The sequence below is a fragment of the Monodon monoceros genome, unplaced genomic scaffold, assembly GCF_005190385.1.
Source record: "Monodon monoceros isolate NGI ecotype Baffin Bay Population unplaced genomic scaffold, NGI_Narwhal_1 Super_Scaffold_21, whole genome shotgun sequence".
Taxonomy (NCBI): Eukaryota; Metazoa; Chordata; class Mammalia; order Artiodactyla; family Monodontidae; genus Monodon; species Monodon monoceros.
Genome location: NW_021703778.1, coordinates 112,382,442 through 112,454,375, shown reverse-complemented (window position 1 = coordinate 112,454,375; position 71,934 = coordinate 112,382,442). Strand labels below are relative to the sequence as shown.

At 43.4% G+C, this 71,934-nt stretch overlaps 1 protein-coding gene and 1 pseudogene across 2 annotated transcripts; one reads left to right on the top strand and one right to left on the bottom strand.

Annotated features, from left to right (window-relative positions):
* Positions 1–15,935: 15,935 nt before the first annotated feature.
* Positions 15,936–19,775, top strand: NKX2-1 (NK2 homeobox 1). Of its 2 annotated transcripts, XM_029238824.1 has the most exons (4): positions 16,033–16,108; positions 16,570–16,714; positions 16,813–17,198; positions 18,158–19,016. In XM_029238824.1, the coding sequence occupies exons 3-4, from the start codon at positions 16,826–16,828 to the stop codon at positions 18,883–18,885; spliced, it is 1,101 nt and encodes a 366-aa protein (XP_029094657.1). In that variant the 5' UTR covers positions 16,033–16,108; positions 16,570–16,714; positions 16,813–16,825; the 3' UTR covers positions 18,886–19,016. The 2 variants fall into 2 exon arrangements, with proteins under 2 accessions (XP_029094656.1, XP_029094657.1); XM_029238823.1 differs by lacking the exon at positions 16,570–16,714 and having other exon boundaries at positions 15,936–16,108; positions 18,158–19,775.
* A 45,265-nt stretch (positions 19,776–65,040) lies between these two features.
* On the bottom strand, positions 65,041–70,619 carry LOC114903891 (annotated as a pseudogene).
* Between the last annotated feature and the right edge of the window lie 1,315 nt (positions 70,620–71,934).

Below are 71,934 nucleotides of genomic sequence, written 5' to 3'. Positions count from 1 at the left end.
ATTTTAGGGTCTTTGGATTCTGAATTCCTTTATCTTCTGCTAATCTTCTTTGAAGAATACTCATTTTTGTTCTACCAGGAAGTTAAGTTACTAGCTGATCCCCCTTGAACTTGCAGAGCATTGGTTTTACACATTCCTAAGCATATTTATTGAAATATTTGCCCCTTAACTTGGAGGCCAATCTTCTGGTCCTGTGACATTGCCTTTTTTTCCAAGGCAAACTTTCTTTTGATGGAAAGCCAGAGGTGTTCACTGAATCCATTTAACTTGGTGAGAATCAAACTCCAAACTCTCCTGCTTTTACATTCTTCCAGGTACTGTTTTCTGCTGAGCTCCTTGGAATCTCTCCTGTGCATAAGCATTTTGAGAGTTGGATTGTGATTTGAATAGCATTTAAATGCAAATTTGGGGTCTTCCCTCTCTCCACCCCAAACCCTCTACAGGGTTCCTCTGTTCTGGGATTTCCCTAACGTAATTTTCCAGGTATTTTTGCAGCCTCTAACTTCATGCTCTGATACCTCAAGTTGAAAACACTAGTCTTTTCTGTTCATCTTCTATCTGAACTTTGTGTGGTCTGAGTAGTGCCCTCAGTGAAATAGCCTGGTAAACTTGGTTCTCACCCAGTGAATGGTTCCATTAAAGACTAGAACCCCCTTCAGTTTCTGCCTGCTTCTGATCATTTTCCAAAGCCTTCAAATAATTGTGTGTGTGTATGTGTGTGTCTGTGTGTGTGTGCATTGTCCAGAGTTTACTGTTGTCTGAGAAAAACTTAGTCTGATATAATCTACTTTCCATGACCAGAATCAGAACTCCCATTCAAGAATACACACTTAAACAAGCTTTTAAGGTGATTCTTTTATACTCTAAAGTTTTGGAGCTGCTGTCTTAGATAAACTGTTGTTCTTAACTTTATCCTTTAAAAGTCACCTTTACTGCAAAAAAGAAGTTAAACTCTTTAGGTACATTAGTCACACTCCTTTTAACCGTGAAAGTAAAGTCCTGCAAAACATGATAACTATACTTTTCCCCACAATGTGTTCTTTGTTACTACAGTTTCCTAAAGGGACTGGAACCTGTCTGTTAAAAATCAGAAAACATTGTAGTAGAGTGGAAAGAATACAGTGTGGTACTCGGTTGTTAGGTTTTAAATGTGAAAACGCCTAAAGTAAAGGTCCAATAATATCAAAATTACCCTAGAAAATCCTATAAAATGGTGACAAAAATTTGTGTATATAATTTGATACAGTAATTTTTATGTGCATTAAAATTTGAGAACTACTGAACTAGACAAAAATGGTAATACAAAGAAACTCTCTAAGCAGTGGGTGGACATTCAAACTATCCTGCTGTCAAAATAACTACAAAATTAGAAGATGTGAACGGGGAGCAGGTAGAGAATTCTTAAAACTCCCTGTTTGTCAACCCAATCCAAAAATGGGCAGAAGACCTAAATAGACCTTTCTCCAAAGAAGATATACAGATTGACAGCAAACACATGAAAGGATGCTCAACATCACTAATCATTAGAGAAATACAAATCAAAACTACAATGAGATATCACCTCACACCAGTCAGAATGGCCATCATCAAAAGGTCTACAGGGATTCCCTGGTGGCGCAGTGGTTGAGACTCCGCCTGCCGATGCAGGAGACACGGATTCGTGCCCTGGTCCGGGACAGTCCCACATGCCGCGGAGCGGCTAGGCCCGTGAGCCATGGCCGCTGAGTCTGCACGCCCGGAGCCTGTGCTCCGCAACGGGAGAGGCCACAACAGTGAGAGGCCCGCACACCGAAAAAAAAAAAAGGTCTACAAACAATAAATGCTGGAGAGGGTGTGGAGAAAAGGGAACCCTCTTGCACTGTTGCTGGGAATGTAAATTGATACAGCCACTATGGAGAACAGTATGGAGGTTCCTTAAAAATCTAAAAGTAGAGCTACCATACGACCCAGCAATCCCACTACTGGGCATATACCCTGAGAAAACCATAATTCAAAAAGAGTCATGTACCACAATGTTCACTGCAGCTCTATTTACAATAGCCAGGAATGGAAGCAACCTAAGTGTCCATCGACAGATGAATGGATAAAGAAGATGTGTCACATATATACAATGGAATATTACTCAGCCAAGAAAAGAAACGAAATTGAGTTATTTGTAGTGAGGTGGATGGACCTAGAGTCTGTCATACAGAGTGAAGTAAGTCAGAAAGAGAAAAACAAATACTGTATGCTAATGTATATATATGGAATCTAAAAAAAAAAAAGGTTCTATTGAACCTAGACTCAGGACAGGAATAAAGATGCAGACATAGAGAATGTACTTGAGGACACGGGGAGGGGGAAGGGTAAGCTGGGATGAAGTGAGAGAGTGGCATGGACATATATACACTACCAAATGTAAAATAGATAGCTAGTGGGAAGCAGCCACATAGCACAGGGAGATCAGCTCAGTGCTTTGTGACCACCTAGAGGGGTGGGATAGGGAGGGTGGGAGGGAGACCCAAGAGGGAGGAGATATGGGGATATATATATGTATCTATATATATGTGTAGCTGATTCGCTTTGTTATAAAGCAGAAACTAACACACCATTGTAAAGCAATTATACTCCAATAAAGATGTTAAAAAAAAAACACAAAACCTCACTGTTCGTCTAGGCTGTGACTTCTCTTGTGTTTTGGAATATGACATGCTGACAATCAAAACTTAGCTCTACTACTTAGTAGCTATGTAATCTTCAGCAATTCGCTTAACCTTTCTGAGCCTTGGTTTCCTCATCTATAAAAATTGGGAACCCTTCTTTTGTAATATGAATGCCAAAATGCCTGGAACATTTCCTAGGACATGTCAGAAGCGAGGGTCCTGGACTTTCTCTTTATCTAAGAGTATTCCCCAAGCTTTGTTCTCAAAAGACCCAGGCAAATTCATTTCTGATGATTGGTTTGGATTCAATCTATCTTCTCCCAATACCTTTTTGTTTGTTTGTTTGTTTTGGTTTTGTTTTTGTTTTGCAGTACGCGGGCCTCTCACTGTTGTGGCCTCTCCTGTTGCGGAGCACAGGCTCCGGACGCGCAGGCTCAGCAGCCATGGCTTACGGGCCCAGCTGCTCCGCGGCATGTGGGATCCTCCCGGACCGGGGCACGAACCCGTGTCCCCTGCATCGGCAGGCGGACTCTCAATCACTGCGCCACCAGGGAAGCCCAATACCTTGTTTTTAAAGGGGGCAAGGTTTCAATGAACAACTTCAACTTACACACAAGTGAACCTTTTGAAAACTTATAGTTTCCTGCTCATTTTCCCAAAAGAATGCAACTTGATGGATAATTTATAAGAGGCTTAGTCAAGAGAAGAATAACCATGATAATGACGATTACATCCCAGAAAGGGCTTACTCTATTGATTATAGAATGTCTAACTCTGATATCTCCATTTATAAATATACTACCTGCTGTTCTGGGAGCAATCAGTGGTAGTTCTATAACTTTCATATAGGATACGGTGAGAGGTGATAATCTTGTGTGCCTTCAGGCAGATGGTAGGCAGGGCCATGAAACTGTACTTACACAAGGTAATAAAAATAAACTTTCCATATCAGAGGCTGGAGGGAATTTTTAGAGTTTGTTGGGGAAGAGGTGAAGCCCTCTCAATGCTTCTCACTTTGTGCTGTCCCTGGAAACAATGTAAGCCAGAAGACAGTGGAACATCTTTAAAATATTGCAAGAAAAAAAATACTGAACACCTATAATTCTGTACCCAATGAAACTATCTTTGGAAAATGGAGATTAAAATAAAGACACTTTCAGATATGCAAAAGCTAAAAGAATTTATCACCATCAGATCTGCACTACAAAAGAAATATTTAAAAGAAATTCTTTAGGCAGAAGGAAAGTAATACCAGGTGGAAATATGGATCTACTGAAGAGCACTGGAAATAGCAACTGTGTGTGAAATAGAAAAGTCTTTTTCCCTTAGTATTTAAATCTCATTAAAAGATAACTGACTGTGTAAAACAAAGGTAATAAACATTTACTGTGGAGGTTATAATATATTTAGAAATAAAATGTATGACAACAGTAGCACAAAGGACAGAAGGCAAAGAGTTGGAAGTAGTCATTTGTGAGGTTCTTATACTACATATAAAGTGGTACATCATTTGAAGGTAAACTGCAATAAGTTAAATTAAATCTTAAAACAGCTACTGAAATAACACAACAAAAAAATATAGCTAATAAGCCAAAAGAAGGAGATAAAATGGAGTCATAGAGAGTACTCATTGAATACAAAAGAAGACCAAAAAAGAGGGAAAGGGGAACAAAGGAACAGCCTCAAATAGAATGCAAATAGTAAAGATGGTCAATTTAGCCCCAACAACAGCAATAATCACATTAAATGCAACTGCTCTAAATATCCCAATTAAAGGCAAAAATTATAGAGTTGGACTAAAAGCAAGACCCAACTATATGCTGCTTACAAGAAACCACATTAACTCTAAAGACACAAATAGGCTAAAAATAAAAGAAAGAAAATAGATACATGATGCTAATACTAATCAAAGTAAAGCCATATTAATATCAGAAAAAGAAGAGATCAGAACATGGAATAATACCAGAAATAAAGGAGTCATTTCATAAGGGTAAAGTGTTGAATTCAAGAGGACATAACAATCCAAAATGTTTATGAACCTAGTAACAGGGCTTCAAAATACATGAAGCAAAAGCTGATATACCTGTAAGTAGAAATAGAGAAACCTACAATTATAGTTGAAGATTTCAATCTCTCTCTCTTAACAATTGATAGAACAAGTAGACAGAATAACAATAAGAGCACAGAAGACTTGAATAACACTATGAAGAAAGTTGCCCTAATTGACATTTATAGAACACTCCACTCAGCTTTAGCAGAGTAAAAATTCTTTGCAAATGTACTCATAGATTTACAAAGAGAAGCCATATTCTGAGCTATTAAGTCTCAATAAAAATATTTGAGTCACACAAAGTAAGTACAGCAAGTACTCTGATCACAGTAGAATCAAGAGTACAACAGAATCACAATACATCACAAGAGAAATCAATAACAGCAAGATGTCTGGGAAATCCCCAAACTTTTGGAAATTAAAAAACATAAATCTATGTAACCCCAGAGTCAAAGAAGAATTCAAAACAAATTAGAAAATATTTTAACTGATTTGCAAATGTAAGTGAAAAGACAACTTATCAAAATGTACAGGATACAGCTAAAGCAGTGCTTATAAGGGAAATTTGTAGCACTAAATGCCTATTTAGAAAAGAAGTTCTCTATAGTGGGCTGAATTGTGACTTCCAAAAAGATATGTCCACATCCTAGCCCCGAGACCATGCGAATGTTACCTTATTTGGAAAAAGAGTCTTTGCAGTTATAATTAAGAATCTTGAGATGAGGAGATCGTCATTATCCAGGTAAGCTGTACATGCCATCACAAGCATCTTTATAAGAGAGTGGCAAAGAGAAACACACACAGAAGGAAAGACCATGTGAAACGGAGACAGAGATTGGAGTAATGTATTCACAAGTCAAGGAATGCCAACAGCCATCAGAAGCTGGAAGAGGCAAGGAAGGGAATCTCCCCTAGAGACCCGGAAAGAATGCAAACCTGCTGACACCTTGATTTCTGACTTCGGGCCTCCAGAACTGTGAGAGTATAAATTTCTGTGTTAAGCCTCCAAGTTTGTGGTGATTTGTTACAGCAACCACAGGAAACTCATATAGTCTCAAATCAGTGACCTCATTTTCCATGTTAAAAAACTAGAAAAAGAAAAAAAAAAACTAGAAAAAGTGCAAATTAAGCACACACTGTTAGCAGAATAAAAGAAATAATAAAGATGGGAACAGAAATCATTGAAGTGGAAAACATAAAATCAATACAAGAAAATCAATGAAACCAAAAGTGGAGTCTTTGAAGAGATCAATAAAATTGATAAATCTCTAGCTAGACTTCTCAAAAAAGAGAGACAGAGGGAAGATACAAGTTACTGATATCAACAATAGAAGAGGTCATGACATAACTCTAGACCCTACAGGTATTAAAAGGATAATAAGGAAATAGCTTATATGAATAATTTTATTTCAACAACTTAGATGAAATGGACAAATTCATTGAAAGACACAAACTACCAAAGCTCACTCAGGAAGAAATAGATAATCTGAATATCTATTTTCATAATATACATATATAATTTTCCCACAAAGGAAACTCCAGGCCAGATGGCTTCACTGGCAAAGTCTACCAGACATTCAAGCATTTGCCGAAGACATACAAATTTTTCACAAACTCTTCCAGAAAACTGAAGAGGTAGGAATATTTCTCAACTCATTCTGTATAGCCAGCCTCTGATACCAGAATTAGACAAAGCCATTACAAGAAAAGAAAATTACAGATTAACGTGCTCATGAACATAGATGCAAAAGTTCTTAAGTAACCTTTGACAAATTAAATACAACAATGTATAAAATGAGTAACAAATGATGACCAAGTAGAGTTTATCTCAGAAAGGCCAGATTGGCTTAACATTCAAAAATCAATTAATGTGGGCTTCCCTGGTGGCGCAGTGGCTGCGAATCCGCCTGCCAATGCAGGAGACATGGGTTCGAGCCCTGGTCCGGGAAGATCCTACATGCCACGGAGCAACTAAGCCCGTGTGCCACAACAACTGAGCCTGTGCTCTAGATCCCGCGAGCCACAACTACTGAGCCCGTATGCCACAACTACTGAAGCCCACGCACCTAGAGCCCGTGCTCTGCAACAAGAGAAGCCACCGCAGTGAGAAGCCCGCGCACCGCAACGAAGAGTAGACCCCGCTCGCCGCAACTAGAGAAAAGCCTGAGTGCAACAGCGAAGACCCAACACAGCCAAAAATAAATAATAAATAAAATAAATAAACTTTTAAAAATCAATTAATGTAATTCAACAAATTAACAGACCAAAACTGAAAAATCAAGTGGTCATATCTCAAGAGATGCAGTAAAAGCACTGGACAAAATCCAACATCCATTCCTGACATAAACTCTCCAGTAAAGAGGAATAGAAGGGAACTCCTTCAAACTGTTCAATGGCCATCTACATAAAGCCTATGGCTAACGTCATGCTTAAGACAAAAGATTGAATGCTTTGATAGCCATACATGTAACATCTCACCCAGCTATTCTGCTCCTAGGTATTTACCCAAGACAAATGAAAGCATTAATGTTTATAGCATCCTTATTTGTAATAGCCCCAAACTGGAAATAACCCAAGTGTTCATCCACAGGTGAATGGATAAAGCACATTTGGTGTATCCATACGATTGAGTACTATTCAGCAATGATAACAACAATAATAATAAACCAACCTATAGATGCATGTGACAACATTGATGAATCTCAAAATAATTATGCTAAGTACAAAAAGCCAGATAAAATGGAGTGCATACTGTTTGATTCCATTTATGTGTAATTCTAGAGAATGATAACTAATCTATAGGGGCTGAAAGCCACTAGTCTGATTGCCTAGTAATCAGGATGCGTACGGAGAGGAATAAGAGAGAGGGCTTACTCTAAGCGTCATGAGAAACTTTTGGGGTGTTATACATGTTTATTATCTCGATTGTGATTATGGTTTCATGGGTATATACATGCATCAGAACATTTAATTTAATGCTGAATACATGTGCAGTTTATTGTATGTCAGTTATACTTCAATAAATCTATTTAAAATGAATAAAATTGTGAGAAGTTTAGGGAGGCTAGAGTGTAAAAGGGTAGGTAGGAAGGCAGGGAGAAATTAGTTTGAAGAGATAGGTGGGTGTCTGTCCTGTGGACAGGATCATGGGCTAGACTAGAGAAAGCCTAATGGTAGAAACAAGAACTAAGTGATTAGGCAATAGATGATATACCACATTGATGAAGGCAGTGAAAGGAGAGAAGAACTGGTTATGAAGAAGTGGGGCTGGATCTGGGAGACATCTACGATGTGGAATTGATATGGCTTTATGACCAGTTGGTCTTATCAGATATCTGATACTCAGATATCTGGCTTGGAAGATGCTTTAGACTGAATTTTGCTCCCCCAAATTCATATTTTGAACCCCTAACCTTCAGTGTGACTGTATCTGGAGATAGGGTATTTAGGAGGTAATTAATGTTAAGTATGTTAATGAGGTTGTACAGGTGGGCCCTAACCCAATAGGACTGTAGCCTTGTGAGATGAGGAAGAAATAGAAATCTTTCTTTATCATGTGAAGACATGGTGAGGAGGAACTGTGTGCAAGCCAGAAAGCGTCTTCCCATGAAACTGAACCCTGCAGGACCTTGATCTTGGACTTTCCAGCTTCCAGAACTGTGAGAAAATTAATTTCTGTTTTTTAAGCCACTCAGTCTATGGTGTTTGTTATGGCAGCCTAAGAAGACTAACACAAGCTTTTGGGAGGTAGTTGGGTTGGGGGGGGTGCGGATATGTTCATGCCGCTCACCTAGATCAAGAACACAGGTGAAGCAAGTTGCAGCAGTGCTTTGAGTTCTGACTAGGATATGTTATGTTTGGTGGACATTCACATGAGGACGTAAACAATTGGAAACATAGGTCTGAAGCTCTGGAGAGAAATTGGCTGGAGGCACATATTTGGGAACCGTCAGCAATCAGTGGCAGTTGAAACCATGGAGATGTGTATACGGTTAGGGAGGAAAGTCCAGCAATGGAGAAGAAATGGCCAGAGACAGAGGATAAGAACCATTACTGAGTGGTGATTCTGAAGCCAATGAGAGAATTTTGAAAAGAGTTGATTAACAGTATCAAATGGTGCAGCATACGGGGACATGTTTCTAGGGACATGTTAAGTGTTTGGCATCAAGGACCCTACAGTCTAGCTGAAAAGAGAATACAAATGCATATGAAACAATTAGGAAATCATTCAGCTAGGGTAAATTGTCTTATTAGTGTGACAGAGAAGTGCAATAAAGATTTGTCCATTCATTCTACAAATGTGTTGAGCTCCTACTGTGTGTCTGATGTTTAGTTGCTGGATGAGGCACTTGGGCTTTTTATTTTTATTTTTTTAACATCTTTTTTGGAGTATAATTGCTTTAAAATGGTGTGTTAGTTTCTGCTTTAAAACAAAGTGAATCAGTTATACATATACATATGTTCCCATATCTCTTGCGTCTCCCTCCCTCCCACCCTCCCTTTCCCACCCCTCTAGGTGGTCACAAAGCACCAAGCTGATCTCCCTATGCTATGCGGTTGCTTGCCACCAGCTATCTGTTTTACGTTTGAAGTGTATATGTGTCCATACCACTCTCTCACTTTGTCACAGCTTACCCTTCCCCTCCCCATATCCTCAAGTCCATTCTCTAGTAGGTCTGTGTCTTTATTCCTGTCTTACCCCTAGGTTCTTCATGACATTTTTTTTTCTTAGATTCCATATATATGAGTTAGCATACAGTATTTGTTTTTCTCTTTCTGACTTACTTCACTCTGTATGACAGACTCTAGGTCCATCCACCTCACTACAAATAACTCAATTTCGTTTCTTTTTATGGCTGAGTAATATTCCACTTGGGCTTTTTAAAAAGAAGGGTGTGACTGAATTACGGGGATGCAAATAATAATATTCTGGTGAAGTGGAAAAGAACAAAAGCAGAGTAATTTAGGTAATATGGGATGAGATGGAGAGGATCCAGTCTTGACAGGAGTCCAAGAAGGGGAGAATAATTGGGGAGAAAGCCTGGATGGGTGAGTTGGTGCCAGAGATTAGAAGACTGTGGGGTGCCCACCCTAGTATAGCTAGTCTCAGAAGTATTCTTGCTCCAGTATTTTCTAGGCACTAAGCACCTACAGCTGCAACAGCGAGTAGAGCCTTCTCATGTCGAGCAAGTAGGGCCACTGCTTTCTGCAGGTTTCGGATATGCAGAAAGTACAAGCTGCTTCACTGGCTACCAAATACGTGTACAATTGCTATCATGCATGGAGGGAGAACTTTCATAACGAGATTCCAACGCAAAGCATAATTAGAAGAGGGCTTTAGGTATCACAGCACCTTCCGTGGCCCTTTCAAATAGTGTGTGTGTGAGGCTGGGTGATCCCAAGAGTCCATTATAACCTATATTGCAATGGGTTTGGCAAGTAGATATGTGGCCGGATGGATAATACGGTGAATAGTTAGATGGACAAATTCGTGGCGGACGAACCACTAGGGACAGGACCAGTCGCCCGGGGAACTAATTAAAGCTCCTCCAGGACCGCCCTGAGGATGCAGTTCTCCTGGTGGCCGGAAGAGGGCGCTGCGGATAGTCTCGATCTGCAGCTGTCAGCGACAGAATCCTGGGCCGCGAAGGAGAAGCTAGCCGTGGTCACGTCCCGGGAACCCCAGAGCTGCAGACATCTCCCAGAGAGCTTCTGGGGTTGGTACTGCGGCTACCTGAAACTGCCCGGGCCAAGTGTTGGGGGCGGGGGAATGGTGGGAGGTTGGAGAGGAGAAAGGAGCAGAGGAAGAAAGCCCAGCGCTGTTGCTGACTCCGCGGGAAACGCGAATGCTGAAAACCCATGGGAGCACACTGCTGGGGCTGTGGTTTGCTGAGAGATAGAAGTTAGAAAGAGCTGCGGGTTTCGGCGGTCTAAGGCTGAATGCGGCCGCATACGGACCCTGGGGCGAAACAGCGGTGCCGCCACAAGGATCCTTACCGAATCTTTTAGGCCTCAGGACTCAGCTGCAGCTACAAAACTTTCCTGCGAGCTGCCCGCGCCCCAGGGCGCCTGCACGGGTGCCCCTACTCCTTAGCATGGGGGCTTCCCGTATCTGTCCTGAGCATGGTGGAATCACCACTACCCACTCTCTCGCCTGTTTAGAGGATCTTAATTTTAACAGTAATGAAGAACTGGGAAGAAACAGAAGCCGCTTCGCTGTGAAGCTCAGGCTCGGATCCTGCATCTGTCTCCTGCGTCGCCCCACATCGGCCTTGCTGAGTCTCCGAGCAGCTGCAGGCCCGCGTCCCCCGCTTCCCACCCACGAAATCTCGGTTTTCCCCATTTCAATGGGTGCTGCTAGCGCTGAGTCCCCCTTCTCTCTGCTTTGTAACCCAGTCCCCAAATTCTCTCCTTACCCTAAGCCCCTTCCTGCCAGGGGGCGCCTCTGGAGTTAGTGGAGAGGGTAAGGGCTCTGACTATAACTTGGGATGAGTTGAATCTAGGCTTGAACTGTGTGACATGAAAATAGGAGGGTTTCAAGACCACAGGTATCGACTTCTGGAGGGCTTGACCTGACAGGACACGTTTCTTTGACACCAGAGAGCTGAGGGTGGGAGTCTCCTCTTTTCCTGGAGGATGCTGGCCTTCACATGCGCAATCTCGCCTTCACATGCGCAATCTCGCCTCTTATTCCAACCCGAGTCCCGAGTGGAGTGCAGGGAGAGGGCTGCACAGGAGCCGCGCTGGGACGTCCTAGTGTCATCCCCCTCCTCGGTCCTGCTCTCAGGACCTGCCCAGAGGCCACGGTTTGAGGAGAGCATCCCCCAAAGAAAGGCCACCCTCAAAGACCCTAGATGGTCAAGGTGAGACGGAGAGCAGTTAGAGGAATCTCCAAATCTCTTCTTCGCCCCGCGTCTGCGAAATCCTCCTCTGGAAAGCTGCCAGACTGTACTCCCTGGGGCTTCGCTTCTCGAGAGGTTCTCAATTTTGGTGCCTGGGAAAAGGGCACAGAGGGGTCCTATGAGATCCTTCAGGGAGAGGAAGACGCCCTCCAGAGGGGGCTCCGGATACTCTCTCAGTTCCTTGCATCTCGGGGTTGGAGACCAGCGACACCCAGAGCCCAGCTGCGTTCCTGCTTTCTGCTCCCTGGGTGGGGTTGCCTCAAAGGCACCCGGAAACCCAGCTCAGCCTGGCTCTGGAGTCTGCGCCTGGCTGAGGAACACTTGCCTTCCTCTGGCCTGGGCACGGGAGCAGCGAGGGGGCAGAGAGCTTCATGCAGAGTAAGAGGCCTGGATTCACAGTTTCTATACACCCAAGATACAGAGCCAAAAGTAATAACCCCTTCCATGTGCTAGCGAATTTTATGATTTACAAACTCATGTACATCCCTAGCACAACCTGGGAGGTACACCGGACAGGTTAGGATCATTTTTGCAGCCCAGGAAACAGGTGCTAAGAGACTTTGTTTCCTTAATTCAACATTTCTTGAGGCAATGGAGGATTCGAGGATAAATAAAGCAAGGACTAGCTCTTGGAGGAGGGAGTGGGGGGGGCTGAAAATAACACCCTAGTTTACTCTGGCCGTAAGGGTAGTGGCTCCAGACTGTGACAGGCGTCCACTAGAGCTATACCACATGGCTGAAAAGTGGCAAAGCTGGGGCTGGAACCGGGAGTTCTGACTTACATTCAAGAGCCTTGCCCACAACCCCTGACCTTTTGAAGATCAGGAAATGGTGCATAAACACACACACACACACACAAACCTTCATTACGACCCTCTCTATCTCGGTTGAAGCCTGAAGTTAACATTTGTCACAAGCTACATATTATCTGAAGGATTTGTTGTTAATTTGTAAGCTCCATGTAGGTAGGAGCCTCATCTAGCTTATTTAAGGCTGAATTTTCAAACCTAGGTCGGCGCCTGGCACAGATCCCACACTTAATATTTGTTGAATGAATCACAAATTGCAATAACTCAGAGCCCAGGAAACAGGTCGCACCCTTCCCTAGAGAGTGTGAAGGACCATAAAGGGAATTAGAAAAATGGGGGGAGGGAAGAAGATAGGCTTTGCCATCTCATCATCCCCCACCTGGTCCGAGCTATAGCCCCGAATTAGCCTTCTGTATGAGCCTTCTAAGTTCTCAAAGAAGAGGTCCAGAAGGGAAAGAAGGTCATTTCCCTCTGGCCAGGAGGCTGGTGAGCAAAGGCTGATGGCAGCTCCGCGTGTCTCGGACCTGGCCTGGGCCTGCACCTCCCGGGCTCCTAGATTCCGTGCCAAGCCGCAGCCAGCCAAGCAGAGCATGGCCGAGATTGAGGCGGGTGTGGGAGACCGCGCCTGGGAAAACTCCTTGAGAGGCCTGAGCTGGGCCTCGCTCTGCGGCCACCCCACCGCACCACCTCGCCCGGGAGCGAACTGGCTGAAGGCAAAGGGAAGATGCGCAGGCCCCACAGGGTGGACTCGGGCTTCCCAAGTATCCCCTGCAATCATGGAGAAACTACTGGTTTAACCGGGGTCCGCCCCGTTTAAGATGAGTCGGTGGGTGGGTGGGTGGGGAGGGGGGCTAGAAGAAAGGACACTCTGGTCCGGAAGAGGTGTTGGGCTCAGGAGAGGGACTCTCAAGGCCTTTGCTTGGACCAGCCCGGAGATGCGGGTAGCCACCTTTCCCCCACAAGGCGCCTTGGTCTTCGGGCTTATTCTTGGCAGTGCAGTGCATCTGGGAAAAGTTGCGGAGCGGTGCGTGTGTGAAGGGGCAGAAGCAGAAGAGGTGCAGGGGCAGGTGCCTCAAGGTGCAGCAGTGGCCCAGACGAGGTCCAGAGGAGAGCAGGTGCTGGCGCGTGCCGTGCTGGGGGAGCATGGAGCACAATCTCGGTTGCGGAGGGCAGGGGGCGTGCAGCAGGAGCCCTTGCCCTCCACCCCCGTACTTCGAGCTCCCGCTGCTGCTCAGGGCCCCAACCCAACGCCTGCCAGCTGCCTGCGTGGCTTCGGGTCCTTGTCCCGTCCGCGAGCCTGGGCTGGGGGCGGGGAGCTGCCAGCCACGTGCCTGCTTCGGAGCTGAAAGCATCCGAGGGACCAAGGCCGAGGAGGCATGGCTCAAGGACTGCGGAAGATTCACCCAACTCTTCCCTTCACTCAGATTCAGGGCTTTAACGCGAGGAAGAGGGGTATGCTAATAATAATACAGAAATCTCGAGCGCTGGCACCGAACTTTAAGTATTTCCAGAGCTTTCAAAGCACTTTCATGTGCCCGATTTTATTTGAATCTTACAAAAACCGTGTGAAGAATTACCGCTATTTCTAAATGGCACTGAGACTGGGAGAGACGTACAACGTTCTACACTGAGTGTTTCTTACATTTACTAATAATATAAAATAATGGAGAGGGAGAGAGAGAAAGAAGACGGGAGATTGGGAGACCCATCCCGCCTTGGCATTAAGACCCCAGATGAGACGCAGGCCCAGGGCTGGGGGCCCAATTGCAAACAAGATCTGTATTCAGTTTTGTCCACTCTGCTGTTTTGTCCTTTGTCCGTTCACTTGAGCCCAGTGTCGTCCTCTTCCCTCCTCGCTCCCAGGACTTAGGCATAGCATTGACCAAGGCGCAGTTGATGGGGGTCTGAGTCCTTCCTGAGAGCGCCCCCCAGAGAAGTCCCTTGGAAGGAAGGGCAATGAGCGACCTGGCGCCCGTCTTTCGAAGCACGACCGACGAGTGCACCTCGGCGCTCATACACAGGTTTGCCTGCCCCAAAGCCAACAAGCGGGCCAAGAAACATGGGCCCGTGCGGTAGGCAAGGAGATGGGCGTGCCCTGAGCTTTCTCTCCCCTCTTAAGGGGCATAGGTGGTGAGGAAACTGAATGTAGTATGTAAGTTGGCTTTGTATTGAGGGAGTGCAGAGCACTTCTCAAGGGGAGGATTGAAATCTTGAAATAAAAAGCCAATAAACAAAACAACTTTCCCTACAACGATTGCTATTAATGGAAAAGGCGTCTAACCTGCTGAATTAAATCGTTCAAAAGAGCCTGTTCATCATCGGGAGCTCCTCTACAAGGAGGGGAAAGAAAATGTGAAAACAAAACCAAAATCGAGAAGCCTCCTTAACCGGCCCCCGCAGTGTCTTGGAGGCCCCTGCCCGACCTGAGAGCCCTCTGCCCTCCCAGCCCCCGGCGTGGAGAGGAGGCTAAAACAGCTAAAGAGAAAACAAAACAACAAAACGTTTACTATCCAAGGGGAAAAGTCGGAGTGGGTCTCCGGATCTGCACCGCACAGGGCTCGGCTCCGTAGTCCACTCTGCTTGGAGGCCCCGGGCCTGGCCAGAGCGGCGCGGCGGATGCCTCCGGCCGGGCTGGGGAGCGCAGCCCACAGTTTCTCCTCTCCAGGCGCCCAAGGACCCTCAAGGCGCGGGGCGCACACTTGAAGCCTGAGAACGCGCAGACAGGAAACCCACTTCCTCCTAAGCAGTTTCTTGCTACCCGGATGAGAGGCGCCCAACTGAAGCAGAATGATCCTCATCTACTAATATCCAGAGTGGCCACAAAGCGACTGGCCATTTATGCCGGCGCTTTGAACAAAGATATTTGGTTACTGCCGGGGGAGCAAGTGCGCTTTTGCATGGTTGAGCTCCGGGTGGAAGCAAGCCTCCACCCAGCCTCCCGCCCGCTCAGCTGCTCACGCCCGGGGACTCGCCCCCTCCCGGCCAGCTCGTCCCGCCAGGATTCAGGCTCAGTTCCACCCGGCAACAGGCGGGCGGGCACTCACGACGCTCCCTGCCCGAGCCCTCTCTGAAGCATCAGGGGGGAAAACACCGTGACCCTGGGCTCGGGTGCTGGGGCTGTGATGTCCTCGGAAAGTCAGCTCCAGTCCCAGAACCCCGCGTGTCCGGGCGATGGGCGAGGGTCGGGGACCCCAGGTTTGTTCGAGGTGGAGCAACTTCAGCGATGGCCCTTCGCGTTAATCCCCCCAGCTTCTCCGCTCGGGCGGCCAGTGGTGTCCTTGCCTTAGCAGGGGATGGGGGTGGGGAAGGGTAGCCGAGTGTGGGTTGGAGGAGGCGTGAAGCAGGGGGCCCTAGCCCTCTGGGAAGACCCTGAGCTGGGGGGAGGGCGGCGCGGGGATCTGGGACAGCCTCTCGGCGGCAGCCGATCCCCTGCTCGGCGCCTCCTCCGCCCGCTGGGATTCTCTCTCGGGTAGGGGGAAAGGGGGCGGGGAGCAGAGGTGTCCTTCTGACGGCGGCAGAAGAGGCAGACAGACTGACAGACACGCAGACCAACAGTGGAGCCCCAGGGTTCGTCCCCTGACTCCCGAGCTCCTTTGGTGGCGACTGGGGCTCGGCGCTGCGAAGCCAGATGTGGTCCGGAGGCGGTGGGAAGGCGCGGGGCTGGGAGGCCGCGGCGGGAGGGAGGACCAGCCCCGGCAGGCTCAGGTGAAAACCCACTCGCCCCTGGCCCACTCCCCGTCCCCGCCCGGGGAACCCCGACCCAACTGGAAAGTGGTTCACTTTGTAACTCCGCAAGTTGGTTGCAAAGCGGCGTTCACCTTCCTTCCTCCCCAACATCCCTCCTCCTCGGCTACTCCCCATCCCACCTCTTGCCCTCCCCTCTCTCGGTTCCCTCCTCCTTTCCCTCCCCCCCCGCCTCCCCCCCCTGCGCGCCACCGCACCCCACAAAAATGGGGGTAGGGGTTCCGGGGGAGGGGGAAAGAAATGCTTTGGGTCGCGTCTCTGCCTCTCTCTCTCTCTCTCTCTGTCTCTCTCTCTTGTCTCTCTCTCCCTCTTTGAGACCTAAAAATCCTGACAAGTGAAACTTAAAGGTGTTTACCTTGTCATCAGCATGTAAGCTAATTATCTCGGGCAAGATGTAGGCTTCTATTGTCTTGTTGCTTTAGCGCTTACGCCCCGCCTCTGGTGGCTGCCTAAAACCTGGCGCCGGGCTAAAACAAACGCGAGGCAGCCCCCGAGCCTCCACTCAAGCCAATTAAGGCGGACTCGGTCCACTCGGTTACGTGTACATCCAACAAGATCGGCGTTAAGGTAACACCAGAATATTTGGCAAAGGGAGAAAAAAAAAAGCAGCTAGGCTTCGCCTTCCCCCTCTCCCTTTTTTTTCCTCCTCTTCCTTCCTCCTCCAGCCGCCGCCGAATCATGTCGATGAGTCCAAAGCACACGACTCCGTTCTCAGTGTCTGACATCTTGAGTCCCCTGGAGGAAAGCTACAAGAAAGTGGGCATGGAGGGCGGCGGCCTCGGGGCTCCGCTGGCGGCTTACAGGCAGGGCCAGGCGGCACCACCGGCCGCCGCCATGCAGCAGCACGCCGTGGGGCACCACGGCGCCGTCACCGCCGCCTACCACATGACGGCTGCGGGGGTGCCCCAGCTCTCGCACTCCGCCGTGGGGGGCTACTGCAACGGCAACCTGGGCAACATGAGCGAGCTGCCGCCGTACCAGGACACCATGCGGAACAGCACCTCGGGCCCCGGATGGTACGGCGCCAACCCGGACCCGCGCTTCCCCGCCAGTAAGTGAGGCCGCCCCACTGCAGGGCCGCGGGTTGAGCGCCGGAGGCGCGGGGAGAGCCGCCGGGAAGGCGCGGCGCCTGCCGGCTGCGCGCTGGGCATCATCAGGGTGGGCGGCCGGGCAGTGGCGCCAACGAGTCGGGCGCAGGATCTCGGGAGTCTTCCCTTGTTGAGCTGAGGGGTCCAAGAAGAGGCACTTGGTAGCTCTGGGGTCCTGAGGGCAGGAGCTGGTATTTGGCGTCTGCCAGATGCGGCCAAGTGGCCGCTCTGCTCCGCGCGGGAGACCTCGGAAGGCGGAGGGAGGTGGCCCCCTAACTAAGAGAGCCGGGACGAGCAGGGCGCGGAGAGGCACGGCCTGGCCGGGAGGGAGGTTGCCCTGCTGGGATGATGCGCTCAGGCCCCTGGCCTGGCCCACTCTCCAGTCTAGGCTTGAGGGAGGGCTTGTGGCTCCAGAGGGGGTTCTAAATGGGCCGGACAAATGCCCTCATTGGGGCTGACCGGAGAGAGCGGCCAAGAGGCAAAGAGTCTGGGGTCTCGGGGTCTCTAGCTTTTCGAAAGCGAACACCTCCCTCTCCTAAGCTCCCAAAGCTGGAGCCTACAGCTAGACCCCAGTTCCTGGCCTGGGCCCAGTTTGCTGCCCGTGGCCCACTAACCGCACAAATCTGGTGGGCTGGGCACGAAAGGAACAGGAGGAACAGTCTTTCTCCACTCTGCTTTTTGGGTGAAGCACCGAGACTGAGGGAGGTAGCCGGGGTTGAGGCGGGGAGCTCTGCAGTAAACTCCTCGACGGCACGGCCTGGGGCAGGCGCTGGCGATCCCGCGGCTGGGCCTCTCAGGGTGGAGGCGGCCTAGGTGAGGAGTGCGCCGTCGGGTCAGGGGCCGGGCCGGCCAAGCGCGCAGAAGGCAGAGGTGGTCTGGTCCGGCCCGGCCCCTGCCGACGCTGTGCGTTTGTCGCTTACAGTCTCCCGCTTCATGGGCCCGGCGAGCGGCATGAACATGAGCGGCATGGGCGGCCTGGGCTCTCTGGGGGACGTGAGCAAGAACATGGCCCCACTACCAAGCGCACCGCGCCGGAAGCGCCGGGTGCTCTTCTCCCAGGCGCAGGTGTACGAGCTGGAGCGACGCTTCAAACAACAGAAGTACCTGTCCGCGCCCGAGCGCGAGCACCTGGCCAGCATGATCCACCTGACGCCCACGCAGGTCAAGATCTGGTTCCAGAACCACCGCTACAAGATGAAGCGCCAAGCCAAGGACAAGGCGGCACAGCAGCAACTGCAGCAGGATAGCGGCGGCGGGGGCGCCGGGTGCCAGCAGCAGCAAGCGCAGCAGCAGTCACCGCGCCGCGTGGCTGTGCCGGTCCTGGTGAAAGACGGCAAACCCTGCCAGGCGGGCGCCCCTGCGCCGGGCGCCGCCAGCCTACAAGGCCACGCGCAGCAGCAGGCGCAGCAGCAGGCGCAGGCCGCTCAGGCGGCGGCAGCAGCTATCTCAGTGGGCAGCGGCGGCCCCGGCCTCGGCGCGCACCCGGGCCACCAGCCGGGCAGCGCGGGCCAGTCTCCGGACCTGGCGCACCACGCCACCAGCCCCGCGGCGCTGCAGGGCCAGGTCTCCAGCCTGTCCCACCTGAACTCCTCGGGCTCGGACTACGGCACCATGTCCTGCTCCACCTTGCTATATGGTCGGACCTGGTGAGAGGACGCCGGGCCGGGCCTAGCCCAGCGCTCTGCCTCATCGCTTCCCCTACTGCCCGCCACACACCACCAACCACCCACTACACCGTGCGCTTCGACTTTTCTAAAGAACCTGTCCCGATAAGACCAAGGGGAAAAACACAACGACCAAACTGCTGGACGTATTTCTTTTCTTTTCTTTTCTTTTTCTAAAATTTGCAGGATTTTTTTTTAAAAAAAGAAAATAAAACAACCAAGCGATCCAATTCTTTAAGGAGTCTTAAACAGAGAAGGACATAACAAGAACCGCTTTGGGGGTGTCTTTTGGGTGATCCTGATGGGTTTCCCACGCTCGGGTGGGGCGCAGTTTGGAGAGGGTTCTACGCTGACATGCCTCTGGACTCTAAAGATCGAAAACTTCACTCTGGGTACACTGTGCCAGCAAAGTGGACTTGCCTGTAAATACCAGGATTTCTTTGAAGGGGCGACGGGGGGGCTGGGGAGAGGAAAAGACTCCTCGACAGATCCCGCTTGCCACTGACACAAAGGAAATGCCCCCTCCTGGCCCCCTCTGGCCACCCAGGCTCAGCTGAGACCGGCCCTGGTTAAAATTGTTTTATGTTTGATGTGAACTTGTAGCTGTAAAACGCTGTCAAAAGTTGGACTAAATGCTTAGTTTTAGTAATCTGTACATTTTGTTGTAAAAAACAAAAACAAAAAACCAGTCCCCGTCCCCAGCCCATCATATTTTTCATGGGCCTTGACAAATCTGTGTATATTATTTGGCAGTTTGGTATTTGCAGCGTCAGTCTTTTTCTGTTGTAACTTATGTAGATATCTGGCTTAAGTATAGTTCCTAAGAAGCTTCTAATAAATTATACAAATTAAAAAGATTCTTTTTCTGATTAAAAACCCCATCTTTTGTTTGGTTTTGATTTGGCTTTTTTGGTGGTAGGGGGTGTGGCTCAACATTGGCCTGATGAGATTCGAATTGTTTGGGGGCTCAAAGGATCCTGAACCAGCTAAGGAGGCCGGGCGCAGAGTCTTTGCCCCACGGGAAGAGGGAGTTTTGTTCTGCCTCTGAATTAAGTAGAACCAAACCTTGAGCAGTCCTGGGACTTGGCAATAGAGAGTAGAAAAGCTAAACTCCTTCCACCAGGAGGAAAAGGGTGAAAAGAAGAGAAAGAGACTAAAGGACTAGTTTTCAAAGCCAGGCTTCTGTTTCTTAAAACCTCAGAAGTATCTACCGTGATCTTATGCAGCTGAGCCAGTGTTTTAAAGCAGCCGGCCTCGGATATTCGTTTTAAATAACCCTGAATGAACGATTATTTTTACTAGACGGATCATGCCTGTAGATTTCAACATTAATTCTTTATTTTGAATCCTCGGCGGAGCCTCCTTGGGACTAGAATTTGGTGGGAGGCTGTTTTCGAAAGCGAGGAAGTTGTTAGGGGTTTCGTTTCTGCTCTAAAACAGTTATCCCCGCACAGGCTGGCCGACGGCGTCTCGTGGCCTCTCCGGCCTTGGGAGGTGTCCGACTGGGCTGCTGGCCTTGGGGACACCCCTGGCAGGACTTTGGGAGCTGGCCTTTCTGCTCTTTGTTCCAAGGTTTCCGTCTCTGGGCTCATGGTCTCCTAAATCTTTGTAGTAAGGAATCTTTCTCCTGTCTCCAACTCTCCACCTCTCCCCGCGCTCCCCCGCCCCCATCCCAGCAAAAACAGAAAACAAAACAAACAAACAAACAAAAAACTTTGACCTCTCTCGCTACCTTTAATTTCTTGGTCTCTTTGGTACCCAGATATAGCTGTTGGGGAAGTCTTAATTGCCCCGGGGAGGCGAGGAAGAAGGAGTGGTTGTGGACAGAGAGAAATTGTCGTCCCTTGATGGGCTGTTGCCCCTTGCGTGTCACCTCTGACAAACCTACAGGAAAAGTGGCCAGGTGGGCTGTAGACAGATGCCCCTCCCAGCACTTTTCTCTAGGCCTGAAAGTGTTTGATTGTGGAGGATTGATTCATATTTGGCATGTACTCATTTATCGCCTGGAATTTCAACTTTCTTTTTTCCCTTCTTGCCTGTCACCACATTTTCTTCCTCTTCTTTGCAGCTCATTCTGACTCCATCTCTCTCTTCCCAGACCCCTACCCTCACCCCCCAGAAATGTGTAAGGAAAATGAGGGGGGGCGCGGAGGGGGTGTGTGCTGGCACCAGCAGTCCTCTCTGTTGACTTCCTGGGGGCTCTTCTCCGTGGCGCCCTGACTGAGGACTAGGATGGACTTCCTCTCTCGGGTTTGGCTGCTGAGATACTGTTTTCAGTATCTAAAAGAGACTCGGAGATTTCGAGAGGGCAGTTGGTTAGATCTAGAGAGTGTGCTAGCTGGGGGAAGTCTCAGCAGGCCTCACGTTTTGGAAAACAAGAAAAAACCCGGGAAGTCTGAACACTTGTATTGGAATGGGCAGCAGTGGTCCTGGGACAGTGTGTGTAGGTAGTTGAGTCACCCAGCTCAGGCCCGGCTTGGCAAGGGAGATGTTAATGCTAAGGTCTGAATTCTGTGGGGTGGGAGCTACCGCTCCACCTGCCCCCATGCCCGACACAAGGGGGGCTGTCCCCCCAACCCACCTCGCCCAGAGCGCCCCGGCCCCGGAGAGTAACAATTTTAGTGAGCTGTGGTACCCTCAGTCTTATCACCCTTGCACTGGTTGGAGTTTCTACCAAATACATTCTTCTCCCTGCCGTCTAGAGTTGGCTTAATTTTGAGGTCTGTTTACTGGTCCCGAGAAGAGGTGAATTCAGCCGGGTCTGCAGATGGAACCGAGACAAACAGGGCCTTGGCCCCTTCTCTCCATCCATCACACGGGGTCCACCAGCTCCGGTCCCTGGCCGCGCATCGCTGTAGCTGCAGGAAGCGGCCCTGGAAGGCAATCTGAAGCGTCCTGGTAGGGAAAAGGGTGCGTGCTGGGTGCAGCGAAAGACCAAAGACGGAGACACACTTCATCCCCACATTCCGGTCAGCCTCTGCGATCTTTGTCTTCTCCAGCAGTGGACCTCCCCTAAGTCTCCAGCGTCTCTGGCCCAGGGAGGTTCTGGTCTCCTCTGATGGAGAATGACTTCTGGTGATGTGTCTGACGCTGAAGTGCCTGGAAGAGCCAGAAGCTTCTCCACGCGCGGGGGCAGCGCAGTTCGCCCCGAGGTCCAGGAGCAGCTGAACGCCGCCACCTAAGCACCCCATCCATCCCTAGGCCCCGATGGCTTCGGGAAGTGGGGGAGATTTTGCAGACAGCACCCCCCCCCCCCTTCCTCCTCTTCCCCACCTCCAACCCCGCCATGTAAACACGAGGACTTTCTCGAGAGCCTTGGAGAGCGGCTCTAGTGGCTTCAGGGCCTGAAACCCCAGGCTTGGCTTGTTTGATGTTTAGCATCCCAAAGCGGCTCCCCACCCCCGCCCCAACCTGGGAACCCGGAGCTGTGGGTCGGAGAGGCAGGAAAGCTGCCCTCTCAGCTGGCCGGGCCAGGGACTGGGCCGGGCTTAGGGGAGGCGACAAGATCGGGAAAGAGATGCTCCGAGCCGGAAAGAAGGGAGCCCGGGCTGCCGCCGCCCCCAACAGGAACAGAAGCGGGTACAGCTGGAGTCCTCAAGCCCAGGAGGTGGGTGGGGGCAGGGGATGCGTCACCAGCCAGGGCACCGGCTCTGGGACTGGGCCGGCACGGTGGGAAGTAGCTCGGGGCCCACGAGCGAAATCAGAGGCAGGCCGGAGCCGGCTCGGCGAGAAACGCTCAGGGCACTTACTCCTGGAGGCGGGGGCGTCCCCGCGCGCTCCAGTCCAAGGGCCTCGCAGGAGGCAGCTCTTCTTCCCACGGCTTAGGGCTTGGCCTTTCTAAGGGCAAGATTGTCTCGGGAGCCTTCCAGGGGATTTTAATCGTCCTGGGGCAGGGGTAGGCCTAGGTCTGGGCTTGAGGTCCCCGATTTTGAGACCTCAGGGAAGAATTCTCATACTTTAGAGGCCGCACACTCTCCGAGCGCGCTCGCGGGCGTTTGGGCGCCGGTGAGGGGCTTTCTCCTGGCGCGAGTGCACAAAAGGTAGCGCGAGTCTCTTCTCAGGCGACCCGGGATAAGAGGAAAGGAGAGCGGGGTTTTCTGACTTCCAACTCATTAGGGACCAGGTAAGGTCAATGCTTTCTCTATTATGGCTTTATCTTAAAAGCGGGTCAATTTAAGATAAGGGGGGGAAAAATCCAGGATCTGTGTGAACCATGCTGATAAAGACTGACCCCTTTCCTGAACTAAAAGCAAGCCAGGCAGACATTCATTTTCTTTAAACAAGAGAGCTGTGAAAAGCTGCCTTGACTTCTGATCTAACGTCCCCAGTCTCTCTAGACATCGCTTTCCCTCCCCCCCCCCCAATTATTGGTGTGTGTGTGTGGAGTGGGGAGCCAGGTGATCGAGGATATTGTTTGCGGAGAACTAGAAAGCCGGTTGGGAAATGTGAATCTAAGATGATGTGGCTCTTAGGCATGGTTTGCTGGCTTGTTTGTTTCAAATGCTGCTGTCTTTTAGAATGGATGGAAAGCAACAGACTTGAGTATTGGGAGGGATGAGCCTGAATGTGTTCCTTGATCGGTTCCCTATTAGGAGATGCTGGGTACCACCTTCCTCTGGCCCTCCCTGCCTTCCTGACTGGTGTGCTTGTGGTTGTGCAATTGTGTTCTGTGGCTTCAGGCCACCCTCCGTGGGGCCCAATTTGGGCTTATGCCTCAACTTGGAGCACAGAAAGTTTCCTGGTGCCTCTTTGGCCAGTAACTTCAGGAAAAAGCGTCCTATCCCCCAATCACCCTCTGCGGCAAGCTTGTCCATCCAAGTGGCTGAAGGAATTGGGTGTTGTTGGGAGTAGAGGAAAGAATTCTTTATTGAAGGGGAGAGCCAAGGTCTGAATGTCACCTCCCCTCCATGTAGTTGTATTTCTAAACTTTCCTTGATGGTTCTCAAAGAAACGGAGGAGGAAGAGGCTCAGCATCTCGAGAGCACAGCTTCTGCCTCATCTGAAGCCACAGCTGAAGTGGCTGGCTGTACTTCTCTCTGATAGTGACCTAATGCCCTACTTGGAGGGCATCTAGGCACAGCCCCAGGATCCTCATTTGATAATGTTTCCCATTTTGTCTCTGCTTCCTAAACACGTATGGTGTTTGTTATTAGTTGAGTTGTAACAAAGTTTCGGAAAGGGTGAGATTTAAATTGACTTTCCCGTTTTATTTCTTTTTTAGTTATTTGCAGGACACTGTAGTGTAAATTAGTCACCGTTAATGTTCTGCTTGAAATGAGAACCAACATAAAAAAAATCACAGGCAATAACAGGCTTTGTTATAGAGGGCTCTTTTTTCCAATACAATATTCACATCTGATTCTGCCCACTCTGTATGTAGGTGTAAGAGGTTGCATACAGACACCTGTCTGTGTGTGTATTATAGAAATATATACACATATGTATCTAATATATCTATTTCATTAAGATATTCAAAAAGAAAAAATTAATATAGGATTCTCTTAGTAGGGGATCTTACAGAACCTGTTAGATGCAAGAAAGTTGAATGCATTTACTACCTCAAGTAAGCTGTCACATGAAACTGAGTTTTCCTTAAGAAAATCAAGTAAACGAAAACCTTTAGTTTTTCCCACTTTAAATTGGAATATTAATTTATTTTCATATGAAACTCTAGAGAACTAATTATGTTTGGGGAAAATATTAAAATTTGTCCTTAAAGAAAATGAACTTGTTGCCTGAGACACACAGCTGTACATGAGACTTCTTGAAGCAATCTACAACAAAAATTGTGGTCATGTGCTGCACCTACATTACCCACTAGTAGAACTCGTTAGTATGAACACCGTTTCCAGCTAACAAAAACAAACGGAAGTGTTGCTGCCCCTTGTTTGTAGCAAGTGTCCCCCCTGTTCTGGCCTTCACAGAGCAGTGGAAATAAAAGGGCAGGTCTGAGTGTAGTCTGACAAGAAGAAAAAGACAAACTTTCCCTCTTCCTTCCCCCCATTTTGTACATTTCCCGGAATCCTGTCTTTGATTGCTACATGAAATTGTCAGTAACACCAGGCTGTTGGTGGAGTGTTAAACATTGCATTTCTAGGGTTTCTGGTGATTGTTGACAATGTCATTTCTACAAAAGATGTCGGGGCCTGAAAAGTGTACTTGGATACCCTTTTCCAGTTGCTATGTCCTGGAGCAATTCTGTGGAAAATCACCCAGAACGGCCTGGCCTCCACCTTACCTAGCATTCTCCCTCCCAATGTTGCTCTGTGAAGGTGTCCAAAGCTCTAGGAAAACAAGGGTTTATTTGGTCTGAGTGTGACCGATTTACCTGATCTCTCAGGCACACACAAGGCTGAGTGCGGGCCTCGCAGATGTAAACCTGGGAATTACCTTAATGACGCGAAGACGACTAAGAGCTGGCTCCTCTAACCTAGGAGACCAGGTCAACGGTTTAACAAATCTGGCTATGTGTATAGAGGGAACACCGCAAGTTAGGGTCCCTTCAGGTGCCTGCAGAGCACCAGGTTTCTAAACAGACTTTTTCAGACAGGATTTTTCGGAGGAGACTCTGAAGCCTAGAGGATTAAACCTCTCTCTCCCCTCCTGGCCACTCAATGGTGCCTTGAGGTCTGCAAGGCACTGTTTTCTGGGTGGAGTCTAAGGGGGTCGGTGGTTCTGGCCAGTGATGGCGTCTTCCTTCCCTTGTGAGTGTGCTTCAGATAGAATTGCAACTCTTGCACCACGGGTGTGCACAGAGCACACATCCCTGCCTCTGGCCAGGGCAAACAGAAGTTGTAGCCAGTTCATTACTACTCGCCAACCTGCAATAGTCACCGAAATGTTGGTTACTGCTCCCTGGCAGGACTGCTGAGGCTGGCGCCAGTGTTGTAAATTTTGGAAGTGCTGCAGTGTATCATACCTACAACTCACGCAGTTGGTAAAACTCAGATAGCCGTCTGCATGTCACTTTGGCTTCATGTTGAAATCAAATGGGAGAGCCGTTGGAAATATTTAACAAAAGCCAACTTACCCACAGCCATAATCTAGCACAGGATGGGGGGTAAAGAGAAAATCTTTGACAAAGATGGTGCCATACAAGGACCATCATGCATCCGTAAGAGTTGACATTAACCTTCCGGTGTGAACTGTTTTCTAAGAACTACAATGCCACGCCAACCCAAAATTAGTTGTTGAAAATTCTCGACATGGCTAAATACTTAGATTCTGTTGGTTGGGTGTCTGTGGAAGCTGGGGGTTTGTGTGTTTGTGGTTCCGTTCACTGGTAAGACAAGAGAGGAAAAGAGAGGAGAGTGGAAAAGAGGAGAGGGGAGGGGAGAGGAACAACTGTGCCCAGTGGAAGTGTGTGAGGTTCTGTTGTTGTTTGTGACAGCTGAGTCTCTCCCCAGTTAGAGCTAGCTGGTCTTTAGGTCGAAGCGTTGGGGCCGGGTGGATGAGTGAGTGTATGGTGTCTGGTGTTTAGGGGTGATGCTAGTAAGGAGGGCTGGGGGGGGCAGAATGGGAGGAAGCGTGTGTACCATGTCTTTTCGTTGGGCCAGTAACACAGTGGCAACGTAATTATCCAGCTTAAACATGCTCAAATGGCAAAAAGTTGCAAAATAGATGACCTCCCTGAGAAGAGAGGGAGCTGGTTACAGAGGTCTGCAGCCATCATCCTTTTTTCAATACATTTTAAACAAGAGGATCTAGCAAGTGATTCCGATTCAATACACATAATCAGTTTGCAAGTCTTATTTCCATTTGAAAACAGGGCCATTTGCAATCATAAGAGCTGGACACGCTGAAAGATCCAGCGCGCTTTCCGAGTAGATGATGGGTGACAGAATCGGCAGGCGAGCACTAAATATTTTCTTCTAGCCTCAGACCGTATGCATCAGCCTTCAGTCCCGATGTATTTTAAATCGAATATTCCCGTTGAATATATAACTTAATTGCGTAGAAAATCGAGACTCAATGATTGGAGGGGGAAAAAGCCGGCAAGAAAGGTGAGAGAAACCGTGTTAGTTCTTTTCCCAGGTGCTGGTTAACAGTTATTTAGTGAAGAGCACACGGATAAAAGGTTTGATGAAAAATTCAAGCTTGTTTTTAAAGTTAGGGCTGCCAGAAGAGGTTGTCTGGGGCTAAAATTCGAGGGTTAGAGCCGCGAAGCCCTGCGCGGGTGCGGCGGGGGCCAGCGGGGCGTCTGCGGGGCGGGGGCGGTGAGCTGCCACCGAAGCCCAGGGGGCTGCTCTGCGGCCTCCAGCCTCACCGCCAGAGGCCTGAGACCCTCTCCCGGCCCCGCGGTTTCATATTGGCTGCCAGGGGTCTCAGCTAGAAGTGTGGGCACTTAAAATCTTGATCTATTTTAAGGTCTCTCGTAGAAAGTTTTGGTTTCCAGGATCAAGAGAAGCAACTGTCCGCGACCTCCCCATTCCCGCCGGCGGCCTCAGCTCTCCCCACCCCCTCGGCCTCCCCTCCAACCCGGGTCCGAGGCCTCCCCCCGCCCACCTGCGGCCTCCCCACCCCCCAGCGCCCAGCCCGAGGCCTCAGTTTCTCCTCCCACCCAGCCTCGTCCCCCACCACCCCCAAACCAGCGGTGACTGTCCACCCGGTTCCTAGCTGGGGAGAGGAGCAACCTCCGCTCCGCGCTGCCTGCCCACCCGGCCCCCAGCCGCTTCTGGAAACCTCCCCAAGAGGTCTGGTGTGTGGCTGAGTAGAAATTTCCCCTGAATTTTGACCCCAGATTATATAGTGAATATATTAGCTCACCGGGTCACGACGATGATCCAAACCCTAATCTGAAGGGATTTTTTAAACGATCTTAAAACACCACCTTTCTTTGAACAAATAAAATCAAACAAAGCCAGCGAACTGCCGCTGTTTTCCCTGATGAGTGTTCCTAAGGAAAAGAGAGATTCCGTCTCTGCCCAGATACCAACATCTAACGAACTTTCTAGTAGGCTGAAACTCAATCTAATAATAACATGTGCGTAATGTCGATTCCATTTTTATTTCGAAAGGAGATAATTTATGAACTTCCTCAAGTTGGGGTGCCTCTTAGGCAGGTGTTGTGGTTTTAGATGTCCTTGCAAAGCATTTTCACCTCTGGGAAGATCTCAGGAGAACCAATAGACGGAGCGGGGGCAAGTGGGGAGATTCTGCACAGGTCCTGCTGGCTTTACTCAGTTTTCTGCAAAACTCATCCTAAAAGCCCTGGTGTTCTTTTTAACAGATGTCAAATTACAGGGACCACAAAGATCTAAAGACATCCTTCACACATACACACACCAGCTGTAACCTCTCTGTTTGTTTGTTTTCCTCTCTAGGACCCATTTTGTGGATAAGCTAGAGTGGTCCTGAGGCACAGGTCCACCCTCAGCCAAGGGGTGGGAGCAGGTCAGGCCTCCTACAACGGGGAGCCTCCACACTCCCTATTTCTGCAAAGCGGGAGGACAGAACTCCAACAACTGACAGGAGGTGAGGGTGAGGCTGGACCAGTAGGACCCAATCTGCTAGGGTGTAGGGGAGCTAGCTCGTCCACCTGAGGGCAGGGCCCCAGGCTAGGCTCGTCTGGGTGGTCAGAGGGGGTGCACAGGAATGTGTCCCGCAAAGAATCAGAGAGCCAGAGCAGGCTCCCGGGGAAGGAAGTTTCAGCCACCTAACAGCCCCATAGCGATATGGTGACTACATAACCATTTCTAGGAGTGCCGGTTGAATTGTGTTGATTCCTTCCCACCCTCGTGGACCTCCCTGGGGACCAAGCATACACAGGCTTAGGATTGCTGGCCCGCCTTCAGCAGCAATCCTAGTCTGGGGGAAGAAACTTCAACCTGCCTTACTCAGGAAGTTCTGTCCCTGACTCCCAAGGCTGATGTGGGAGACCCTCATTAGGACCCAAAGATCACGTGCAGAAGCATCATATTCTTGTATTTATAGCCCAAAGTGACTTCACTATCTCCTTTTCATTTGTTTCCTCATCCTCCTCGTTTTCTATTTTTTCATTTCAATGCCTACATTTTACTTGCTTACTTGTCCAATTCCAGCCTCATAGCTGCAGTATTACTTCGTAGGCAATTCGGTATCATTTTCCTAATGTCAGAACTAAAAAGAAAAGCAGATAAAGTGGATGCGCTAAGCCATAGAGAATGAAAGCCAGCAAGGCCCGTATGCGAGGCCAGTTGGGGGGTAAGAAGACCAGAGAACCGCCAAGGTCAGCCTATCAGAGGACTAGTGAGAAAAATGAGGAAAGCAAAGAGAGGCAGCAGCACAGAGAAATTCAATTAATGTCAGTAGATGGGAAGAAAGGAATACAGCCCCGACCTAAGGCGTACGCCTGGCCTGGGCAGGCAGAGAACGGGCTGAAGAGGAAACATGTCTGTGTGTGCTGGTCCGTCTTTGAGCTGAGGGGCGAATCTAGCCACCCCTTCCTTCCCTCCTGCCAGACCTTAAGAAAAGGGACTTTATGCTAGAGCCAATTAAAGGGCTATGGAGCTGAGGGACCAGGGACTGGAGTTCGCCTCCCAAATTCCAGCCTGGTCAGCTCCGGGCTCTTTACCCCGGGGAGGAGCGAATTCCTGGGAACCTGATGGCGGCGGTGGGGAGGACGGTGGTAGAGGGCGGAACCACCCGGTGAGGAAATAGTGGCTTCTGGAAACTTCCGTGGAAACATACAAAAACCCGTTCCTTCACACAAGTGCCCCAACCCTCCTCTCTGCAGTTGGAGAAGGGACTTTAGAAAAATTGGTCTTTGCCGACCCTGACTGTTGGACAGCGCCCCCTTTCGTCCCTGTCGGCGCGGCCTCGAAGGAGGCGCCACGTGGAGGGAGTCCCAGCCGCCTGGGAAAAAGGCAGGGCGATTCCGCTGCGACTCGGAGCCGAGCCCGCCCCGCAGCCCTCACCTTCGGGTCCTGAGCCGCTTCCTCTGGTGGAAGGCGGGTCCCCAGGGGGCGACCGGTTCCCCGCGACCCTGGAGGACGCGCTGCGGACAGAACCGCGTCGGTGCTGGAGATCCCTTCGCAGAGCCGGGCGCGCTCCCCACGCCCTCCCCGGGCCCGCCCGGCTCTGCGGGGCACCCGCAGCCTCTGAGCCGCGGCCCGGGAGGAGGCCAGGGCTTGCCCCGCCGCCGGGGTCTCTGCCCCTGGGAGGAGGGGGAGGAAATCCCCACCCCCCAACTTTCAACGACCGACCAGTCATCCCCTCCTACCCTCGCCCAGCCTGCTTGCAGCCTTCTCCCAGGGGTCTGAATCCTCGGGGCCCTTCCTTTTTGAAGGGTCTCGCGCACACTGTGATATATTTTAGCTGCAACATATTAACCCTTTTAATACCCTAGCATGACACTGTTAGTGAGGACCTCATGTGGTTGGTGACCGCGGAAGGGCACATTTGAGACTCTTCCCCGCCATTGAGGCATAGGCTCCCCTCCCCACCCGTGAGGCTGAGGAGAGGGACCCAGGCCGAGCGGCGGCCCGTCGGGGCGGAGGGCGGCCGCCCAGCCTTCCCGCCGTCGGCACCCACCGCTTGGCCCCAGCGGCCAGAGGCATCCCGCATCTCGGTCCCCTCGGCGACTCCGCCGTCGGGGCTTTTTCCGGAAAGGATGAGGCATCGCAGAGCAAAGGCAAGCAAGCCGGCTCCAGACTCCCAGGTCCTCCTTCCTGGACCCGCGCGCTCGGCCTCCCTCCCCCGTTAATGTTCTTCATTAATTTCGGAGGCAAAGATGTCCAAGTTTGGGGGGAATTCGTTTCATCTCTCCTAAATTCAGAAACGGAGTCTTCAAAAGTCTTAATGTACGTGTTTAGTTTTTTTCTAGCATTCAAATGAATGCGAAGCCACGGATCGAATCCCGTCACTCATTTGGGGTTAGCTTCTCCCGATATTTCACACGGAAAACAAAACTGGGTCCCTCTTATTTGTACTTGTCCTTAACCTTTGCGGCAACTGCTGTAGATGCGGCTCTATCCATTCTCTAATAGATTTTTACCAGGGGCTGGTGACAGAGAACTGATTTCTTTTCTATTAGGGTTTAGCACATCTTTGTTGAAGGCCTGTAGAATGACCAGGGATTAGATTTGCATCTCTTAGACGCCCTGTGTGGTCTTTGTGCGAAGCTTGTAACTGTTAAAAATGACTTGTTAGGAAGCGTGTGGGCTCTCATCGCTCTCTTTTTGACAGAATGATTGTGAAATTCAGATTGGCCCTGTAGGATTTAGCCCGCAGATTCCACCTGAACTCGAAGCAATTAGACCCTAATCTCACTGCAATCATATTTGAGTTAGGATTTGTTGCACATTGTTTACTTCAGTTAAAAGTAGTGGAATATATATATATATATATTTTTTTTTTTTTTTCTCTAGCTTTTAAAGTGAAATCTCCAGGCGTAAAACCTCAGGACTTCTTAGAAACGGTTTTGGTGGAGATGGGGATTTCTTTTCGGTACGGTTTCCTCCCAGTCTTCCCGCCCGCCCCTCCCCCATTTAAATAACTCTTCTTTCTTCCCCTGTGGCCACGCTAATGCCCGGAGTATCTTCTCAGGGGCTGAATTCAGGTCTCCTGGGAAGAACCGCTTGGAGATGACTCCCTGCTTCCAGGGGCTCCCAAACTCCGGCGTCCCCAAGTCCCCGACTGGGCTCCGCCGTCCCGCTGGAGCGCGGAGCTTGCCCACCCTCGCTGGCTGGCGGGCTAGTCCCCGAGTGAGCTCCGTGCAGCGGGCGCTGGTCGGGTCGGGGGTCCGGCTTCGCGCGGCTGAGCAGACGCTTCTAAGGCGCCCGCTCGGCCGCACGGCGACTGCGAGGCGGCGCGCGTACTGCGACCGCCACCTGGGTCCGGAGCTGCACCCGGGACCCACTGCGGCCCCTTGGCGCCAGGACGTGGGGGGAGGGAGGGTGGTCTCCTCCGCGCCTCTACCGGCCCGGCGGGCGTGGGGCCTCGCGGCCTGGCTACGGCCAACGTCTAGGCCCGAAGCGCCCGGGGCGGCCTCCAGCCTCTCCTCGCCGGGCCCCGGCCCAGAGCGCGGGGCTCCGGGCGTCCCCCTGCCGGGCCGTCAGGCTCTCGGCGATTCTCAGGGCATTTCACCCCGCCGCGGTTCCCAAAGGGTCACCTGCTGTTACTGACTGTCAAATCAGGTCACCTTCGTGGCATTTCTTGATCTGTGGTGACTTTATCGCCTTCGTTTATTTATCCAATGCGACTTTGTCACTTTATTTCCTCAGAACATCTCATTTGGGAGACACATGACAATGACCCCGGGTTATCGGGATTTTTCTACTTTGATTCACAACCACTTATTTGCTCCCAGTGAGTCTGATTCGGTTCCCTGACTGCTTCACCTTTCTTAGCACTATCGAGCGAGCCAACGATGTAAACAAAAATTTTCTAGCATGGAGGACCTCAATGCCATATATTTGCGGGGGGAAAGAGGGAGGTACCACTTTTGAAACTTCCCAATAAACTTTTTAATAGCAAGTGCTCTCGTTGTCACTTGTCTCAGAAAAAAAAAAATTAAAATGTTCTTTGTACTTGATTCCACAGCAAGGAAGGAAAGCCAGCCTACAACCTAATTCTGCCTTTGTAACTAAAACATTTGAAATGAAGAGAAAGTACTTTGCTGACACTACTTATATAAATGTGAGCAGTGCTAGCTGCTTTAAGCAAGTGATGTTCTCTTCCAGTATTTTCTGCAGTGGAGTCTATTTTAAAGAGGCTCATCTCTTTGGATAATTCTTATAGCTAATTATTCTTAACTTTATTAAGAATTCTTAAGGGTTCAAAGGAATAAAGGAGATTCTGTCTTGGATGGGGGGAGGTGGGAATGTGGTCTTGGGGGTGGGGAGGAGGGGGGGGCAACACTGTGATAATCTCTTTGAGATCTACCAGAAGTCTTGATCTATTGATTGAGGATCGCTGCTCTAAATGAGTCCTGTGTGCAGTTTAGTGCAGTTTTTCATTTGTGAATAGGGACTGTATCAAAATCCTAGTGCAACCATGACAATTGGGTAATCACACACAAGGCATCTTTGCTAATGGAGAGATTCTGTAAATATGTTTCTAGTGAATACACAGATAACAGTCACAGTGGAAGGGTCAGGTGCCACAAATCATAGATTACTCTGCCAAGGGTTGCCCGCCATCTGAGGCTTAGGAAGGACGTTAACTGCCTTTGCACTCTCAGAATACCCTCCTCAGTTTGTGATTTCACTTACTTGACCCTACTTCTGTTATTAAAAAGCTGGCAGGCGCAATCAAGGGCAAGCAGGTTGGCTACCTACCCTTCTGGCAGCTCTCCAATATTCCCATTTAGCTGCCAGGAGACAAGGAGAGGGGTGAATCAGTCCTGTAAGCCTGCAGTAGCTAGAAGGTACCAGGAAAACTTTAGTGGCAGCAGGCGGATCCACCTATCGGCCCTGTTTCTAAATTCTTCACTTCATATATGTAATAAATTACTCTGGGGAATTCACTCATAGGAAGGTCAGGGAGGGGAATGATAAGAAGTGACTTAGGGAGGGGAACTCTCAAGCAGTTTCTTTGGATAGTAAGTTGTAAGTGCATTACTTGACAGCTCCAATTTTGAAAACTGCCACAAACAGAAATACGATTTTCATTGCTAACAGGGAGCAACAATCAGGAAAAATGTCCCTTATCAGATAGGAGTAGGGAAAAATTAAGAGCTTTTAATGAAATTTGGAGGATTATCACTTCCTGTCCATAGAACAAACCTCTGGCCTTTCACATTTGCTTTAATAGAGAAATTGGTGCTAATTTGTTAAGATTTAGGTACTCAGCTTTCAGGGAAATGTGGATTTGAAATATATAAAAATAATTTTTTCCTATCTTAAACTGAAACAAGCAGGTATTTGGCATACAAGAACATTGCAAAAGCAAAATACATCTCTCGCTAGTATTAGCATTCTTTCCTTGGAGATGTAAAATCTAGGAGTATATAACATGAAAGAATCATAAGCGTGAAACAAGACTTTCTAAGTTCCCTTTGTCGGCAGGATAGGCCCTTTTCTCATACTCTTACATTGGAAGTGGCTCTGGGATCTAGAATGAACTATCATGACTGACGATAAAGCCATCACTTTTGCCAGTGGGTACCATGAGAAGTAAACTGACTTCATTAATGAAGTCTTCTCCGGGGGATTTGTTTGTGTGAGAGGACTTATAGCACTTTTTGAACAGGAAAGAAAAGTACAATTCACTGAAGTATGAGTGTTCAGGATGGCTAGAAAAGTGTATTTTTGGAAGAATATTATATTTCTAATATGTCAGGTGGTCTCTAGATGTAAGATATTTAAAAAACTAATTTTTTTCAAAATTAGACTATCATTACATTAGCGTATTCTTAAAGAATGGAGATAGACATTACTCATCTACATTACCAAAGGGGAAAAATATTTAAAAACCAGATGACAGACCAGCCTTATAATTTAAACAATACTGAATGGTGAACAATCTTCCAAGTTCATTTAAGCAGGAATAGGGAGAGAATCTCTATAAAAGTGAATAAAAAAGATCTTATTGTACCGATATGCCTAATCCCCCATTTTATTAGCTTATAATGCAAATCATTACTTGTTCTCGCTCCTAAGAGCCATTTTAATGTAATGGATTCATTTCAGACCCTCAAGAAAACCAAAGACTATGTCTTTTTATAAGTTTATGAGGAACTTTCAACTGGTCCCACCCAAGTTGAAGACGTAGGTATATTTTTTTCTTGCTTTTTAAGTTAAAAGTTGGAATTTATGCTGATGAACATTTTCCATCTTGACTAACACTTGCTGCCAGAGAAGTTTTTCTCTCAAGAAAACAGATATCAAGTGGACAAAAGGAGATTTCAAGCCTCTGTGATTTGATAGTAGTCACATTTCACATTCTTAAATTTAGAGCTGTAAACAACCATATTGGTTTTCTTCCTTTTGTATATCTGCTGTTAGTCAATACCTGTGTACTGACTGGCACATAATAGTTGTTTAGTAAGTTTGCTGAATGAATAAATTTATGAAACTCACTATTTCCCTGACTGTAATCTTTTTCTGATATATGAAAATGTAAAGATAAAGGAGTATTATTAACATGTTTCTTTTCTTTTTAAAAATGTGAACAAAATATTGTTAAGATTCTATGTGGGTTTGACTCAGAATGACAGAAGAGTGTCCCCATTCTATGTCAGTTAGCAAGAGAGGAATCTCTGGCTCACATTTCTCTGCCTATTCAAATGAAAACTGTTTTAGGTAATGCTGTAATGTTTAAAACAAACAAAAAAACCCCGAAGCTTAGATGTAGCACAAAATGAACCCTAAAAATTAATGACTTGGAAAATCCACAGAGTTAATCTCTTTTTTACTACATTCCAGATTTAAACTTTCTATGGCACACCCACCATTCAAGACCTTTAAAATTCTAAAGGGTAGCCATCTTCTGAAGTGGTGAGGGGACCAGGAGGTCACAAATCCTATCATTCGTTAAAGGGTGGGGATAGGAAATTGCCAGTGTGGTCTCACCTACTAGAAATTGTGTTGATTGTTAATAATAATGCCGCAGAGGGCTGCTCTATGGAAGGTCGCTGATGGCCAAGGGGAATCCATGATGCAGGTACAATGGCTACTGTTGCTGTATTCCCCACTTCTTTCTTTAGTGAGCACCCCTCACATGTGTGTAGGGACTGTAGCTTTGGGGCAGAATGGAACCTTGGAGTGATGTCATTGGGGGAGGGATAATCAAAAGATTGGAAGTAGCTTCAGAGTTGGGAGGCCCTGTGACTTTTATTGGCCCGAACAGCTACTAGAGCTTCTCTTCATTGATTTGGGGCCTGCTCAAGATGATATACATGTTAAGGGAACACTGTACTGGCAAATTCTTTTCTATTTTGAATATGGAGCCCTTCATCAATGACTGGGAGGGTATTATTTCAAGAGGAAAATGTGTGTTTATGTACCAAGGACATCCCCCGCTTCAGCTGAGCTGTCCTAGAAGACATTTGCATGTCGACAGCATTTTCTCAGCAAGATGAGGAAAACTGGAAGGAGTTAAACCATAATAGAACCCCAAATAAGCTGACCCTTAAATCTAAATTCCATTTGTTTCAGACTAAAAATCTTTTAAAGCACTCACTTGGCACGAAGATACTCACTTGGCACGAAGATTACTTCCAGTTTATATCCAAACACGCATTTTCATTTTTAGTGGGTTACAGGTTATCCTTCAACTTGTGTTTCTAATGAGAAATGGAGTCACAAAAGGAACTGTTCTTTACCAACTGTTCTATACCATGTCTGGAATAATGGTGACCCACTCTTGACCCAAGAATTCTCCTCTTGATTCCCAGTTAGATAGGAGTTGGAATTTCGTCACCACCTTCATACCAAAGTCAACTTTCTACGGTGAGAGGGTGATTATAAAATTGTGCTTAGAGCAAACAGTTGATAGAAACCAAAAACAGAGGTTGACACAAATATCCTGTTGTCAGTGTACATCCAGTTTAGACATTATATAGAAGAACTAGGGGATATCACCCTAAGACTTAAAGATTTTGTGATAAGAAAAAAAATATGGTGGTCTATTTATTGATTTTTTTCATTCAGTCAGTAAACATTCACTGAGTGCTTACACCAGGCAAAGTACTAGGCATGGAGAAAGAGCAGTGCCTCTGACCTCAAAAACAATGTGTCTGGGGAAACAGTCATGTATATAGGCAGAGTTCAATGCAATGAGTGGAGTAATGTGAGCTCTGTGCAAAATGCAGCAGTATCCCATGGGAAGAAGCATGTATATTTGGCAGGAGGAGAAAAGGTAATGCGCTGACTTTTGAAGGAAGAGCAGAGCTTGTCAGGCATTCCAGGTGGAGGAAACAGCATGTGCAAAGGTCTGGAGGCGAGGAGGAGCATACTGTGTTTAGGGGGTCATACTCAGTTTGTATTCTCGAAGCAGAAAGTGTAAAGAGAGGGTTAGGAGTAAAACTGAAGGGGTGGTACTGGCGAAATGTTTTGAAGACCCTTGAAGGCCAGACTAAGAACTGTAGATTTATCTTGTAGCACATGGAAAGCCATAGAAAAAATTCAAACATAATCAGATGTGCATTTTAGAAAGACCATGTTGTCAGCAGACTGGGCAATGGATTGGAAGTGGGGACAAATTGGCAACAGTGAGACAATATGGTGGTTGTTTTTACCTGCCTGCTTGGTATAAGAGTGCTAAAGAGAACTACCTTTCACTAAATAGATACAAATCCTCAAACCCTGGCAAGAATAAAGGCATAAAGATAGCTTCCAAAGAGGCATCTTTTAAAGAAAAATGACTATTGACACTGGGTAAAGGTCGTTGGTTAATTTTGTATGCCCTGTGTATACATTTTAGGGTCAAGGATACGTTGCTCATTGTTTTACTTAGTTGTATGTTTGGCATCCACCTGAGCTGCCGTTTCTGTTACTGTGTTGGAAGACTGGGTGGGGTTGTAGAAATTGTGCTACTAATTGTGTCTCTAGTTTAGCTTTACCTCCTAGTCTTTGTAAGACCTTGAGGGTGTCACATTACCTCTTTGGGCTTCAGTTTTCTTAGTTTCTCAGTTTCTGTGCCCTTATGAGGGGCACAGCATAAGTTGTTTGTAATGCCACTGTATTTATATTGTTCTATGACTTGTGACTCTGTTTGCACTTACTAACCTCTCCTAATGTTTATTTCTTACTTCATCTGAATGATTTTTCACAATTTTAAGAGGGACAGAAATGTTTGGAAGATAATTCCAGATGTGTTATTTAGGGCAAAATTCTGTTTTTTGGGTTTTTTTTGCCGTACGCGGGCCTCTCACTGTTGTGGCCTCTCCTGTTGCGGAGCACAGGCTCAGCGGCCATGGCTCACGGGCCCAGCCGCTCCGCGGCATGTGGGATCCTCCCGGACCGGGTCATGAACCCATGTCCCCTGCATCGGCAGGCGGACTCTCAACCACTGTGCCACCAGGGAAGCCGCAAAATTCTGTTTTTATTGCACTACTTTTAACACAATTAGCCTTCCTCCTGGAAGTAGCAGGATATTGGTAGCCGTTTTGAAACTGTGGCCTTTCTGCTCAAATGAGTCACTTTTTATCCTCATATGAACAAAAAGATGACTGTTTAATCACTTTCAAAGTCTACTAGGTTAAGTTGATAATTTAGCTCTGATTTTTAGGTTGTGGATTTTCCTTTCCAAAATGATTTGTTTCTCGGGTCAGATAATTGTATATTCATTCTCAGAAAGCTAACGTATGGATAAAATCGTGGCCCTTAAAATTATAGAAAATGTACTGCTTCTAATAATACTTTCCTTATTTTAAATTCCTCATTTCCTTGGAAACTTTCTGTTATTTAATGCTCTTTCTTTTCACTTAAGGGCCTGTTTACATTAGTAATACATCTTCCAGAGCTCTGGGAGTTCATAGGGTTTGTACCTACAAAACAGCACAGCACTGTTTCTGTGCTTCAGAGACGTGCAGGGGTCCCAGGGCAAATCAAAATGTTTTTAAATGTATGACATGTGTGAAGTTGATGAAAATTCATGACTTCTCTCTGTCAGGGCTGCTTGAGCTTAAGTCATCAGAGAAAGGTGAGTGTAAAGAATTTTATTTAATACTTTTAATTCTGGAATCCTTCCCATTCCTTGTGATTCCACGTTTTAGTTCTGTTCTATTTAGTAGACTGATTACGAAAATAAAAAAAAAATAAAAAGTTAGCAGCATGCTCTAAATTGGTTTTCAGAATTTCCTGCTTAAACAATCACTCAGATGTATAACTTTTTTTTTTTTAGATGTATAACTTTTAAAGAGGAATTGAAATGTGGTTTGAGAATGTAATCACGTGCTATAGAACATGCAAAATACATGTGAAAGACCACACGAGTGCTGTTAATTTAACTGATTATACTTTATGCTTTAGAAATATTTTCAAATTTATCTTTTAAAATTGAAAGGAAAATATTGCAAGAAAATTTTAAGAGACAAAAAATCCAAAATGCTTTTGATATTGAGATCAGCTGTTTTTAAGTAAAAATCCATTCAAAGCAAAATAAAAGGCATTGTGTAGTGTGTGCTGGCTAAAACTGAGAACACAAGAGCATTGCAGTTAATTAGAACCAATCAACAGGATGCTTTGCAACATTTCTCACATCAGTGCACCATCTGATCTTCATAATACAAATTTCCCACAGCCTTGATGCAAAAAGGACTAGAAATAAATATTTGAGTCATTAAAATATATGATGTAGTTCAGTTGCTTTTTTCAATAGTTATTTTTAGGTCATTGTTATGAAAATAAGATTTTGAAAATCCCCACATGTTTTTCTATATGTGTTTTAGGGGGATAATCTTAGTTACATTTTTTTGGTTTTAATTTTATACGTGTTTGAACATGAGAAAAAAATATCAAATTTTGAAAATAAAACTTAAAGCATGAATTTCAGTTTTTATATGATTTATGTATGATTACTGTACTTTTGAAAGATAACCGGGCTTTTCCTGGACTGTTGAGCCATTATATTTTGAGTGATTAATTACAAATAATGAAGTACTACATCATTAACAGGATACTGAACTAAGTTAATTGCATTATCATTTATATCATATATGTCTTAAAAGAATACACGATACTTAACACTATTATATTTCTACAGTTTATTCAATGCTTGGTTCTACTCAGAAGTTTTACTTTAGTTTCATTTATTATACATCAGGAATTGTTCTACGAGGACAAAAATATGGCTTTTGCCATATTTTCATGAAGTTCATAGTTTGTTCATTATAAACAGCATTTGTTTTCCTTTTCTTTGCCCCCTGCATCCTGTATTTTATTTTATTTTATAATTTTATTGTGTGTGTGTGTGTGTGTGTGTGTGTGTGTGTGAGACAGATGCTTTTTTGTCTTCTCACATTAAAGTTAGAGCTCCCTCTGGGCCACTGAGGTGCTTCAAAACAGATTCATAAGACGGCTTGTTAAAAATGTTTAACTTGAATCAGAAATATATACATCTCGACAATAACTTATAAGTTTTTCTCCCTTATAAAAGTTAATTCGTGAATGTCTAGCAGGTGCCTTTTTTAGAGGCAAAAATAGCTCTGAAACTGGTGCTATTAATAAGAGAATTGTCTTCCAAACGAGTAGATGATCCGGTCTCCTATATTTATAAAGTACAACTCGCTGACGGCAGTAATTTACTCTTCAGACTGCAGTCATCTCTTGCAGAAAGGAGACGTGCTTTAGAAGAAAACAAATACAGCCCGCTTTTGACCATTTTTGGGTTTTGTTTGTTTGTTTTGTTTTAATCTCTATGTTTTCTCCTATCGCGTCACACAAGATGTTTTTTTCTCTCTCCGCTCCCAAAAGAAGCTTTCTGCTGAATATTTTCTTTGTTGAGCACTCATTGTATATTTCTGTAGAAAGAAAAAAATAATAGTTTCAAAGAACTATCTTCTCTTCAGAACCAAACTTTTTTCTTTGTACTCTTCGTGTCACAGATTTGATCTACTTCATTGCAGGAGGGTGTCTCTTAGCTGGGTTCTCTCTAGGAAATTTACTCTTTCTATTGCTTTACGGAGACAAATAGCTTTGATGGCAAATACTTTAGAACGCTCATCTTCCGAGTACACAAAAGACTATGTTAGGATGTAAACTTTTTTTCTGACTATAGAGCCTATTAAATGCATAGTAATATCTGTAACATTTAAAAAATCTGATCCATTTGCCTGTCAGGATTGGAGCAGTTGCTACAAATGTTCACTGCTCCATGAAAAGCAGTTTCAATAAATAACAGCCTGAAATGGGCTGTGTTGCAGTTAGTTTGGTTTATAGGAATTAGAGTAATAATGCTCTAAAATTCATATTAAAATAACTCTGTGTATCTCTAACATCACTATTTTTTAAAGCAAACAATTTAAATAGAGAAGTCATTTGATAAAAATAATTGGTTCGCGTAAAATGGGACTCACATTCTTCTGCCAGATAATGATTCAGCAGCTACTCTAACTTCACTGGTACTTCATTAGGTGCAATTCCCATTCATCTTGAAGTCTTAAGAAAAAAGCCACGTTCTTTATTTTTAAAAATTATTTTTAAAGAAGTAAACAAATGCAGGAGAATGGAATAAAATCTCTTTACTTGCTGTTATTCAATTCTTTAAACATTTTCCTAGGGGACAGGAATGTCATATGTTTAGTTTCAGGACAAAGACACCTTTTTAAACGAAGAGCTTAAAGAAAATCTGTAAAGAAGTTCATTTAATAGAAAGTAGGCTAACTAAGCTTTTGGTTATAAAAATTATCTACGTTACAGATTAGAAAATAACTAACATCTAATGAACTTTAGAACTAATATAAAGTTAATCTTTAATAAAGAACATTCTTAAAAAAAATAAAAGCAATTACAAGCAACTTCTGGAGTTCATTTTGGGTAACATGTCCAGGGGGCACATTTACTGTTTTTCTATGGTTTTCTATGGTAGAACTGATTTAATTTGGGAGTTAAGGAAACCTATGTAACTTCAGAATGTTTTCAGGTAGTCGTTTTATGCTGGACTGGTTTTATGAAGGACTAGTTTTATGCAATTAACAAAAACAAAAACCTTAGAGTCATATAACATTAATTAACTCATTTATCAATTATAGATTATTATTACTGCTATTATTATTTTGCTTGAAAAATGACCAAGCTATACAAGCCAGGAATTTCACGTTCCTAGCAATGGTTTAAAGTTCTTTTGATAGGTTAGCAGTTAATGAAAAGCCCCTTACATATGCTTCATTAATATTCCTATTTATATTTTGAGACTCAAATGAATATAAAAATTTAAGATCATTAAATGATTTTAGCTGCATGTTGTGTTAAGGCAAAAAAAATCTATTGTAAACTGATGGAGTTCACTTAAGAGAATGTTTACACTTATGTTGCTTTTTAATGGAAAGTTGCTAAATGTAAAAACATTTGTTAAAATGTTTTATTTGTTAATGAAAACAATTCCATAGATATTAATAAATCTTCCCTTTCTTGACTTTCTATCAATTTTTAATTTATTTTAAAATAAAAATATTTATCTTCAAAGGAATGAGTAAATATATTTAGAGTTCAAATTCACTTTAATGAAAGAGAGTTTAAAATCTCCAACAGGATAGTGAACTGTTTACTTGGCTTCAGTTTGTCTGTCGTGTACATGATTTGACAGAACTAACTAGTGAAAACTAACTAACCAAAACCAGAGATCAACTGAGAGGATAGTCAAGAAGGAAAAAGGAAGACTTGCAGGAAATGATATTTTCCCATCAGTGGATAGGCATGCATACATTAAAGGCATAAAAGACAGCAGGGGGAGAAACAAAAGCTGTATACCGAGGATTCTGCAAGTCTGAATTAACCAAATGGAAAAAAAAATGAAATCATTCTGCTTAAACTTGTTCAGTAATAAAAGGAGAATCGCTTTTGTTAAATATGCTTGGTGTGATTATCAAGCAAAATTTTTTTCTCCCAGACATCTATGAATAAAACATGTGTTTGAGCATTAGGTAAACAAACAATAAATGGATGAGTTCAGTTGCAACATAATAACATTTTATTTAGAAAACATATATAATCATATTTGTATTGGCAATCCAAATTTAATGACTTCTTTCAGTAAAATTAAAGTGCCTCACAAATAGCATCTTATGCATAAGAATTGCTTATTCTTTGCCCATTTTTCTCTATTTTTCCAAAGAAACAGATTTTTAAGGTCTCTGCTGAACCATACATAAACTAGATGAAGCACGATTTCTCAGAAAAAAAATTTCCTTTGGATCATCTTAATTTTAGGTTACAGATGTTGTAAAAATAAATTTTAAAATACATTTCTAGGGCTGAGAGAGAAAATGTTCTCAAGTCTAGTGTGGTTTGGGCTGATTTGAACAAGGCTCTGTGTATAGCTGAACCAGTCTTTGGCTTATTAGCCATTTCATTAACACAACATCTTCTGTAAACTATGAATGAGAAGAAACCATTTACAATAAGGAAAGCAAACAACAGAATGAATTTCCTGTGTTGGTGTTTTATAAGACTGTTAAACAGAAAATGGAGGGAAGAACTCTCTTTAGACGATATCACTTAATTAAGTAAAGCATCCTAATCAGAGTCCCCTCCAATTGTAATGACTGTAGGGTGTCAAGTACATTTCTCTCTATATTAGAGTATCTAACTGCAATGATTTATTGATATTTATTTTAGAAGTACAACACAAAAGCAATAAAACAGGAAAAGCAGGGAGAAGGGAACATGCTATTGCTTACTGCAGGTACAATCAGAGCACTTCAACAAAATTCCTGATTTTCTTGTGGAAGGTTTTCCTTTCGAAAATAAGAGCACATTTTTAGATGAGAATATTCCTTTCCCGCATTTGGCTCTTTCAAATATTCGCTGTGACGTTTCTTTGTCCATTGGGTGAATCATTGATTAACTTTCTTCACTGCAAGAATCACCACAAATGAGTGGATGAGCACCTGCTGTTTTCTACAGTAACATTACTGGATTGCATTTTACATTGATTTTAGTCTTAAAATACAGCTTCTCTGTATGGGAGAGAGATTTGAGACAGGAGAGTCAATACACTGTATAGTCAGACAGACATTGGCTGCCCTCCAAGCTGCACACAGCATAAACCTGTTTATCTGCCACATTTCACAAATCTCAAAAACATATGAATAATCAGGCAAGCAACTGGATAAGTGATTCACACTAGGGAATCTAACCAATATTCTGATGAGAGGGTTCTATGATGCTAAGACTTTGGGGCAAATAGACTTGTATTATAGAAACTGCACATAATAAACGTGATTAGTGGTTCAAAGGAGAAAACACTGTATACCAAAACGAATTTGGAGAGGTAGTCCCAACTCTGTGGACTTTGGTTGGATATTTATGTGGAAGTTATCTGGCTAACTGAGCTCAAAAATATACTTTTACCCATATCATTTCAAAAATTGGGGCAATGTGCATTTGGACTTAATATTAGTTGACAAGATAATTCATTTCTAGATTCCTGGATCTAAGTATTGGAGGCCAGTGCCTTAAAACCACAAAATACAACAACATATATTTAAAATTACCAAACATGCTTAGAATCTATTTACTTTGTGGAAGCAAACATTTCTTAAACAGTTACACTCATTTTTGTAATTGAGGATTAATTGCTTGGTAATAAGTGAATTAGGCAAATAAAGGTACGATTATTCATACATTTACTGCTTTCTTTATTTTTCTCTTAATTTCTGTTATTTCTTCCTCAATTGCTGATCTTTTGACCTCTCTTTTCCTTATCTCAACGGTTATTGTGCTTTAGCATTCAGTCGTAAAATGGAAGTTCTTGAAAGTTTTGGGGCTAACCTCAAAAGTATGCTTTGGTTCTGAAGATCTCTTAAGATTGTTTATGAATTTCAGGCTTGGATTACTTCCATAAATAAGACCCGGTTATAATTACAGCAAGATGAATTGTCTATTTGCTTGGTATGTTTGTCTATTAGCTTCTAGTATAGACCTACCATCTTAGTACCAAGAGAATGTAGGTTTCTCTACATTTGCAAACACAAAATAGTATTCCAGAGAGAAGAGGAATCATATAAGGCATTAAAATTAATGTTGTACACCCCACAACTTTTTTTTTTCTGTGTTGCAGAGAGAAAGGCATTGCTAAAACTTTTGACACTGGAAAACTTGGTTAGATTAGTAACCAAAGATATCATCATTTTAGCAACAGGAAATCTTGGAAAAGGTAGGTGACTCTGAAATTGATGTTCCAAATGAAATTTTGCTACTTTCAAACTTCTTGATTAAAGCCTTGCCTCAAGGGAACCTATACTTGGGTCTACTGCCAATTGTATTGCCAATTTTTTTTTCTTGCTTTGACATTTTCTCTTTTTCTTGCTTCTTGTCTCAAGTTTTCTTTCTTCAGGATCAGACACAGTAACTGACTGAGTGGCTCTGCTGATCAGGATTCGAAAACCTAAAATCAGAATCTACCACTTAGTTTAAGTCTGCCCTGAGCAATCTATTCTTTAGCAACAGGACACTTGGGTAATATGGGAGCATCCTTTCTTCTTCACTTCTCCCTGATCTTGTAAAATGTGATAAAATTTTTTTCATAATTTTTAAAGTCTACTTCACGGGAAATCTTGCTGCAAATACAATATAAAAACTAAAATACATTCCTTGAAAGATGTGTGCAGGTAAGTGTCAAGTGTAAGTTTGGGGGTGGTCAAGAGTGATATTAAAATTATCGATAACCTCATCAACAGTCTGAAGGCTCAACACACGGATTTTTGTAATCACAGGAAATTTTATTAACCTCTCTGCATGAGGTGGGTTTTGAGTGTATGTCCATAAAGTTGCAGTAGGGTTTATGATCCACAAGATCAACCATAGCTCTTTCCTCAGCCATAACGAACTCTTTTGGAGGATCTTTAAAGTGGTGGTTATTCACTATAACCAAAATGTCAAAAATAATCACTAAACCCCATATAATCTATACACCATAGAAACTTAAGAAATAATAGATTGGCTGTGACTGAACTTTTTAATTATAAAAGCAATACAAACAGGATATAAAGTTAAAAAAACTTCTTTTCTTTTCCCCTAGCCCCCTCAATCCCGTATATATATATATATAAATTTTTTTTGGCCAAGCTGGCATCTTGTGGGATCTTAGTTCCGCGACCAGGGATTGAACCTGGCCCCAGGAGTGAAAGCACTGATTCCTAACCACTGGACCACTAGAGAACTCCCACTCATATATTTTATTTTATTTTATTTTTTTAATTATTATTATTATTTTTTTGCGGTACGCGGGCCTCTCACTGCTGTGGCCCCTCCCTTTGCGGAGCACAGGCTCCGGACGCGCAGGCTCAGCGGCCATGGCTCACGGGCCCAGCCGCTCCACGGCATGTGGGATCTTCCCGGACCGGGGCACGAACCCATGTTCCCTGCATCGGCAGGTGGAATCTCAACCACTGCGCCACCAGGGAAGCCCTATCTGCTCAGATTCTTATCCAGGTGTGTGGTTAACCTTTTTTTCCCAACTTGGGCCAGGCTTCTAAGGAAGTGCTGTTCTCAGTCACTCGTGGCTGATCTTCATCAGGTAGGAGTCCTCCAGGCTTCCTCTCCATTTTACTATTCAGCTTCTCTGTGTTCAGAAAACCCAGAACATTTACATGACATGTCCCAGTCACCGGATTTGAAGAGACATCCTCATCCTTGAAACTTCTACTCCTTATTCAATATTTTCATTTGGCCTGGTATCTTATGAGTCCCATTTTTAACCTTAAATAGAAACTTGGAAGTGCCTCTTAATTTACACCCTAGATTTCAGCCTTTTAAGTTGAGGGTTACTTTAATCTTCTCAAGGTTATAGTCACACAAGGAAGTTTAGTTTGTATTCAGCATTAACATGCTAGGTGCTATGTAGGGGCTGTGGATGCAAAGATGAATGAAACAGAGTTCATGCCTTCCAGAAGCTCATAAAATAGTGAAGAGACAGCACAAACTAAAGTACAGGCTACTCTTTGATAAGTGTTAAGACTGAGGTATTTAATAAAAGTTCTATGAAGTCCCACTTCTGGAAATGTATCCTACAGATATATCTGTATATGTACAAAAGGACACGTAGACCAATTGTTCACTGCAGTGTTGTTTGTGATGTTAAGGAACATTTTGAGTGTCTGTCGACAAGGACACTTTACGTGGTTTTAATAAACGCTCTCTATGTATTGATAGGAAGTGATCTCCAGGATATATTTCTCTATGAAAGAAGCAAGCTGCAGAACATGTATAGCATATGTTGCCTTTTGTATATGAAATATAAGAAAATGAGATAGGAAACATAGGAAAATTAATGTTTGCTTGTATATGCATAAAAACATTGTAAGACCCCAAAAGAAACAAATGCAAGTGGTCACCTCTGGGAAGCATCAGGGATTAGTGAGGTGGATGGGAAAAGGGGGTGAAGCACAGCTTCTCAATGCATGCCTTTTTATGTCATTTTAGTTTTTGAACAATGTGAATGTATTGTCTATTCAAAAATTATATTAAGTAAATTTACACTGTAAGATAAAACTCCCCCCTCTCAAAGCTCTGTATTCTCTGAGGTATTTAGGAGTGCTTAGCTGCATTGATTTGGGATAAAGATCATTACATGGGACTGAACAAGGAGACTGAAAAAGAGAAAGAAGCCTTTTTAGAGACCACTGAGTTTTTCATACCATATTCTTAGCCCCACTATCTTACTGAAATTATTTTCAGCAGAGCTAGGAGGAAGGTTCTCTGCAAAGTTCTCAGAGGTGAAATTTCTTATAAACAGGACATATGTAAGACATGGAGTAGATTTCATTCTTTAAACGTCCTATAGGCCAGGCGGTTCAGAGTGGCCACCTCAGGTTTCCCGTGATGGCTTTGTAGGAAAGGCATGATTTGCCCATATCTTGAGTTGACCTGCTTAAGTCATGAAATTGAGCAATGTGGAAATGTTCTTCTTTAACTTTTAAATAAAGGCCTTATGCAGAAATGCTACTTTTCTTTGACAAGGATGTGTTCCCTAAATTTCCCAGAACACCACGTTAAGGTGATTTGGGGAAAAAATAATAGGATAGAATTAGATCTTGAGAATTCTTTGGTCACTTCCATGAACTGAGATTATGAGGTTATGAAAAAAGGAGGTAGAGAATAAATAGCTTGTGAGAAAAAAAATGTTGATGATAATTTCATAATAATAAAAGACAGTGTTGGGAGATTGTTGAAGAGTGATATAAGCATCACACAAACCACACAGGGACAGAAAAGACTGCTGGTGGGTGAGGGGGATTTTACTTCCTTGTACGTTTCTGCACTGAATCTCCTCACTATTACTACTACTACTACAGCTGCTACTGCTGCTGTGCTCCTACCTTTTCGGCTCATTTTAGCCATTTTTGTCCATAAGACTACACCCAAGTGATAAGCCCTGGTTACCCAGGGAGCTAGTGGCAAGGCTGGAAACATGGAGGCGGGTGAGCATGAAAGTAGGTGACTCAGCACCTTCCATTCACCAGTTTATTTAATCGCTCCCCCGCCCCCTGCCCCGACCCATATCATTTAGTCTCTCAGCTGGTCTCACATCAGTCCTGTGGTAAAGGATCTGAATAATCCTGGTGACTTGGGAGCAAGGCTTCCAGATATGATAAGGTGACCATAATAACGTATTCAGCCTAAACCTAGTATCAGGTTCTTTTTCAAAGTACTAGCGACTCACCATTTGTATGCGATTCCCACACAAATGTGAGCACGTGAAGCAGCTATTGCCAGCAATCAGGGCTGCTTGTTACACAGCATCAGTAAGAGGGACTCAGGTGAGAAACAACTTTGATTATAGGTATTTAGCCCAAATGTACATCAGTTGTAACTCTGTAAATGTATTTCTTTTAGCAGCTAATTGAAATACTTTATCAGTGAAAGTCTTGACACGACAGTTATACAAACACACGTGTAAGAACATGGGGAAATTAAATAAGACTTACAGTATACACTTTAACAAAACGATGCTTAATTTGTACTCCCTTTGTAATTTTCACTAAATATTGTGGTGAGTATTTCTTACTTGAAATCCTGAGTATATGGGCATTTATTACACACAATATGAAAATACTTCAGGAGGTTTGTGATTAACGCCATGGTATTCAGGCACAGTTTGCAGAGACTTCCAATCAAAGACAAAGGGCCCAAGAGGATGATGAAACACACAAAATAGATGTATATATACAACCAAGGACTTAATTCAGATGTCTCATATCAGCTCAGCTCTAGCTCTTGGCTTATCAGGAATGTCTCCAAACAAGCATTCTCTGCACCTGGCCCAAGGCTGCCCTAGGGATCAGCGCCTGGGTAGGGTGGCTAGATAAATACAAGATGCCCAGTTACATTTAATTTCAGGTAAACAATGAATACTTTTTAGTATAAATATGTCCCAAACATTGCATGCAACATACTTAGGCAGACATATGCTGTAGTTCTGATGTGCTTACTCTCTGAGGCAAGATGCCTCACAGGTTTGAAACCCCCAAATCCAGAACTTCAATCTAGCACCATAGTCTTGGTTCTCTTATTGTGTACTGCCCTCACCCTCTATTGCCTAACCTTGCATCTTCCTTATAGAGCATTTTGTTCATACTGCATATTTTCAAAGAATTTTTTAAACATTAGTGATTGGAGAGAGACATCGTTGCCTTCCCACCAACTGTAATACAGAGAAAACACTAAAACCTACTTTCTCTTCTCTCTCTCTCTGCCAATTTTGATTTTTCAAAGGCAAGTCCTTAAGGTTTAGTGCTAGATTTAAAAGGGTGGGAAGATATGGAATAAGATAGGAGGGTTCCTTTCAGACTAAGTTTGTACACCTGGGTTGGTTTCTAGGGGTTGTGGTAAAGGTAGCTACTCAAAGGCTTAATTTTAAAATTTCTAGGTCAAGCCAAATTCCACCACTATTAAAATCCAGCAACTAAGGAGATGAACAGCAGTGTGGTAGAATAAAGAACAACAGATGTAGAACTGTCAGATTTGAGATTGAGGCCTGGCTCTGTACCTGAACCAGCTGTGAGATCCTAAGCAAGTCCTTCAGCCTCCATGAACCTCAGTTTCCTTCTCAATAAAAATGGGGATAGTGGAGAGATGAAATGACCATGATCATTGTTCCCAAGTCACCAGGATTTTACAGATCCTTTACCACAGGACTGATCTGAGACCAACTGAGAGATTAAGTGGTATGGGTCGGGGCAGGGGGCAGGGGAGCAATTAAATAAGCCGATGAATGGAAGGAGAGATGGTGAACTATGGAGAGAGATACTGTGTATAGCAATGATTTGTAAACTTCAAGTCCAGTCTAGATGTTTGTAGTGATGATGATGAAGATGACGGCCAAGACATAAAGAGACATTACAGGAAGTCATTTATTAAAGAGATACTTTAATTCAGACCCTAAAAATGTTAATACCTACTCAGTTCACAGGATTTATATGCACAAGAGTATTGTTCTTATATGGTTTGGGAAAGAAAAAAAAAAAAAACAAACCCAACTCCATGTGCTTTTAGAAGAAAGCTTACTAAAATCTTTTGTGTCTAAAAATGGGATTTTAAAAAATTGAAGTATAGTTGATTTAAAATATATGTTAGTTTCAGATGTATAGCATAGTGATTCAGTATTTTAAAATTATACTCCATTAAAAGTTATTACAAGATAATAGGTGTAATCCCCTGTGCTATACAATATATCCTTGTTGCTTATCTATTTTATACATACTAGTTTGTATATCTTAATCCCATACCTCTAATTTGTCCCTCCCCCTTCCCTCTCCTCTTTGGTAAACATTAGCTTGTTTTCTATATCTGTGTGTCTGTTTCTGTTTTGCATATACATTCATTTGTATTATTTTTTAGATTCCACATATATGTGATATCAAACAGTATTTGTTTTTCTCTATCTAACTTATTTCACTAAGCATAATATTCTCTAGGTCCATCCATGTTGTTGCAAATGGCAGAGTTTCATTTTTTTTTTATGGCAGAGTAATAGTCTATTGCAAGTACATATACCACGTCTTCTTTATCCATTCATCTGTTGATGAGAATTTGGGTTGCTTCTGTATCTTGGCTATTGTAAATAGTGCTGCTATGAATATTGGGGTGCATGTATCTTTTCAAATTAGAGTTTTCATTTTTTCCAGATATATACCCAGGAGTAGAATTGCTGGATCATATGGTAGCTCTTTTTTGTTTTTTGAGGAGCCTCCATACTGTTTTCCATAGTAGCTGCACCAATTTATATCCCCAGCAACAGTGTAGGAGGGTTCCCTTTTCTTCACATCCTCTCTAACATTTGTTATCTGTAGATTTTTTGATGATAGCCATTCTTACAGGTGTTAGGTGATATTTTTGTTCTGATCTGCATTTCTCTAATAATTAGCAATGTTGAGCATCTTTTCATGTGCCTATTGGCCATCTGTATGTCTTCTTGAAAAATGAAAAATGTTTCAAGAAAAATGAAAAATGTTTCAAAAAATGAAAAAACCTGAAAAATGTTTATTCAGGTCTTCTGCCCATTAAAAAAAATTTTTTTTTTAACACTGAGTTCTATGAGCCGTTTATGTATTTTGTATATTAACCCCTTGTTAGTCGTATCATTTACAAATGTTTTCTCCCATTCTGTAGGCTGTCTTTTTGTTCTGTCAATGATTCCCTTTGCTGTGCAAAAGCTTTTAGGTTTAATTAGGTCCCATTTGTTTATTTTTGCTTTTCTGTCCCTTGACTGAGGAGACACAGCCAAAAAAATATTGCTACAATTTATGTCAAAGAGTGTTTCACTTATGTTCTCTTCTAGGAGCTTTATGGTTTCAGGTCTTACATTTACGTATTTAATCCATTTTTAGTTTATTTTTGTATATGGTTACAAGTGGGATTTTTAGAGTATAACTTATTTATGTGGCATCACATTGAAAAATGGATAATGGAGCGACAGTCTAAGAAACATTTTGTTTACAGCCTTCTATTTTGTGTCAATACTCATTCAACAACCAACCTATTTATTTTGTACAAGCCTCAGACGCATTATTATTGTTGTTGTTGCTGTTGTTATTGTTATTACTATTTAACATTACAGGTTGGAGTCTTTGATGCACAGAGGAATCTTTCATGAGGTGTTGAGTGTATCCATCTGCTGAGAGATAAAGCAGGGAGAGCAAAAGAACAGATGGGACCAGAGGTCTCCTGGTTCCCTTTTAGCACTTCCATCCTATGCTCAAGAAGGGTGAACATTTCAGGAGGACTGAACCATCAGGGCACTGGGTACCAACTCTGATTGAAGAATATTTATCCTTGCTTAATTTTACTTCATCTTTAACTACATGACCAATATATATGTGTTACAGAAAACTAGAGAATATGGATAAGCAAAAAGGAGACAATCATCCCTAATTCTATCCTCCAGTGTACAGTAGATGTGACTGTACCTGCAAGATGCAGTGGTACTCAACAGAGCAAAAAGCATATAAGTGGCATCTTCCACAAGAATTATTTAACCAAGCACATGTGAGATACAACCCAAGACCTGTGCATGTATGTGTGTGTGTGTGTGAGTGTATATGTGTGTATGAGGGCAAACTCTAGAGAAGGCTCCATCTCAGCCATCTTACCTAACTTCTTCTTCTCTAAAACCAGTCCTAAAACTTGTTACTAAAGTGATAAAATGATGGTCCTTTCCTAGCATTTGACTAAACTACTCCTGTACTCACAAGCTTCCTCTAGTTTTCTGTGATTCTTGGATTGGGCTTAGGCCTCTCTGTCTCCCACTCCAGAATTTCTGGGCTAATGGTACTATTTATCTTGTAGGGTTGTTGGAGAATTAGACAATGTAATACTTGGAAAGGGTTTAGAACAACACTGGGCACATGGTAAGCCCTCCTCAGTATCAGCTCTAGCATGATTGCTGTCTAAATTCACCTCCCAAACAGGCCCCATTTTCTGCTTGGTGCTCTGTGAGAGACTTAGGCTTAAATTGTGACTCACCATGTACCAGCTATATGTTCTTGGACAAATTAATTAACTTCTTGGTAATGTGAATTAGCCCCACACATCTGGAGTACGTATTGTGCCAGACATTGTGTCAGGTGCTGCAGACCCATGGAGAACAGCTCAAACATGGATACTGCCTGCCAAGCACTCAGTGCCTGGGGAGTGGGGACAGGCAGCTAAATAAATAATAATACAGAACTGTAAGGAAAGCACATTTGTCCACCTTGAGTTGGATCAATAGTTAATAGATGAATCCAACAAATCAGTAAAGTAGAGAATTATAAAAAATATTATCTACGTGCATTAAATGTTCTATTTCAACTTAAGCAGATTAGAGGTTGCCAGGGGACAGGAGAGGGGGATCAGGGAGTGATTACTGAAAGGGTACAGGGTTTTTCTGGGGTGATGAGAAAGTTTTGAAACGAGAGAGAGGTGGTGGTTGTACAACATTGTGAATGCACTAAGTGTCCCTGAATTGCACACTTTAAAATGGTTAATTGTACGTTATGTGAATTTCACCTCAATTTTTTAAAAGCACATAAATGTACCTTATTTTTGCCAACATTTTGAAATAGGGCTAAGGACTCTTCTTTAGGTATATGTCCAATAACTGAAGTCCCAGGTCATCTTCCTGGCATAAACTACTCCCATAACGTATATATTTTGATCTCCAGTTTTAGTTTCTTTAAATTGGGACAAGAACTTAAATACCTGACAACATTGTTAACCAACTATACTCCAATATAAAATAAAAATAAACAAAGAACTTGAATACCTGAAAATCTATCTGAGAGTCTGTTTAGATTTATGATTTTTCTCATTTACAGCTTTTGCATGCACATATAAAGTGACAGCAGTTTTTAGTATCTCACATTTGTGTCTTTCTACATTATTTTTCATAGAAAAACAACTTTCCTTCTGTACTCATATTTTATGAATTTACATAATATTTTGTTGAATAATATAACAACAAATAAAACAGGTATAAGTTTGGAACAAACACATCTGGCTCTTGTTAGGCATACAATTCAATTCAACTAGTGGCAGCGGAGTTAGATGGGTGTACTAGAGAGTAGTTTACCATGTTTGATCAGTGGTGAGGCCAGGGCTATAGTCACTATGTTTTACAGGGGAAATGATGTGTATCAAGTGAGTTGGTTACGTGGAGGTCAGTTCTGAGAGCATTTACAATACATGGATGCCCGTAAGAAGGATGTTAACCTGAACTTGGGGAAGTGATTATAAGCTGAGATCTAAAGGTTCGGAATGATCTAACCAGAAAGCTAGGAGATGGTGTTTCAAGCACTGCAAACACCCAGAGAGAAAAGAGAGCACCTACAGTAGAGGAAGAGCAGGAAGTATGGCTGGGCTGTGGTGTGCAGAAGGGGACGTGTTGAAAATGAAGCTTGAAGAGGATCTTGCAAGCCACATTAAGAAGTTTAGACCTTATTTTAGGGACAGTAGAAATCCATGGAAAAGTCTTAAGGAGGACTGACATAACTAGACTTGCATATTAGAAAGATTCCTCGGACTGCATTCCAAAGGATAGATTAGAGATGGTGGTGGGGCAGCAGAGGGATGGGGATACAGGTGAGCGATGGTAGCATCTCAACTGAATGTAGTGCTATAGGGGGCAAGGGAGAGTGCTTTGGGGGTGAGGGAGAGAGGAAACACCTGGTTCAGATGTTTCTGGCTTTGGTGGTGGTGCCTTTTACCAACATAGAGCACATGAAACTAGAGTAGTTTGGGGGGAAGATGAGTACATCTTTGAACATATTGAATTTGAGGTTCAAAGAAGCTGTGGGATGTCCATTGAGTGGCAAGACATGTGACTCTAAAGCTGGATCAGCACAGAGTAGGTGTTAAAAAATTTAGTTTCCCTTTACCTAGTATCTGTTTCCTCACTGCTTGCCTTCAAGCCATTCCTCTGCTGTCACCTCCTCTCCTCTCAGTCTCCTACTTTTTTTTTTTTGGCTGCGCCAGGTGGCTTGTGGGATCTTAGTTCCCCAACCAGAGATTGAAGCCAGGTCCCGGCAGTGAAAGTGCCATGTCCTAACTACTGGACTGCCAGGGAATTCTCTACTTTTTCTTTTCTTTTCTTTTCTTTTTTTTTTTTTTTTAGCATTTTGGTGTATTTCTCTCCAATATTTCTATGCTTTAGAAAAACACAGTTGAAAACGTACTGTATGTACTCTTTTCACTTGCTATTTTAATGTGAGCATTTTTCTGTTAATATTACTAACTATGATTTTTGATGACTGCTAGATGTTCCCATCTTACAGATGTACCAAGCTTCACTTGGCCATTTTTCTATAGTTAGCATCTAGGTGCTCATGTGTTTACAAACAAATCTTTGTTCATATTGCTGACTATTTCTCTACACTAGGCTTCTAGAAGTGGGATTACAACAGTGAACATTTTAAGGGGAATAGAAAGCTAGTTTCATATTAAGGATTGGAAGTGATACTGCTGTTTTCTCACGGGGCTATCTTTTTAGTACTTGAAAAGGACTATCTTTTCAAGTCCTGTTGATATTATCACCAGAAAAAGGGGGCTTTATGAATCTCATTCATCTTTTATATTTTGTTAGTAGCATCATCTTCTTTCATCTTAAAAATATTAATCATCTATTTGTCTATAGTGTTACACACTGTTCAGAGGGGATTGTATAGATTTGATCCCTACATTCTAAAAGTTTACAGTCTAAGCGAGAAATACCCATGCAGGCAGGCATTCTTAAGATTCACCAGAATCAGACAGAAACTGTTAAAACTACATCATGGATGGACCTCCAAGTGTTTCTAGGGCAATCACATTTAAAGGATCAGGACCAAAGGACATTTATTACATAGACTTAGGGGGAAGAGATCAGTGGGGACTGGCTGGGACACCCAGCGCTCACCTGGACCACATGTGTAGCCTGCTCATTCCCTCTAAAAGTCTCTGTTGTAACCTACTTCTCTCTTCCAGTGCGTAATACCAAATGGCTGCTGTCAGAAATGTACTGTAACCACCACCTGCTTGACCTTTAACTTCCTCTCCCCTTTCTCTCTTGACCTACCTTTCCCATGTCACCTTTCTGTCTCCCAGCCTCAGGTCCCAGACTACTCCTGCCCTTTATTAGCAGGGGTGACGGGTGGCACTGGTTTGAAGAGCTTACCGGTTCTCCTGTCAGCCTGGCGTTGTGTTTGGAAAGCACAGGCCCCGACCGTGGCTGTCAGCCCTCCCGGACACCATCTGCTGCCTGTCTGTCATCATGAGCTTCAGGTACTGTGCTCATGCGTCTGGGCCTCCTCTTACCCCCCTCTGCTGCAGGTGTCCTGTGAGTGCCGCCCTCCCTGACACGAGAGAGCCCATTCTGGATTCTAGGAACAAATCCTCCCTTGTCTGCCTCATTCCCACCGAAGATAAAAATAACACTAATAGCAACAAAAAACATTTAGTGAGTGCTTATTATTATTCCTTTAATTGTGTTGGTCCGTCCATTCCTGGCCATGACAAGAGACATGCTATAAGTTACTCCTGAAGAGATCTGGTGACACATGTGGACAAAATCCCTACCTGTCCGCTGCTTCTGCGCCAAGCCCAGGAATGGTGCTTGCCTGCTGCTTCCAGTGACTAGTCACAACGAAGGAGGTCGTCAGAAGCCAAGGTGTTGTTAGGAAGAAGATTCACTAAGAGAAAGGCACTGACTTCATTCTTGGGCACATGCTCTTCCTGTGAAGCAACTGATCCCTTTACCTAGTTTTCTTGTTCTTCCTGAGTCTAATCTGTTTTTATTGTGTTTCAGCTATGAGTATAGTAGAAGTAAATTAGAAAGAACTTTAAAAAGCTTTCCTCCCCCCACCCCATGTTGGCTTCATGCTAATATGAACTTATGGTCTGAAAATAAGTTTTTTGATTATCTGGGTATGCAGTCATCCTTACCACTGACTAACTAAGAGGTAATTATCACCAAATATTCATCCGCTGAGGGGGAGTTACAAGTTATGGCAGGTGTTTGGTGAATAATAGTAATGCAATTTATTTTACTGTTTGCTCTAAGAATGATCGGCTAGTAAAACACAAATTATAGCAACAAGGATATATTGTACAGCACAGGGAATTATAGCTATTATCTTGTAATAACTTTTAATAGAGTATAATCTATAAAAATACTGAATCACTATGCAGTACATCTGAAACTGATATTGTAAATGAAGTGTATTTCAGTAAAAAGAAATTAGACATCAAAAAACCCCACAAATTATGGATTGGTACTTAAAATTATTTTGTTTGTAAGTCCTCTGTCCATCCATATTAGATCTAAACTTTTTTCAACTTTAGTTTACTAATTATGTTTCCTGTGCATGAATCACATAATCATGAATATACTGTGCTACGGTAACTACCATGCATGTACTCTCTCAGTGCTTGAAGTAACCCCATGAGGCTGATACTAATATTATTCCCATTTTATTGATGAGGAAACTGAGGCTCAGAAATTGAACTCCAGAACATTCTGCTCTCAGCCAGTGTACTGTGATGGCATGTTTCATTTTAATATATTTTATTATTTCATGGATTCAAGTTTATCATGATCTAAAACGTATCTCCTGAACATACCAACTATTTTTAGGAAAAGTATTACTAGGCACACCTGGTATATAAAGTAGATATTTTTAAAAATTCAACATTACAAGGAACTTTCCTAAAACTCTTTTGTGCTGCGTAATTACCATATATCTCATAGATATAATATTAGATTCATGAATACAAAAGTTTCTCTTTTGTGTTAAAGTAATGATGAATTGTAAACTATTTAGAAGGGTGAACAATTATGGCTGGTATGAGCCCCAAATCCTTGGGAATTTGTCTGCAATTAGAATGCTCAAGTAAACATTAGTTGGACCGTTCTAAATCTTGGATTCTGTCTTTAACTTTGCTGCAAAATTAAAGCATATCATCTTGTGTCCTAATTTCTGATCAGGCATAGGGAAATATTAGGAAGTGGAGAGATGTTGAAATGCCACACCTAAAGTCCTGTTTGGTTCAGTGTTCGGAGCAGCTGAGATGGGATTATGAACCTACTACTGTGTCTTCTAATGAGAGCTCTTTCTATTCCGCATTTATCAGATGTTAATTATTCATACTGCATGACTGAGGATTTTGGAATCAGAGATTCACCTGCAATATTTGGAATATCAGTGGAGGTCTACATCAGTACAGAATTTATACAGCAGCTGGTGCTAGTCGAAGCTAACGATGGAATTTCAGTTTAATAAAAAGACCCCCAACTGGGCACACCATCTTGAAAAAAGTATACTTATCAAACAGCTTTCAATCAGTTCAAGAGAGACACCTTAATTGGGAAGGGGAATATTTGAGAGTAGTTTGTCATTGTGCCAATTCCAGATCAATAACTTCACGTCTGTGCTTTGGTAGACATTGCTTTTGCTTTATGTTAAGGAACCATATCTACATCCTCTCCATTTGGATAAGGGGATCTTTGTTTCATTTGACAATGTTAATTATTTTAATTCTCCTCTGTATCTTCATAATAAACATGAGACAAATTTAGACTTGTGATTATAATGGTCAATATTATTTTTTATTTTAAAACAAATTTTATATTTTTGTAACAGGAAAGCAGTGCGTATGAGGTTTTTATATTTTCAAAAATTGTTTCATTGAACTAAAAATTATATGAGTTAAATTATGGTGGTTTAAGTAAAGGAAGACTATGCTGAGCAATGATGATCTGGAGTCATATAAAATTATCTTGGAGAAAACCATACAGAGGAATCTACTAACAAGCAAAAAAATGGGTTTACTTTTAGAAGGAAGGATCTGGAACACTAAAGAGGAATGTGACTTGGTCATCAAGTCTTAGTTTCCTTATTTGTTAAAAGGAGATGTTCGTTCAAACTGGTGACTTTCAAACTATTTGTAATGTCTGGTCTTAATGGTACCTAAGGGTCACTATGGACCAGCAGGGCAGGTGGAGAGGGCAGAGAGGGTCGTCGAACAGCAGCCCAAAAGTGAAGGTGGAGGCAAAGCTGCAGGGGAGGGCTCTGCAGTTCCCTCTCTCACTTCAACCTGGACAGAGCATTTTTTTCCCTTCCTTCCTTCCTTTCTCTCTCTCTCTTTCTTTCTCTCTCTCTCTCTCTTCCTTCATTCCAAAATTTATATCTATTTACATAGATATAAATTAACACATAGAAATACTGAATTTCTGTAGACAAGTTCTTTTTGAAAAATAGGGTCTCACTGCTAAAATGTAGTTTGAAATTAACCAAACTAGACAATTCTAAGTCCTCTTCCTTCTATGAATGCCTTCCTTCTAGTATTTCTTTGATTACTGTTAGGATTTCAAGATCCAGAAACAAAATAGCAAGGGAGGCTGAAGATTTTTTAGGACACACAACAAATATCTATCTTGTATGAATTGTAGTTCTGCTAAGATGCAAAGCTGTGGATAAAATGGCATCTTGCAGACCCCGACAGAGATTGGGTCTATGGTGAATAGGTCTAATTTTTTCTTTTTTTTCAGAGCAACTATGCAGGACAGAGCCAAGCTCACTTAGGCACTTAATCTACTAGGTGATGTTTGGACAGAATGACAGAGTTATGGCCTAATTTTAAAAATCAAAGTCTCTTGCATTTAGAGGATCATACACTATAAAAGTCGGGGGGATACCTTGAGATCACTTTCCTCATTTTATGTGTTCACTCAACAATTAACTCAGTAAATTTTTATGAAATGTGTCAGCTACTGTGCTGGGTGTTGGGGTAATATATATTGTCCTATCTGTATGGTGATTGTTTTAGTGGAGGACACAGTCAATTAAACAAATAATCAAACATGGAAGAATATAACTACAAATTTTTAGAAGTGCTATTAAGTACAAGAATATGCTTTTCTGAGGTCATATATTAGAGAATACATGAGAACACCAGGCTGTAGGGAGAGAAAGTGGCCTCAGGTCACTAAGCTGTGCTTGAGGAGCTGACACTGGTCTCAGTCATGTGTTCCCTCCATCTCACCACTTGGGCTGTGGAAGTTTAGGCCAATAGTAAGGGCTAAGTGATGGAAATCAGAAATCTATGAGTTCCTTTTCTGGCATCTCCTCTACTTTGAAATGTTGGGCAACCTTGAGAGACACCTAAATGTCTGCACTTAAGAACGGAAGCTTCAAATTTTTGAAAATAGTTTTTTAACAATTTTTAAAAATAACTGTTTTAAGGTATCTCTGTTTCCAATATGGTTGACAAGAGGCTGAAAATGGTCTGCAGAGGTAACAAAGTCTGCAATTAAAGAAAAGCAGTCACTTAGTAGCTACAGCAAGACTCCTGTATTATTACTAAAATTTCTAGGCTGCAACCAGGTTCAGCAGCTTCCTTGAGTCTCCTTTTGCAAACTTCCTCCCTCCTCATCTCTTTTCCTTCTACCCCTACCTGCACCGCAATCCTTGTTATCAAACTAGCTTCTATCTTTGCATATTTTTAATCTATGTTCATATAATCCTGTGTAAGCATAGATATGTACACAATAATATATATAAATACCCATGAATGGGTTTTGGGGGCCATGTTTTTTGAAAAATAGATCATATTATATACCCCTTTCACTGGGAAATGCCTCAGGAAGATGTCTCCAAGTTAACTGGTATAGTTCTACTTCTTCTACTACTTCTATAGTATCGATGGGTATTTATAGTGAATGAAAATTTGATTATTTCTTGAGCAGTAGGGCAGAGTGAACTCTGGGTACAAAGAAGATAAAACACTACAATGAAAGGAAAAGTGAGGTACAGATGCCTAAACCATTTGGTATCTTTTTGATAGAACTGATTAGTGGAGGAAGAGACATTTCTCTTCCTGAAGAACAAAATAAAAATAGATCTTCAATACCTCAGCAGCAATCTTCATCATCAAATCAGTTCCAGACCACATGGGATGATTAATTCTTTCAGCCCCCTCAGAGGGTGAGAATTTCAGAAATACCGTTAGTCAGAAATGAACTTAGGAAAACATTTGTAAAATCTCTTGTCATCTCAGAAGAATCTTAATACAACAAACTACTGAATTGTCAGTAAAACATACAAACTGAACCTCCCAGTCTTGTTCACTTAGGAAGGGGGATCTAACACAGAAGATGGGTTGGATAGAAAGGTCTAGAATCTAGATTGTTCAGTGTATAATTGCTATGCAATTGCTTGAGCATTATCATATCCCTTAAAACTTCTCTTATGTTAATCACATTCATCATTTTGGTTCCATTTTCATTAAAAGAGAAAACATCTTCATACTAGTACTACCTTAGAATCTGCTGACTGACCCAGCTTTCAAAGGCAGTATCTTCTAGTAAAAATATGTCTCTTGTTACATGTACAACCAATAAAGCAAAACTAGCTTGTACAATTTAATGTCACCTTACTGCAGACTTCCACAACACCTATCACTATTTTATTAATGTCTTAATTTAATTCAAAGCATTAGAAACCAAGGTGAGTACCAGATATTGCTCCAGTATCCAATAGTGTGTCTTCTGAATTATCTGCGACTGACGGTGGGTTTGGGAGGGGGAGGTATCCTTGGATTTCTAATGAGACACCTCTTTTCTGTTTGCTGATTTTTTAAAGGTCATGAAGAGCTGGTTGAGAAAGAAGAGAACATGGAATATCTAGTTTTAGATCATCCCAAACTTATCTCATCAATAAAATGTCACTTCAGGTCTGCTTATTTGTTGGACGGGAAAGAGGTGGAACTTTAAAAAGGCCTGGAGTAACTTCGTGGATTGAAGAGAGACCTTCTCAAATCAGAGATGAGGACTTTTTCACTTGTGTTTTTCAAACACAAACTTAAAAAAATAATAAATTAACTTTTCATTTCAACACCTTGAAACCTTAGAAAATTGCATTATCACTGATAAATTATTAAAATAACTTTTTTCTTTTTCAGGCATAATAAAGACCATTTTCATAGACCTGTTGTATAGCTTCAAATGGAATAAATAGATAAGTGAGCTGCTTTCTATTTTCATTCTTGTTACAGGGGAGGAATTTTTTTGGATTCCGGATGTTAGCAGTTTCCTTTAAAAATTACTCTGGAAACCCTCTATAAATGAAAGAAATATGTATAGGATGCAAATTCACTGTGCTGTCCTCATTTACCCAGTGGAATTCAGAATAAGCCCCAGCTTGTGAACATATTAAAGCAGATTGAAATGGATATTAGTGGGATTTGTAAGGAGAAGCACTCCAGTCAGTCAAACATGCTATGCACGAGAACTTTGATAATGTTGTTTTACTGATAATTACCTGCCGGCTGTCACCTCAAAGTGGGATTTCATGCAGGTTCCTGTATTTAAACATTACATTTGGAGCCAAGCCTGCCAAGACACTTATACCAATCTGGCCATGTCCGTTTTATTTCACAATTATCTGTGACTTTCTTCGTGAAAAGCAATGCGGTTAACTCCCTTTTAATTGTGTTTGATCTGTGTGGGCAAGAGACCATCAATACCGTGTTTCCACTTCCCTGGCCCAGAGCGGGTTTTGCCTCTCTCCCTCGCAGGCATCGGCAGACACCAGAATTACTGGAAAGCAGCACTTCCTGATGACCAGCATGAATATTCATCGGACCTCAGAAACTGGTCGCTGGGGCAAAGCAAAGACCTTCTACTTACAAACGAAAGGTGTTTTAAATAGGAAAGACCATCTTCCGTGGTCCTCCTGTGTGTCTAGCGTGTTCGGGTCCTCCAGCTCTGCATCAAACTTCCTTTTCTCTGTACCATGCCCCCACTTTTTTCCCCCCATACTGAACTCCTAATTAAATTTAACAGTTTCAAGAGTTTAAACTGTATACCTTTTTAATTGTGTCCTACTTTGTATTGGCTGATGCACGAGTCTGAAAATGGATATTACAGCTTTTTATGATATAATATCACCCTAATTGGTGCTTCATAGGCCGTGGCTGAATTCTTTTCAATTAAGCGTTAACATACAGTAACTGTTTCTCTCTGCAAATGCTGGAAAGCCATTCACAAGAGAGGACTGGTACTGCACAATTCCAAAGTACCTTAATGTGTCAAAAATGTTTTGTGAAGAAAGCTACACTGTAAATGCAATCACCTACATTGGTGTTCCCATTGTTAACCGGGAGTGAAAGTATTGCTAATTGTCCTGCGTTTTAGCTGGGTTTTTAAAGCATTATGTAGTAAGTACACCGGAGGGTCAATTTGTGAAGTGAAATACTTAGCATGCAAAGCGTAATACAAGATGCTGTGTAATACTTGACCTCTCAGCATAATAAATGTAGCAGTGAAACGCTGTGCATTCAGTATTCACTGAATAGAGCCTTCGCAGTGGAACAAAACCAGAAAATGTTCTCTTCATTCCTTTTTTTTTTTTTCACTAAGCGAAAATTATTCTTTATAATGGCCATTGCAGCAATTAGCTGGCATTTGGTAGAATAAATGTGCAGAAATAGCAATTTCTTATTTTAAATGAGATTTTGTATGGAGCCTGCAAATTACTTGAGGTATATGAATAATTGTGCCTTAGCTTTATGCTACAGAATAGGGTGTGGGTGGGTATAAAGATTTCCTATTTGCAGTTAAATGTTTAGACATTTTATTATTTTAATTTCACTCACAGTCTGCCTGGACTGACCCTGCTTTCCCATTGATCATTTCATGTGCGCCTGGAAGCAGTGTGCAGATGGCGGGAGACTCCCAATTAGTGCATCATGTTTTTTATGAATGTGACATATAAGTGCAATCAGGTCTCCTCTGGAGGCAATGGCGTTGTTGCGACTTTGAGTTTCTAAATCAATACAATTTAATAATCTGCATGGAATGAATGTTTATCAATGTTCTCTGTGGTCAAATGCAATTGGAAACTTCATTAAATTTTTATCCAAAGTTTTTCACCTTATTGAAATGCATTCTTCCAGGCATTCATGATTCATCCAATTAGCCTTAACTAGGGTATTTTTTTTCTTCTCTCAAAGTGATTCAGTTAATTATGTCCATATATTCATAATTATAAGGTGGATGAGTTGGGTAAAACTGAAATTATGAAGTCTGCAGAGAGATTCTATGAGGTTTAGAATGTAGAATATAAGAAAGGAATGAGTAAATGTCAGAGCAATGAAGTGCTTTGTTTTAATCTCCCTCAGCCCTCCCCACCCCAACTGCTTTCGCATGGAGTTTTATGTATTTATTTTTTCGCTTATTTGTAATCCAACAACGTGAAAAAATTGATTTGCGGTAAGCTCAGAGTGAATAATAATAAAGCAAACACTACAGATGCTAAGAATGCTTGATTAACAGGTCGAAAGTTATTTTTTTTTAAAAATTTAAGGTAATATATAGTCGTTTAAAGGCTAACTATTCAAACAGTCAAAGAAGAAATTTCCTTTCACCTACTGACCACCATACAAAGTTCTCTGACCAGAGGAAACTACTTTAGCAGGTCTCTTACATGTTCTCTTCCCACACTTTTAAGTCCTTTCTTCTCATTACCGTCCTTCACACATTTTACTGGCATACTCTAATTATACGTATTCTACATAATATCTTGTTTCAAGCATTTTATTTTTTCCTAGGCAACTTTTCTAGCTCAAGAACTTTTTTTAGTCTTTAAAATTATGTTTTAGGATTATTTTTTAGCGAAATGAAAGAACAGTCTATCCTAATTATTTTTTTACCTAAGACCTAAGCGCATGCAACTTTTTATTCAGACCATCGAGTGACACCCAAAATTCCTCTGCCAAACGCGCTAATGAAGGCAACTCATTAGCAAATGACACAGCTCATCTGTTAAATCCAGCCTGTGACACTGCAGAGTTGGAAACAGCCCCAATTCGTTACTGTTAGTCTAATCTGGGTAAATGATGTTCTCGCATAGCAAGCAGATAGCAGTCCTCTGTCACTCTACAAACAAGGCTTGTTTGCTACACTCCCCCACAACAAGCCCCAGGGAGGGTGTTGGGTCACTGTATTACTGCCTTTGCCCAATGCTCATGCCTAAGAACTTTAACAAACTGCATAGCCACTGCCCAGAAAGAATTGTACATGATTTCTGTCCTATTTTAGCTCCTCATGATTTTTTTTTAACCGATGGAACAAATAGGAAGTCACCATTAGAGTTTTACCATTTGAAATGATTCATAGTAAACCCAAGAATGTGAGTTATAACATTTTTCTAATTATTCCTTCCTGAAATGCTCCTTCTGAGACTTTCCAAAGAAGGAGAATGCGGTAGACTAAGGGTAAGATTTCATTCCTATCTTTGTGTGGTACAGGCAAGTGTTGTATAAATAACTGTATAAGTAAAGATACTGGTATGTTAGAACAGAGAGAGAGAAATGTCAACTGCGTTTTCATATTAACTGTTATTAAAAATGCTCTGGTCATGGGGATCACCTGGATAAGTTTTCTTTTTTTTTCTGCAAAAAGCTTAATTGTTTTCATTTGCTCCAAGACTTGGGAGAGGGCCCCAGGGTGGTTAAAAAGCTGCCTGGTGGCTGCAGAGCGGGGCTTCAGGCAGAAGCCTTGACACCAGAGGGGCTCCTCAAAGGCGGCTAGGCTTCACAGGCTCCTAGTCGTGCTTGAGGGTGAGCCTTTCGAAGAGATACTCGCCCAGCCCCGCCTGGGCACCAGCCAGCCTGCGGAGGTTTATCACGTGGTCGCTCATCTTCTTGATGAGTTTCACCTGCTCTTCTAGGAAGCGGCTCTCCAGGAAGTCATAGAGTTGGGGCTCTGCGTGGACAGAACCCAGGGCAGGCAGATCCAAAAGGGGCGGGTTCAGATTCTTCTCCCTGAGAATGCCGGCTTGCACAGCGTCCTGGGTTTTACCCCACTCTTCTTGAGGTGGCTTCTGCACCTCCGCAGCCCTGGTTTTGCATTTTCAAGAGACGCTTGGCGCCCTTGCGCTTCTCCTTGGCCAATTCGTGGAAGCAATGGCCCACGCCCTCCAGGGCCACATCGTGGAGGTGGAAATAGATGCCCAGAGAGAGGTAGGTGTGGGAGGCCCCACAGGTGCATGTTAACCGGGTGGTTGACTTTCGCCTCCACATCGGTGGAATAATTCTGATGATCTGGGAGCTTATGGTTGATCAGTAATAAGGAGCTAAACTCAAAAAACAGTGTTGTCTGGTCCCGGTGGCCTAGGATAGCTGATGGCTGATTCCGAAGGTTGCAACTGGAAAAAACGTTGGAGGGTGGTCAGAGTCTGGAGCGAGGGGCGCACCTAGGTCTGTTTTGTCCAGACACTGTTAAAGCAAGAGCCAGATCTGGGGGACCGCTGAGCGCACTGCTGGATAATTCTTTTCATAAGCTATTTCCTGTCATTGTGATCAACTAACAAATCTTCACCACATCCTGAGAGGTAAACAGGGGTCTTTATAGTTAATTTAAAAAAGGATGGCACAAATAGTGAAACTCTGTTGTATGTTGAACTGCTAGCCTCTGCATCATTGGAGGTTTTATATCATTGCCATAAAAATCTAAGGACAATATTTTCACCTGGAATATTTACCAAGAAATAACCTTTCTCTTTCAAAACTTGAGTAGAATACCTATGTAGGGGATGCTTCCTGTTTTAATTGTCTACATTAAGAAAGAAACTTTCTTTTCCTGTTTCCCAAGGAAACCCCTAGTTTCCTTGGGAAACTTCAACAAAGAGGGCCTCATTGTAGTTCACTCAAACTAGATGACTCCCCGTTTTCCATATCTGTTCTCCTACATCCCGCTTTTACTGGGGGTGGGCCTTCTCTTTGGGGATCTCCTCACTCCCGAATCTGGTTGTCCAATTCCTTTTCCTCGTTCAAGGCCTAGGTCGAATGCTCTCTCCTCCATGAAGCTTTCTCTGCTGTCCTGCTGAGAAGGAATCTCTCCCTCTTCTGAACTATGAAAGCAATTTGTCTTTCTACCTCTCGGGTGTTTATATACATTTCATCACCCCTGCTTAACTGTAGGCATCTTGGGAGTAGGATCCAGTCTGAACCAATTCTAGTGCCTTACGCATTGTGAGTATTCAATAAATATCTCGAGTGAATAACTTTTACCAAGAGGATTCTGGTCATTGATCCATCATTATGATGGCAAAGAGTTCCAAACATAGAGTCCAAAACCTTTCAGGTACACACACAGAACGTCCATTGTGCTTCTGTAGTGCCTCATTCCTTGAGAAATGACCAGATTCCAACAGTCCCCCTCCTCCTATGGCAAAAAAGTTGTGTGCAGTATGGGTGACATCATGGGATTTCTCACTTTGTCCCCTTGTCTGGTTAAAGATAAACTCTAATCAACCCTGGCCTCTTTCCTGGATGCCTATTTGCCGTTCAGGTTATCAAGCAGAAATAGTTTATTTTAAAAAATTATAAAAGCTGACATTTTTTGAGGGTTGTATGCCAGGAGATGTACTGAGGATTTTATAAATGTTGTCTCATTTGAGCCTCACAACCAGACATGAGGGAGAAGCTATTATTACCCACACATCACTGGGAGGGAACTGCGCTGAGCGGTTGGATGTCTTTCCCAGTTATACTACGATTCTGGGAAAGAGCAGAAGCAGGACTCAGGTCTGTTTACATCCATAATCTGAGGTCTTAATCCTTCTCCTTCCTTTTTTCCAGCTTCACAGTTTTCTTCACCCCCTCTCCTCAGTGAACTTCCCATGGAACAGCTGAACTCAGGGGATATTTGTACACTTTTGTGGGAACTGCTTACCCAGAGCAAACCTTACTCTAGGGACTCTAGACAATGGTGCTCTGTGTGTCCAGCAAAAACACCCATCTTCAACTGAAAATAATTTACTGAAAATCCCATTTCTACCTAATTCTATATGGTATGGGCAGTTTGGGGCGCAGTTAGGAAATGAAAGGATGCTGAGTAAAGACACAAACGTTTCTCTTCACTTGTAGGGAAGGTGCTGTCACACAGCTGAGCATGGAAATGGGTTTACACCAGGGAGGTGGACTTAGGTGTGAAAGAGATGATCCCCTAGCCCACCTGGGAGCTGTGGCTGTCAGCCTGGGATACACCAAGCTCCAGATACCCCAAGCCCCAGTGTTTGCAAGGCAAATCCATGCTGATACATGGAGCCATAACAGAGCTCCTGGAGAAACCTTCTGCTTGGTGTTAGGGTAGAAAGAACAGTGATGCCCTTCATCCAATACAAATTTTCCAACACAAAGGTGAGAGAAAAACCAAACATTTACTCAAAGAAAAAGGTAAAAACCCATCTGATAAACCCTGCCACAATATTTTCTTCAAGTTTTATTTATTCAGCATTTATACTAGTGGTTCGCAAATTTTAGGATGTAAAATTACCTGGGTGGGTGGGAGGTGTTGTTAAAATGAATAGGCCCAGATCCTTTCCGCTAAAATTCTGATTCTGTGGGTTTAAGGTGAGTTCCTGGGCTCTGAATTTTAGACCACATCCAAAGAGATTCTCGTGTTCCTCATCAGAGAAGTAAATTCTAAGAAAACAAGTCTGAAATGTAGGCAAGTGCTCTGAGAGCTGACGTTCTGTGGGCTTATTTAGGATGAAGCTCATTAATAACATTCTCCAGGAATGCTGTCTTTGGAGAGCTGGTGACGGCTGACAATGCCTTCAGCTACTGCCAGAAAGTTTCCTGTTCTCCTCCAACAAGGAAAACTTGTTCTAGGAAAACTTTGAGACAGGACCGAGGGTGGGGTAGGGGCAGAGGAGCTGTCCCTGTGTGGGTGAGAGGAAGCACCTGTGCCTCTGCTGGTCTTAGCTGGGCAGGCCTCCCAGGCACTCTGCAGGAGGCAGGTCAAGGGACCCCTAAGCTTCAAGGAGGATCGTTTTCTGAGGGAGGGCTCAGCGAATCTGAAGTCCCGAACAACAGATCTTTCATTCATCCGACAGTTGTAGGGGCCTCTTATGCATCCACGCGGTAGGCCTGGGCCTTGTACATGCTTTTCTCTCTTCCGGGAAGGCTGATATCCCCCAGCTTCGCCTAGTTAATTTCCTCCTTCCAGACCTGGCCTCCCTAATGAGGCCAGTTCCCCAGGATATGCCCTCATGTTATCATTAACCTGGGAAATGGGATTCCTTGATTCACGCCTGTCTCTCTCATTTGTAAGCTCCATGAGGGCAGGGGCCATGTTATTTTATGTTTTAATATTTTTATCTCTGAGTCACTGGATTTCAGCAAAAATAATTTGCCGAAACCCAGTTTTCAGAGTGACTGCTGCATTTAGCAATGTACCAGTTTAACGGAGTGGATTATTTTTCTGTTATAAATTATACAGCAAATTGTATTAGAATGTTTTAACAGCTTTTGATGATTTCTATGAAGTTCATTGGTTTTAATCTTGTCTTCATAAAGCATTTTAAGGAAAGTTTGATTGTTAACAGCTAAGGATCATAGAATGGTTTAGCCTTTTAGAGTATATATTAAATATTCAGGAAAGGGTATTTAGTAACCAGTAACCAAAACTTAAAGATTAGTACCCTAATTCTTTTTTTTTTTTTAATATATAAATTTATTTATTTATAGCTGTGTTGGGTCTTCGTTTCTGTGCTAGGGCTTTCTCTAGTTGCGGCGAGCGGGGGCCACTCTTCATTGCAGTGCACGGGCCTCTCACTATCGCGGCCTCTCTTGCTGCGGAGCGCAGGCTCCAGACGCGCAGGCTCAGTAGTTGTGGCTCATGGGCCTGGTTGCTCCGCGGCATGCGGGATCCTCCCAGACCAGGGCTCAAACCCGTGTCCCCCTGCATTGGCAGGCAGATTCTCAACCACTGCGCCACCAGGGAAGCCCAATACCCTAATTCTGACATTCATTCCCTTAAGTATGAAATTGCTAAAGAGGGATTCAGAGTAACTAAATTAACATGAAACACAGGGATTTTAGACACTAACTGCTAGTCATATAAAATCAAGGCTGATATGCCATTTGAGGCATTGGTGAAAGAATGTAAAAATGCTTAAAGAGAAATCCTAAGTGGCATTCAGAAAGATGGGGAAACTAAGTCAGTTGAAACAATCTCATTCCATGTACAATGCTGTAATTTAAAAATTTAATTGCCAGAAACAAAAGTTAAGTCCACCATGCCACCAAGCAATTGTAAAAAGAATATTAATTAATCATGGTTATAATTTGAAAATATTAGACAATTACAGAAATTAGAAGTAGCCGAAGATTCAATTTTTATTTTCTAGCAAGGAGAAATTGAGGTACTTTTACATGATTGTAGTGCACCAAAAATTTTGAAATAAAAGGGCAAATGTGTTCAATGATACACAAAGGAAGTAAGGAGGCTCATGAGGGGTTGGCATGATTAAACGAATGACAAAAGTTTAAATTTGACTTACATATTACCATAAAACTAAAATTTACAAAAAAGAATTTAAAAGATTAGTTAAAAATTCTAAAAATGCTAAAAAGATAGGTAAAATAAAAAATGAAGGAAATGTAATAATTATTATAAGGAAATATAATAATAGGAAATAATGAAGCAACAACATCATATACTGAGGCCATTATTCCTCTTAGAAAAATGGCAAAAATAACCCTTTAAGTGCTAAAGAGTTGACAAAACTGTAAATGACTTAAAAAAAGAAATCTGTTTCAGACTGTATATTTCTAAGAAAAATAAGTAAAATTTGGGGTAACATATGAAATATTTCATGAACATAAAATTTATCCATAAGAGTAAACTATCCATAGCTTTTGACAAATTATAGTTCTTCAAAATGCTGCCATAAAAAGCAAATAAAAACTGACTAACTAAGGCCATCCTATAAAGATTGTAAATTGTATAGTTAAACTTGTTTTTGATAGATAGTTACATTTGGTAAATCTGACAAATTAGTGATTCAGTAATCGACCATTTGATGCATTCATTTTGCAGGGTTGATTTTTGGCCAATTAGCCAGTTTCTTTCTTCAGAGTTTCTTTTATTTACCATCTCCAAAACCTGTTGCAGTGCCTGGTATGCAGAAGATGCTTGATAAACAGTGGATGAATAAATGAATGGATGAACTGTGCTGGGGCAGGGGAATATAAAGGCAAATGAGACCGTCAGGGTTCTTGGCTTCGTGAAGCTTACATTCTCCACTGAGTGGTAGTTCAACTCTTTTCGGTTAGAATCTTTATATAACCGTAGAGCGACTTCATCTTCGTGTTGTACTGGTTCTTGATCCATAGGAGCAGGTTTACTGTACCGTTACACTACATTTGGTATTTAAATGGAAAGAGAACTTCATTCCATAGAAAGGTGGAAAACTTTTTCAAATAGGCCAGAGTGAGGCAATATTACACAGGCTTGTTTGGCAGTAAAATTTCTGATAAAATGATTGAAACTCTAAAGGTAAATTCCGTCTACGTGACATTCGCACAACACTTCATTCTGAAGTGATTGTCAAACAGATGCGAGAGAGAGAGAGAGAGAGAGAAAGAGAGAGAAAAGCAAGCAGAGAGGAAGGAAGAGCCAGCCAGTCCTCTCCGCCCCCCCCCACCCCGCACCCTCCATTCATCATGGAGGAAGTGCTCACACAAATCCCATCCCAGGAAGTCACAGCTGGGCTGAAGTCTTTTTTTCTTCTACCCCTTCAACTCGTCTCCTTGTCCATGATCAGAAACGAAAGGAAATGAGGTAAATGTAAACCCATCCCAAGCTTCACAAAGTCGACAGATGACAGGTAGGACGTGCAAACGGAGAGCCCGGCCCCTTGCGCACTGCCCGCGGTATTCTGAGCTCTTGGGGAACTGGTACAGTAAGAGCCAGAGGCTTTTCCTGTGCAGTGAGTTGGAATTAAACATGCTAATTTGAGGTCTCTTTCAAGTATTTTGTTTAACTCCATTGGCCTTTAATTCCTTTATATTGCATCATTTAATGTAATGTTATTTATATATGAAACATGTTATGCTTATTAACCAACGTGCAAAAATCCAAGGTACAGATTTTCTGTAATGGGCTAATTACAGGACTTTAAAGCCACCTACTGAGTTTTGCTGAGCTTCACAACAGGTTCACTGAACTGGATAAATTTATTCAAACGTGTGGAAATGAACCCCATTCTATGTGCAACGGTACTGGGAAAACACACAAATTATACCTCAATACCAGTTTAATGGGTCAAACAGTGAACCTGAATACTGAACTTATCTACATCTTAAACTAGTGGGGAGGCTTGTGGGAAGAAAGGGAGTTTCTCCCTGTTTGTAAACAGCGGTAATAAAACAATAAGCCTGGCAATTAGGAGCCAGTTCTCCACACTCAGAAGACAGAAGGGGCTTGCCTTCCAGTGACCTTTGAAAATACACAACTTTCATAACCCAACCTGAGTGGAATGGAGTGACGAAAGCTCAGCAAACACACATCTCAAGCACAGCCCTTTAATCTTTGCTGTGGAGAACAAGAGGTGCCTTTTCTTGTGTCATGGTTTAGGAAGACTTCAGCACAGAGTGTTCAGAGTTAGACACACAAGTAAGGTATAAATATGTGGTGGAATTAAACA

Coding starts and splice junctions, on each gene's coding strand:
- NKX2-1 (XM_029238823.1), top strand. CDS start 16,032: ATGTGGTCCGGAGGCGGTGGGAAGGCGCGGGGCTGGGAGGCCGCGGCG. Junction 16,109..16,812: donor ACCAGCCCCGGCAGGCTCAG/GTGAAAACCCAC, acceptor TTCCTCCTCCAG/CCGCCGCCGAATCATGTCGA. Junction 17,199..18,157: donor GGACCCGCGCTTCCCCGCCA/GTAAGTGAGGCC, acceptor TGTCGCTTACAG/TCTCCCGCTTCATGGGCCCG.